Source organism: Saccoglossus kowalevskii, chromosome 5, assembly GCF_978046115.1.
Source record: "Saccoglossus kowalevskii chromosome 5, keSacKowa6.1, whole genome shotgun sequence".
NCBI classification, from domain to species: domain Eukaryota; kingdom Metazoa; phylum Hemichordata; class Enteropneusta; family Harrimaniidae; genus Saccoglossus; species Saccoglossus kowalevskii.
In genome coordinates, this window is record NC_140645.1 from 31,147,558 (window position 1) to 31,208,505 (window position 60,948).

General features: G+C 34.9%; 3 protein-coding genes across 4 annotated transcripts; all 3 read left to right on the plus strand.

Annotated features, from left to right (window-relative positions):
• The first annotated feature begins 1,842 nt into the window (after window positions 1-1,842).
• On the plus strand, window positions 1,843-12,643 carry LOC146746046 (peroxidasin homolog). Its single transcript, XM_085498919.1, has 6 exons — window positions 1,843-1,882; window positions 2,638-2,967; window positions 4,002-4,289; window positions 9,573-9,872; window positions 10,746-11,069; window positions 12,291-12,643. Exons 1-6 carry the CDS (start codon window positions 1,843-1,845, stop codon window positions 12,641-12,643), a joined length of 1,635 nt encoding a protein of 544 aa, XP_085355045.1.
• Window positions 12,644-12,762: 119 nt separating this feature from the next.
• Window positions 12,763-20,246, plus strand: LOC146746047 (uncharacterized). The gene is made up of 6 exons (XM_085499313.1): window positions 12,763-13,168; window positions 13,430-13,687; window positions 14,014-14,147; window positions 19,602-19,688; window positions 19,789-19,881; window positions 19,992-20,246. The coding sequence occupies exons 1-6, from the start codon at window positions 12,856-12,858 to the stop codon at window positions 20,010-20,012; spliced, it is 906 nt and encodes a 301-aa protein (XP_085355439.1). The 5' UTR covers window positions 12,763-12,855; the 3' UTR covers window positions 20,013-20,246.
• A 10,537-nt stretch (window positions 20,247-30,783) lies between these two features.
• On the plus strand, window positions 30,784-59,484 carry LOC102808783 (nephrin-like). Of its 2 annotated transcripts, none has more exons than XM_085499309.1 (14): window positions 30,784-30,836; window positions 35,791-35,855; window positions 37,238-37,564; window positions 43,614-43,895; window positions 45,979-46,263; window positions 46,783-47,052; window positions 48,849-49,115; window positions 49,850-50,131; window positions 51,817-52,116; window positions 53,161-53,448; window positions 57,780-57,913; window positions 58,204-58,293; window positions 58,463-58,510; window positions 59,050-59,484. In XM_085499309.1, exons 2-14 carry the CDS (start codon window positions 35,807-35,809, stop codon window positions 59,053-59,055), a joined length of 2,628 nt encoding a protein of 875 aa, XP_085355435.1. In that variant the 5' UTR covers window positions 30,784-30,836; window positions 35,791-35,806; the 3' UTR covers window positions 59,056-59,484. The 2 variants fall into 2 exon arrangements, with proteins under 2 accessions (XP_085355435.1, XP_085355436.1); XM_085499310.1 differs by lacking the exon at window positions 30,784-30,836 and adding an exon at window positions 35,458-35,576.
• Window positions 59,485-60,948: the final 1,464 nt, after the last annotated feature.

Genomic DNA, 60,948 nt, shown 5'->3' on the forward strand with positions numbered 1-60,948 from the left:
AATTGAGGTCAAGTTAGAACCATTGAAAGTAGATTCCATGCTAACAATGCGTCTGAATATAAATAAGTCTGGGGAGAGTAAGGGAATTATCCCTGTATGCAAATTCGAAACAATTGTTTACACAAATCACACAATGGGGGCGCTATTAACGATTTTGCTCACACAGTCCCATTTGTTGCAACAATTTGCATATCAAAGGTATTGAGGACGTTGACAATGGTTGCAACCAGTCTCTACTCCATGCATAAATGACCTTTGTGACCTGTATTGTATATCACATTCCGTAGTGTTTGTTCAATTGTTAACGCACTTGGTATAGTAGCACTTATTTTCAAAATAAAGACGTTCAGAAAATGTTTATAACATTAAGAAAAATACCTAAAATATTTCTGCAAAAAATATTTTGTACACATTTCAGGGCTATGGTTTAGTGTTAATGTAAACAATTATGTGAATATGTGTACAACAAACTAATAGTCTGGCATATTGCTTTAACAATCTATTTATATAGTTTTATAATGTCTAGTCGGTTCAGAATTTATTCGTGGAGTACGTAATTGACGTTGGTATGACGTCAGTTCAAGAAGCTAGATAACACACTGAGATACCCAAAAATTAGGCAGTTTGAGTCATAATCGTACAATTTTTGTTGAAGTGGAATTTTTGTTATCAGCATCGCCTTATATCTATATCATTGGATTTCTCATGTAAGTTTAAGTTGCATTCCCACTTTATATGATCTGCAGAAAACATCTCACTGACACATGTTCGCATCATAATGGATGTGTACGGTTCTTATTAAACATGTTCCTGAAAATGAGTTTGAAAATCACTCTTAAAATAACATAAAATGAAGTGACCATAACTGACTACAGTAGCAACCTTAGGTTTCGGCCAGCTCTTGTGTTCTATTTCAGGATTTGTGGCCAACTAAATTTGAAATGTTTCAAGGTAATAACAATAATTACTGAAAAGTGTATATATATATACACATTTTAATAATTATTATATATATATATAATATGCCGGGAAAGTAACTTCAAGATTCGATACGACGATATCCTAAGCTGAAAAACACGAAGCTGGGCAATGCGATTAAATAATCAAATCTGGGGAGAAATAACCGATGAGTACTGCCTAAGGATTCACATTGTCGTGTTTCTCTGTCAAACATTTGTACAAATAAAACGCATCCCATACATATGAGTAAATTGATAAACTTTTAAGTTTTTAAATTTTAAATCTTAAATAACAATAAAGTACAAATTTAATTGACGTATTAATTAAAGCGGATAATTCTACGTTTAAAAATGTACAAAAAATTTTACTTACGAGTGAAACCTACACATAATTTTGTATGTATGAAATACCGACATGTTGGATTTATCGACCTAATCGGCGAAACAAATAAAAACAATTGAAAGGGCAATACAGGGCACAGACAACTCAAGCACACTGCAGTTGCAATATTGACAATTTTGCTCAGACAGTGTAAGTTGTTTGCTTAGATGCATTATCTTGGGAAAGCCACTTGACGAAGCGCATAATTGGTAATTACAATCAGCATTTTGTGCATGTGCCTCTGGAAATAATTCGAACGATTGTTGGCAAATATCCGTTTTATCATCTGACAGATGAATCTACAATTTAATTGGGTGAGTGCCCTCATTGTTTTCGGATACCTATAAATATACTCATTGACATAAACTACATTGTAAATTGTAATGGACAATTTCGAATATCTTTGTCCGAAACTATAGAAAGTCAAGTGAGCTATACTGCCACCGTGTAAGTGTCAAAGTTCATGAACCCGGAAACTGTAATAGCAGCAGACAAACCACCATGTTTATTACAAGTGTTATTCTACTAGCTATCCTTACAAGTAAGTATACATTTATTGAACTCGTAGCCTTCATATAATTGTGTAAAATATTATATTGAAGTAACAACAAGCAAGTCCACAATAAAGGAGTAAATATATTCACATAACCATTGATTGGTTTCACATTCGGCAATGTGCCATGATCGTATTTCGGACTGGGACGTAAAATTGTCGGTATGTGCACTGTTCCTCTTTCCAGTGCACGTGAGGGATCCAGTTGTTCATGTCGCAATAAGTAGCGTATGTTTGTGTGTTTGATTTATGTAATCCCCTATTTCTTATTCTGTAAATGCGCCCTGCTCCTGATTACAAGAAATGATAGTACGAGATACATACTGGCTAAGTAAACGCTAATAACCTAATTAGAATATTTAGTATTTCACCAGGGATTTTCTGCTTTGCAGTTTGATTACCATTTGTGCAATACCAGAGCACAGCCTGTGGAGCAATTACTCCTTGAAATATTTGCGTTGAAAGGCAACGGTTTTTACTGCGCAAACACCGACGACTTCATGAGTTCAAATTCCTGTTTCTGCGGTTTTATTATTAAATATCAATATCACACCGAATTTCGCGATAACTATGAATAAGTGACTGATGAATAACTATAATACTAGTGCATACTTCCTGGATACTGTATATATGTTATTTTGTTTCTGATCTAAACAAACAAAATCACGTGTTGGAAAGCCCAATTGTGTACCAATGTTGAATTATATGAAAATGTACTGTTTTTGTCAAAAACAAACTTACAGCAACTCGAGCTGGAACTACTATTACTGTACCTGGTTCACCTATCACTACTCTCGAGACCACAACAACAATATTGGAATGTACATATACTACAACTGGTGTGTATATATCTACTACATGGTTTAAAGGAAGTACTACAAGTGATCGTGTTGCAGTTATACTAAAACAGAGTGGAATAATTTACTATCAGCCTGGATTCACAAGACATGGTATTCAAGACCAAGCTAGTCTAGTTATAAATAATACACAGTTGAGTGATGCTGACAAATATTGGTGTCTGATAACTGCAATAGGTGGCAGTGAAGAGGAATCAATCACACTTACAGTAACAGGTGAGTTTATAAATGTTAAATTGAACATTGTAGAAGCAATACGAGACACAGTCATCGTTGATACGTGTTCAAACTGACTTTGCAGTGTATTTCGTGTCATGTTCTTGTCTCATGAAAACGATAATTGGTGTTTGATTGCTGTGCACTAGGGCTAAAGCAAAGATACACTACTTCGTTATGACAACGTACTTGCTAAGCAGTAATAACGAGACAAGTCGCAATAATGAGATACTACCTCGTTTTAATGAGTTATTAGGTATGAATGTATAGTAACTATTAGTCATGAAGCTTTGTCGGCAAAAAATGTGTCTACTATGTATGTTGTTATTCTCGCTGTAAATGTTTCTATCAAAATGTAAAATATACAAATGTGAAGGTATTGTTTTTATTTACTGACCCAATGTTCACAGTGGACAATTTTAAAATTGCTTCTTAAAACACTGGTGTGGGCTGTCGAAGTCTTGTACGTTATATAGCGATATAGATGTGTGATAAAATCACGAGTAACTTGAACGGTTACCCAAATTTTCCCACATGTATATACTAATCGACATACTTTTACATGGCAGTCCATTTATGCGATTATTTGTCTCGATTATTTTAAAGATAACGACGTAAATAGAACGATGTAATACATCTAGATTTGAATATGCTGTTTGTGCGGATAAATATGTCATCACAAATATTTCAGACCCCAAATTATTACAAATGTAAGGAGCACAATCAAGTGAATAATTTCACCTTTCGATCGTCATGCTATAACCTTACCATATGTTTCAGGGAGCTAAATTTGGCAATTTTGACTTGTCAGTTTTCACGTGAATTGTATAGAAAATTAATTGAAATCTGTTGTACGCTCAAACAGCAACAGTATTCCCTGTGATATACTGGAAAACCAGTGTCAGTTGTCAGTCATCTTGAACTTGTAAATTTACGGGAATGTTCTTTCTTGATCAATGTATAGGAATTAAAATGTAGTCGGCAAAATATAATTGAACTACGTGTATGTTGTTGTTTGTATACTTTTTAAACAGCTGCAACACCACCATCTGAGCCTACAATAGCTGTCACAGGTGGTAATCCATCCAATGTGGGAAGTTTAGTCAGATTGAAATGTACATCAAATGGTACTCCCACACCGATTTACACCTGGCTGAGAGACAACCTGCCCCTACCAGCTCTGATTAGATATCAACTCAATAGTGACAACAGTAGATTAACTATTGACCCAACTGACAAAGATGACAATGGTAAAACATTTACATGTCAAGTGACTAACGGTATAGGAAGTAAAGATGAAGACATAACACTTAGTATACAATGTAAGTGATTTAGTAAACATCTAATTTCTCAATATATATTTTCTCCACAAACGAGTGCTAACTGAAAACCATATTACCTGTAAGATAAGGTGTGGATATTTACACTGTTTTATTTGGACAAAGTCATTTCTGTGCGTATATTCATACTTTTATCTCAGACATGCCTGGACAGATATTACATTCAACTTCGGCCGTCATTTTGTATTAAATAATGCTGTCCGGGGTCAGGGAGATATGCCAGGACCAATCCCGTTCAGTGTTTACTTATAGAACAATTATTAAAACAATTATTAGAACAATTATTAGAACTAATTATTATTGCCGGAATCATGCTATTACGCAGTTAGAGGGGAGCTCTCAATACCTGTGTCGCCATCCTTGACGTCAATTGTAATTTTAGCTACGTATAATCATAAAATATCCGCCAAAATATATGTTTTATATATGTATAGTGATTGCACGTTCACCGCTTCGAAATACATATCATGTGACATATAATGACAGTATACACATTACAATATAATCTTAATTTCAAGAAATATTGGCACAATGTTTCATGACTTGGTTTATATATAATTACCATGTATTGGTGACAGTGACAGTTACATCCATATTAACACAATACTGTGATTTGATTCGATGTACTTGCAAATACGATAAAGAGGGTAATAATAATAAAAAATCATGTATACGTTTTTAACATGCGTTCTTTATTGACAATTTTTGTCAGGTTTGATATAATAGTTTTTCTGGAAATGCTGGAAATGTTTGTGTCGGGGAATAGTTCTAGGACTTATTCAAGTCATAAGACCTGACCCCTATGGTCAAAATGATTAGATCGTATTGAGGAAATACAAAATGAATTCGCGGTAGTCAATTATATATCTGCTATTTGTTTTAATAATAATAAAACACTTTCTGTTCATTGGTTAGTGTCTGATTCAATTTTTCTCCATAGAATTATCAAACGTGTGTACAGCCGTTAATAAGATACTACACGTTCGGGGTCAGGGGTTAAAATTTGTTCAGGACATGACAAATTGCACTGTAATGTAAGTTGGTGGACGTTATTCTTGTTTAATGCCGCGACGCCATATAATCAAACCACACAATGACATAGCATTTTTCCATATAAATGTCTGCTATATGTATTTAGTATCATGACAATTGACAATTGACAGTGGCCCTTATTCAATTGAGCCGGAAAACCCTCCGATGTCTTAAATTTGCGCTTACAAGCAACAATTACTGCGTTAGTTTTCAGCCATCACAAACTGAGAGATGAATTTGTTCTAGTCAAAATTTTGAAACCGATAAAAATTACTGCACTCATTTAATAAATCTGTTATTGCAGTGTCACTCATGACATACCCCTCTCTTTAAATATATATGTATATATATATTTGTGGATAACTATAGTTACTTATAGTTCTTCCAGCATGGCTAGTAAGTGACATTGACATTAGTTAAATTGCATGATTGCATTAGAATTTTGATATGTTAGATACTGATATTCTTTTTATTCAAACAAGCAAATAAACTCACTGGAATGTATTTAAAGGGGAACCGATACTATAAATAAGGGTCAAGATGGCCACCGTATTAGTATGCTAATCCGAACGAAGCCGCTAACATCGTGGCGGGAGCTCCGTGAAATGTGCCATTTACTATGTTTAGAGATCAAGCTGTGGTTCCAAATACATATCCAAGGGGGCATGCATATGTACGCTAGCGATTACACTCATCTGGCTGAGCTTTTGATGTATAAATGTTGTTATTTTCGGGTGAAACCTGCCACGGCAAGTGAAAACCACGAGTTTAAAATGGTGGCTGATGTATGCAAAATCCCTGTCAATCACAGTTTGAGTAAACGAAAATGTAAATCCCCTAGATGTTTATTCAATCTACAAAGCTTGTTGGTTTACAAACAGCATTATCGTTACGTAGTTTTTCTATGTCTAACCATCGGTAACACTGGGACATGACGATGGAAGACAGTAAACAATGTCAATAACATTAGGTTACGGGCTTTCGGATATCCATTGCAATGAATTGAATGTAGAAGTAGAAATCATTCACGTGGTTTTAATTTCCCAAAAGCGCGAAAATAAAACCACGCAAAAATGTCATGTTGGAATGTAAACACAATACCCAAGTCAAAACAACACTCACTCCTGACCCACAATCTTACGAATTTTACCGTACTCATTGGCGCCTATTCAAGACTACGATTTTTATCGTGGTTAGCGTGAATGGGTAAAGCTTCGCTTCGACAATGAGCTGTTATCACCGTAACAATTTTAAATTAGTCTTCAAATGGTCAGTTTATCATCGAAAACAACTAATGTTTCGATTTAAAAAAAAAAACCTGCCGTCTTCCCATCAAAACCAGAGGTAAAAGATCATGCTGGAACATCGGCAAATCTCCTCCGTTATGGTAATTTGAACACGTTGGCATCACCGATTATTTTGATTGGGTGATTAGCGATTTGACCTATAAGATGTCGAGCAATTGCATGCGACCAGAATCATTCGCTTACGATGAAACTAAATTGAAATTTACTTGCATTTCAGAACAATTCAACGAGTTTACTTTTTGTACTTTATTAATAATCACTACCGAGTAAAAAATAATAATTTTTAAACGTAGCATGGCCGGATTGCGCTACCGTGATTATTTGCTACTAAGCAATGCGGTGTTCGTTTTTTTTAAAAGGCCAGAACGATGTTGGTTACTATTATGTGGACATTTTTCTTTTGATCGTACGGCAAAGACTTTTCTAAGGGATGAAACTTTGTGTATAACTTTCTAGACAGTCTGGAAAAAGGAAGGGGAACAGTGAATAATTGTCAGACTGCAATGAGCTGCAAATGGTAGTTGTGTAATACTGATAGGCGTGTAGGAAATAACCGTTCTGTTAGAGGTTCAAAGTTTCAATTCAACAAGACATTGGCCTGACTGCTTCGGATGATGTTACCCTTTGTTTTATTTTTCGCAAAATACTTCGACAGCTCAAAACCACAAAATCAGATGTTTCCATAGCACACACCACATAGTACAAGAAGTAAATACGCCATGCTTGAAAAGCACGAACATCCAGGTCTTGGCATAAGAAAATAAATCAGTTTTTGTTTCTGTATTTGACTGTCGGACGAAACGGCACCCAGACAACACGTCACTGGCAGTTCCAATTCATATCTTTTACAATAGATTGTTTTCATTCATGCGTCGCATATATGTCCAGAAAATTTAATCGAGTGTATGTGTGTATTTATACTCTATTTTTGGATTCTTATTTATAATAAATACAACGCTCCAGAATGGTCGTTAGAATTGAGTCTACGGTAAAATTGTTTTGAAAGAACGCTCTTCTCCCCCCTCACCGCTCATTTGATTTTGACTGTAAAGCCACCCCGATGTTCACCCACCAGATCACAAAAACTCAGATCTCACACGAGATTCAAGCCAGTACCATCCGTGTACATTTTGATTTTCCACGCGAGTGTCGTAAACAGGTTACAAGATAAGCCCGTGATGTCCCGGCGACTTTTCTTTACTAATGATTTTGATAACCTGTACTTATAATATACAGTTCTCACACTTGTTATATTAGCAGTCTGGAGGAGTAGTATGTATACAGAATGTGCATAGCAAGTTTCGTTTCGAGATCAGTACCCTCAATAGGCCGACGCAACGGAAACAGACAAATAAACTTGAGTCGGCGGATTTTGTTCGCGACCGTTTAGCAACAGTCTGTCGTGTGTATCTGGTGGACTGCCGCCTTTTCTAGTTGGCCATCATCACCATGAATTAGTTTCGCGTCATATTTTTCCGACGATGTATAAATTACCGAGCGCGCGATGTTTCAAATCATGGCACATGAATAGTGCTCTGTATTTGTTTGAAATTAAATTGCTATGTCAAACAAGCAAATTGTAATCCGTTCTTAGGATGTTTATATCAGTTGTTGTTTTGTGGGATTAGCGGTACAGGGGCAAAGATAAGCATTCATTTACTCAGTGGACAGAGACGGAGTTAATTACCCATGAGCACTTGGTGCAATCCAAAGGATTGAGCGGTTCCCCTTTAAGGTAGAGATACAGGTTGGGAGACATCATTTTTAAAATATAATGTTTACCCATCAAGTGATATATCATTTGAAAGAGTTTTATTTAATCTTTCCAGTTATATGGTTTACAATAATGTACAATAATGAATTGTTAGGTGAAAGCGCACTTAAAACTATGTAACTTTTGAATGCATACGTTGATTTTGATTTAAAATCACTTATTTAAAAATTCTGTTCATCAGGAACATAATGGCTTATTTATTAGTGTTTCCATTGAAAAGCTTTTACACAGTGCTCTTTGAAACTTTATTCGCACTCTATAAATCGTTCACTATTAACATAGCCGATAATTGGTAGCTCTATTTTTTCTGTTCCAGTTAAGGCAGTGAAAGATAACGAAGCCACTGACTTAGAATAGCTCTGAATAAACACAACTGAAATTTCCATTGAAAACAAATGAACCGTCTAGAATTATAAAAAACGAAAATTAGCTTCATATGTGTAAACGAAACTCATGAAAATAGTCTGAATCGTGGCACACATAACTACAGATTTTTGACAAATAGTTTGAAGATTTGTATTTTTACGCTTTGAATTGTTTTTACGCATTTTTCGTCATCGAATGTGTGTAGTTTGTTGAGTGAGCATAATAGACACGCTATATTCCATGGTGTCAACAAAGGGGCAGTCTTTATGTAAATCCAGGCGATAACCAGCTGTGCGTGTCAAAGTCCTTTGTCTGAGACTGAGGTTTGATATGTAAAACATGGCTCTGACCTCTGGGTCAAAACGTGTGCTAGTCAAAGTTTGTGTGTGTTAATAATAAAAATAGAAGAATTAATGTTGTGATCGAATCAACGAACGAATTTGAAATTATTTTACGTTGGATTGTGCAGGCACAGAAGGAAACGTACGGGTGAAAGTTGAAATGTCAATCAACGTTGACGTAAATAGCGCTGTATGCAAATTAATCCATAAAACAATAACAATAAGACACACATGTGCGTTTGTTTTGAATAATGTCTACCCATTTTTGATATGTTCCACTTATAGTAGTACTAGAATATGTAAATTTGTAAATAATAAAAATATGAAAAACGACAATTTAGCCCTCGCAACCTACATCTCTACCTCAAATAATCAGAATATTAGAAAGTAAATATTGCTTGGTATAATTATTGTATTAATTCGCCGTGTCATTATTAACATTTAGATGCCCCGGAGCAGCCATCCTGCACGTACCAGATTATAACATCAATATCTTACCTACTCAATGACGAAATGAAAATAAAATGTCAATCTACTGATGGAAACCCATTAGCGACATTACACTGGTTTCTTGGCAACAATCAGATTCAAGGTTTATCACTATCTACAAATGTCAACACAGTGACTAAGGATTACACATGGGATCTGGATAGGAATGATAATGAGAACATATATACATGTAAAGCTACTAATGTTGTACAAACTACACCATTAACATGTCAACTTGGACCATTCAATGTCCACTGTAAGTATATCTTATATACAGAATCTAAATAGAAATGATAAAAAAGTAATGTATACATGTAAAGCTACTAATGTTGTACAAACTACACCATTAACATGTCAACTTGAACCATTCAATGTCTACTGTAAGTATATCTTATATGGAATCTAAATAGAAATGATAATCAAGTAATGTATACATGTAAAGCTACTAATGTTGTACAAACTACACCATTAACATGTCAACTTGGTCCATTTTATGTCTACTCAAAGTATATATTATATACGGAATCTAAATAGAAATGATAAAAAAGTAATGTATACATGTAAAGCTGCTAATGTTGTACAAACTACACCATTAACATGTCAACTTGGTTCATTTAATGTCTACTGTAAGTATATCTTATATATGGAATCTAAATAGAAATGATAATCAAGTAATGTATACAGGTAAAGCTACTAATGTTGTACAAACTACATCATTGACATGTCAACTTTAACAATTCAATGTCTACTGTAAGTATATATTATATATGGAATCTAAATTGAAATGATAAAATAATAATGTATATATGTAAAGCTACTAATGTTGTACAAACTACACCATTAACATGTCAACTTGGTCCATTTAATGTCTACTGTAAGTATATCTTATATATGAAATCTAAATAGAAATGATGAAAAAGTAATGTATACAGGCAAAGCTACTAATGTTGTACAAACTACATCATTGACATGTCAACTTGAACCAATCAATGTCTACTGTAACTATAGCTTATATATGATTTAAATATACATATTATATAGTAGTTGTGTATTAATTCCTGTAATGTTGATGGCTTCATCATGTATTGTTAGATGTGCCAAATTGCTGAGTCCACATGTTCTTTTATAGTTCCAGCAGAGAGTGTGACATTATCTGGTATAACCAATCCTATGACGGAAGGTGAAACTAAAACACTGACTTGTACCACATCAACCAGTAATCCAGCATCTCAGATATCATGGTTAAAAGATAACAATGTATGGACTGCTAATACATATGAATCTATTATATCTGATGTTACAAGAGATGGAGATTATAATGGTAAAATAAGTGAACAACAGATGACAGTATCCATACAAGCAGAACATAACAGTAAATCATATCAATGTCAATCAAGTCATACAGACTTTACTGATCACGTGATTTCCAATGTCATTCACCTTACTGTGTATTGTAAGTAATTTTGAAATTTATTACATTTATTGTGAGAAAAAATCATACTTGTTGAAAATGCAGTCATGGTTACGTTAATTGAAAGCACAAATGTGGCCGCATGGTTCCATGGTAAGGTAATGTGTACCGTATTTTGTGAAAGTTAACCAAATCTTATTCAACAATTGTTATTTTAGGACAATTTATAGAACATAATTTCAAAATATAATTGTCTTTCTTGAAAGGATAACAAGTATAACATACGGATTAACATTCGCACTCTCCCGTTATTTTGCAATAAAAAAATTGATCATGTGGGCCATTGTGTGACAGGAAATGTTTATTTTATTTATCACTGGGAAACCTTTAACTTTATGTATAATAATTACTGCGTGTGTTAAAATTGTACATACAACAGTACGACATTTACATATATGCTGTGGCCCGCAATGTACGATGCGATCCTGAATTGACTTGAAACTAGTAGTGAAACAGAAAACGCGGCTTGCTATAAATGTAGAACATTTAGCATATAAAACGTCGTAGTTACATTCACCCAGTCATTCCGTTAATTGTTCTTGTTAACCAAGGTGTTTTATTGGAACTAAATTCGTTGTTTATTTACTGTACTAAATATTATATTCAATTATGCAAACACTTGTTTAAAAAAAGAATGTATATATTATCATGGCGCCGCGGTACAGAGCACTTACGTGTGTCTTTCACTGTGCAATTTCAATGAATACACTGTCATCTGTTGTAAAATCATCCTACATATATCTTTGTATGACCATGAAGATATTACACGACATTTCATGTGAAATTACGCCATATCAATTTTGATCTTGGTATGTTACTCTTCGTGTTGCGACACCTTATTGACTATAATTCATTCAAAAATTTCTTAAAAAATGAAACAATATAGCTGATATATAGGCTATATATTAAGTTTATACATTACCAGGGATTAAATTTAATTATTTCAATACACACTTTTACTAGCAGTTTAGAATTCATTAAATGGTCGAGTCTGCTTTAAAGAAAAAAACAACATAACATTTTTGGGACATTTCCCGAAAAAAACAACTTTGGCCTAAATAATTGTCATTGTGTGCTGGAATATGTTAATAATATCATAACTAGATGATACGTTTACTTGATTCCTGATATTCTTTAATTGTGTACAAGATTCTCAGCCTACTTGATTAGAAATGTACAGCAATAAATAATACTGTTTTCCAGATAAACCATTTGTTGTGAATGTATCAAACAATCAGTGGTCGGTTGCCAGTCAAGGAACTGTAGCCGAACTACGATGTGAGATCGAAAGCAACCCACTTTCCTCGGTAATATGGTATGGTACAAATAATCAACCAGTTAATATTGGCAGTAGAGTCAGTATTAAAACAGTGTTACATGGAACCTTACATGAAAGCATATTGACAATACAGGATACAATGCTAAGTGACTATGGTAGTTATTCCTGTTTTGCAGAAAACGATATTGGTAACACAACATTTATTATCACGTTCGACGATAAAATTAAGTATTATCATTTTTTTTATTTTTACACTTGCCATTCTATGCAAATTTAAAAGAACAGTCATTATAACTCAATGATTAATACATTGATCGCAAATATATTAAAGTAAATATTAAATCTGTTATTGTTACACCATGAATCCATGATGCAAGACACATTAGCTACAGTCTGAGTCTGTTTACATTACTGAATTAAATTTGGATAACAATCTAGAGAGCGTGTTTTGTAACTACTGCGTAACATGTTTCTATTATTACCTAATAAATGTACAATTCACACATAGGTATTCCAGATGCACCGACGTCCATTATTCCAATCACAAGGTACTATGATAGTCTGTTTGTTGTTATATATCCCGGATACAATGGTGGAGATACGAACACAACTTATTTTATACAATATCGTTCATGGATAAACGAATCTTTCTTAGAATTGAACACTGGTATCTCAGATACAATGAATACCACAACAGAAATACTTAAATTAAAACCATCAACACCATATGAATGCAGAGCTTATGCTGCCAACACAATTGGTATAGGACCATACAGTAAAAGTATTATAATCAGAACATTGGGTAAGTTGAAACCATAAGAGAAAATATTGTTAATCAAAAACGTGCTCCAATTAATAATAATAATAATACAGTAAAACTATATAAACATTATTTTAAATAGTATTTATGAAATATAAAAACAATATATGAATATGAGTAACTTGCATATTGTTATGATTGTTACTTGGTTTAATTACGAAAAATTCAAAGTAATGCAGTTTTGAATAAAGTAATGAATACAGTTGTTATAATTCAATCTTAACTAACTGTATTTATTTTTAGATGAACCAATCGTAAAACTGGATCATGTTACTGGTAAATTGAGCTGGACACGTCATGAGAACAAGAAATATACATGTGTGAAAATAGAAACACGTGACATAGATGTCACGTGGGACGTTGTAACAAACTGTGTCAAACTAGATGTACTGGAATACAAAGTAAATGATACAACTAGTGATTATAGAATTACATATTGCACTAAAGATGGGAATTGTGAAAGTTATGCATTCATTGCATTAACAATGAGTACAAGCAATGGTAATATACTATAGCATATTCCAATTTATTTGACTTGCATACAGCGCACGTTAGTAAATGTTGTCATTCATGTTAAGTGCCGTGAGTGTATACACACTAATGCAAATAGGTCGTTATTATCACTGGATCTGTTATCTGTCTTGAAATTGTTTTAATATTATATGGCTAAGTGGGTCATTAATGACAGGCGTAACTCGAAAAAGAGATACATCTGAACACAAATATTGAGTACGCATGTTCCGGCTACCGATTCTATAATAAAAACAAAACACTGAACGTAATTACAGTTAACACTGGATGTAATTATAATAATTATGACATTTCAGATTGTATCTGTGGCTCATCTAGTCTAGGTATTATAGTTGGTATACTCACAACGTTTCTGGTAACTACTTCAACTACTGTCTTGATTAGTTATGTATTACATAGACGTCGATGGAGTCAAGAAAAAACCCAATCAGTGAGTAACATGTTTAATATGAAATAATATTAAATAGTTGTTAATACTAAGAGATATGATGTCAAAATACTTAAGCAATAACCCCCCCCCCCCCGCCTAAGGCGGGTATACCACGAGATATTGCACAATTCATGACATATATGCGGCGAGTGCATATATGGAGTGAATTGTGCAATATCAAGTGGTATACCCAAATTCGGCGGGGGATTATTGCTATTATATAATACCAGTATATTGACTATTCGATAAAACTAGTAAAAAGTTTATTTTCATCTACTAAATGATCATGATTATGGCCCTTGAACATGAATATTTATAAGAATATTATGTAGTTGTACGCTGAATGCATACAAAAATGAAATGCGCAACACAGTTCAAATTGAATATAAACTATAATTTTTATTTCGCATGAAAAAGAAACGTATCCACAGTGAATAGAGCAGCGTAAACACAAAAAATTAGCATAACAAAAGATGGCCTGTCTGATCTTGTACTGACTGCGCCAACGCCTTATGAAATACAGGGTCGTGTACAGTTTGGATCATCAAAACAACGGATTTTCCACGTTTTCATTCCGGTTTTTGCACAATTTGGACTGTAATTTGCCCATCGAAAGTACAGTAGTGAATTAAACCGGTTTTGTGACTCATCATACTACTTGTAACTGTGGATATTTTACGTTCAGCGGTACTCGGCTAGACCGATGTTTGACACGCAGCGGTACGCGGTCCAGTGGTGTATCATGTACGACCGGGACGGCGACCTCAGTCCCAACATCTGACCTACATACATCTTTGGTATAACCAAAGTTTTGTGACAGTATGCCTGACAACTTTTGTCGTTGTTCTAGAGTGAGTTTGATGGTGTAAGATCGGATTCTCGCATTGTTTTTGTGATACGTCGCCTCAACTCCAGCCGAAAGAAAGACTGTGCATGTCGTCGCTCTAATACAGTGGTTGGTGTACACTCGGCACAAATCTGCAGCTTTCGAAATTACCTTCATCATCTCCTGTAATTTATTTACCCATAGTGGAGAATTACAATACCATATATCGTCGTCGAATCATGCGTTGTCCCGTGTTCTTTGAAACAGATAGCAATAACCCGGGTGCAATTTCACTGCAATTTTGTCAGCTAGAATTCGAACGCCACCACGGGACGCCGGTTGTTATTGGTGGCATACATTTTTGCCTGTAACTCGTAGTTTTTTGCATTTTGTTTGTCCTTCAGTCCCTCAATCTCATCTAGTTGGTCACCAGTTGAACTTAAAGATCATGTTTTCTTTGTTAGAGGTTCGCAATCCATTTCAAAATCACGACATGGAGAACACAGCCTTTTGGCGTTCGTGTAGGCACCTCACGGTGTTAGGGACGGTGGTTTAGGTTTGTGTGGCGAACGACAATCACCCAACGACCGACGCTAATAACTTGGATCCCGCCATTAACAAAAGCAATATTACGGTATTTTGTTTTTAATTCGGTGTTTTTTTCAATATTCTTTTTCCAAAATTCAACCACAATATTTTCCTGAAAACCAAATACTACCGGTTTTGAGGTATGTACGGGTGCATAAATACGCCAGTTGCGAGTGGTGAGATGCGAGTAGCAAGTAGAAAAATGTGTCAGTTGCGAGCGCTCGAAAGTGGCAGTTGCTAGCGCTCGAAAATGGCAGTTGCTAGCCCTAAAAATAGCAGTTGCTAGTGGCGATTTGTATGTAGTTGCGAGTGCTAGCTACCTCGGCATTGTGTGAAATAAAATTAAGTCCGATGTCCTACCCACTTGTTTTCGAGTTACATGTGTTGAAATGTAGCGAAATGTTGAATGTCTACGAGGCTACACTAAGCCAGTGCCAGCGAGTCTGGCCGCTAGATCAATCGGAACTATGTGTGGTACGTACACTAAACCACCGTCCCTCATGTGTTGAGGGACGGTGACTAAACGTAGCGAGCGAGTCGGGCCGCTAGAACTGTGTGAATAATAAAAATAACCCCTCGCCTCCGATGTCTTAGCGGCATATTTTCTTGTTGCCGACGATTTTAAGCGGACTTGTCTGAGATTGTTTGTGGAAAAAACAAAGCTTCACTCAAGAACTTTGTACTCTCGTTCCCGTAATCGCCGTTTTTTTAACCGAGAAAAATACAAAATCACTGTAAACAGTGTCATATCGTCGGTTCATTCGAAATATCACTTTGATCTTTGTTTGAGTTTTATGTACAGCGGACGGTACAATGCTCTGATTTTAAGTAACAGTGATATTTGTTAGTACATCCATGTTCTCACTAACAGTCTTATTTTGCGTTAAAGTGACTGTGGTTGAATGTCATTTTTATGTCAGAAACGAATCATTGGAATGCAATTTTATGGCGGCCCTGTTACACATTCAGAACGTACTGGTAGGTGTCATGTTCGGGAAAATATAACAGATAAAACTGATCCCATGCTAGTCCCTTGGTGTGGTATTAAACGCATCTTGGTCTGAGGTCGCGAAACAACGAGACCGACGGCATTTTATCTTAAACCAGCATGCACATTATTGATGAAGCCGCTATATTGGTCTTTATTGTTTGTCACCAGTTGACGCCTTCACAACAGAATAAAGTGGCAAGCGGTTAAATGCTGAATAAAGCTAACTCTAAACAGCACAACAATAACAAACGCGATGTGCTGTCAATCTCCGCCCACGCTTCGCCTGCAAAATTTTGCAAGAAGTGACAGACGACTCATCAAACTTTAGGAATAAACATTAAACTTCAATTGTTGCAGTAAAAATAACGCGAGGTGTCTTTGAATACAATTTATATACATACATGCATATTTATTACACATAATTTTGCTTTTGGGAGTGAACCTACCACAACGGGAAACAATCGTTCCACATTGCGTTTTTTTAATGTATGCCCTTTTTGTAATGAAATGCTTTGTCATATTAGTACAGTGTATGTAAACAAAGAATATTATTTTGACACACTTGAAGTAAAACGTCAAGGAGCGACATACTCTAAACAACGACAGTGGGTGACTTGATTACGCTTCATTGCGTTCAATATATATTTTTCGCCGGTCATTGTATTCAATCATGGTCCTACATATTTTTGTGACAACATTATTTTCTGTTAACGAGTTGAACTTGCCATATTCCATTGTATCCAGTCGATAATTATTCTCTTTCAACAACTGAAGCCGCCCACGCCCCATTGTATTTATTCGACAAGTGCTTTCTGTCAACAAGTGTGTATTCTCACACACTTGTTATATGCTTTAAAGTTTCCATTAAACCACGGAAAAAACGTGCATTATTTCATTGATATTACTGTCATCCTACCGACGACCCACTTGGACTTGGCAACATCGACGCAAATCGCACGAACTAAACGCATTTATTTATTATTCATCGTCTGTTTCTGTCCTATAGGCCACCGTCCCAGTGGTGTTGAGAGACGGTGTATAGACACAGGCGCCACGACTTGGCGATCAGGTCATGGGACTGTTATCTCTATTCTGTGAAGACATTCACATTGACCGCACGTGGACACACATTCAAGATGTGTTTTATACACCTTCGTGAGACTCCATCCGTTCGCTGATTTCGCTGTAGTTAGTTTTTTTTTCTTGTCGTCTCAAGATTATTGCAAGTTTACAATTATCAAAACGCTTACATTGTTGGTTTAACCATTTAGCTCCATGATTTAACCCCGCGTTTAACCGGATGCGTGTCACACAATTCTCGATGAATGGAGACACCGGGATTTCACACCTAGAGTCGGCTTCACCTCCATCCCAACCGACCTCGTGATTTAGACAAAACATATTGACTCAGTTCTAGTAGGAATTACATATAATTCCCTCACTTTAATACTTGAAGATGCAATTCAGAATTTCCATGTAACAGCCGAAAACCTGAACACAGTCGCCCGACCGTGAATAAAGGCAATCGATTTATAGCATGTCGGAACTATCAGCGATTTCGGGTACTGGACATCTCGACCCCCAAAAATATCGACCCATTTTTCGTTGGACATCTCGACCCACCTACACCTATAGCCAAAACAAAGTCAGCTTGAACATTCAGTTGTGATACATGTCAAAACAATCGCTGCCAGTGATATATTTCGGGAATAAAACAAAAAACAAAATAAATGCAATCAAAGGCGCCGACCACGCGCCTTGGAAATAAATAGAACACGTTGTGACAGGTACAGTCTCACCAGCCTCTTTCGTTCATGCAAACGCACAGACACGCGTGCTATTTTCGTATATTGAATATGATGGCAAGGGAAAAGAAACACCGGAAAAGACAAGTTTAAATCATGACACCACAAGAAAGCAACAATCTACCAGTGAATGTGTATTTATCAATCATCAAACTAAACATTCAATGTTATATAGTATAGTATAGTATATTTTATTTGACTCAAATTAATGAATTGGAAATACATTAACCATGGTCAATAATCATACACAACAAACACACAATAACAAGAAATACAGATATAAAGAATAAAATAAAATGTTAAAACAGATAACACTAACAACTATTAGGTATTACATTGTAAAAATTATGTTAATATACATGAAGCGGACTGTGGCGGTTATGTACTTTCGTTGTTCATTTCACAGCACGCAACCCTTGAACATTTTTTGAATTGATCCATTGCACTAGATTGCTCTCTGTAGCCGGTGTTTCAAATCAATAGATGTCGATCAACTTTGAACTAGATAGAGGTTTGCGTCGCCACATTGAGATAAGGGTCGTCTCGATGCGAAGGGTCGAGATGTCAAGGGTGTCTGTGTCGAGATGACCAATTTGGGACGAAGTGTCTTGGGTCGAGATGTCTAGAAATCGGCGATTTCAATGAATAGAGATTTAGAATATCAATACATGTCAACACTCGCCACAAGAAAATATGCCGCTAAGACATCGGAGGCGAGGACTTATTTTTATTATTTCACATAGTTCCGACTGATCTAGCGGCCAGACTCGCTCGCACTGGCTTAGTGTAGTCTCGTAGACATTCAACATTTCAACACATGTAACTTGAAAACAAGTGGGTAAGACATCGGACTTAATTTTATTTCACACAATGCCGATGTAGCTAGCACTCGCAACTACATACAAATCGCCACTAGCAACTGTTATTTTTAGCGCTAGCAACTGCCATTTTCGAGCGCTAGCAACTGCCACTTTCGAGCGCTCGCAACTGACACATTTTGCTACTTGCTACTCGCAACTCACCACTCGCAACTGGCGTATTTATGCACCCTTACATACCTCCGGTTTTATGTATTTCCGTATTAAACCTGTAGTCAATTCATGTTCAAGGGCCACTTGGTTTAGCCGTGCATTATCAGCCAATATACCATTAATTGCATATGCAAATTTTGTGTTTGGACCAATTAAATCGATGGATTAACACCATCAATATACTGGTATAATATAATAATATATATTAAACAGGCTGCCAAAGAAGATCGTGACTATACGGGACTCTCATCCATTGGAATGGAAGAAAAATACCACACCTACGAAATACCAGAAAAAAAGGTGAAGTAACAATCATGTTGAACAATTTATTATTACATTATTTTTTACATTCAATTATTTTTATCCTTATATCGTCGTTTATGTACTTGTATATTGGCAGGATGTTGACAAAGATGACGGTTATACGTCACTCAGTCATGCTACTAGAGAAAAAGAATCCGAATACGAGATGCCACTACCAAGACTAAATAAGGTATTAGTACATGTATCAGAATGCAGTTTGTAGTGAAATGAATTATTCATAATGTGCCATACTGATGCTGTAGCGATCCATGATTGAACTAGCAATTTGTTAATTTACAGAATACTCCTGGAAATGCCTGATGGAAACACATAAACCAATGAAACACCTGAAGCAGATTTTATATGAATTCATTGTTTCACTAGAGAGACCTGGTCATAATATTTATTGATCAGCCAACAAGGTAACTACAGTGATAATAAAATGGTCGTGTTCTGAAATATACTTATAACACTTACAATATATATATATATATATATAATCAATCACAAAAGTATAAAGATATATACTCACAATCATTATGTAAGTCTTCCAATTTATAGGATACATGAAGTAAATAAATGAATGTAAAACTAAATGTTATACAGCATTTTATAACACAGATTAATATAAATACAGTTGTGTTTTTATTGTTCGCTTTCGTTTTGAATTGAATTGTTATTTTTTCAGGTTGATATTCAGATTTTTTTTTAATTTGTTTGTTTTATTCTAGATATTTTTGTTTTCAAAATCTAAATTTTGTTAAGCTGGGCATATCACTAGTCAAATAAATGTACGTCATAATTCCGTGTTTTAATTTTTGAAAAATTACATTGATTTAAATGAAACAGTGTTTTCTATTACAGGCGAAGCTTATACAAAATGATGTATTCAAGTTAAGTACCGTAAAATTCTGTATTTTAGCTGGGAATAATTTTCGCTGAAAAAACTTTTTGGATATTTTGCATGGAATTTATTTTCACTAATTCTTGAAAATTGAAATGTAAAATATAGGAAAAAAAATGTATATACGCTTGATTTTATTTTCACTAAATTATCCCTTCAGCGAAAATAGCGAAAATAAATTCCAAGCAAAAATAAAGTATTTTAGAGTATAAGATGGTGCCATGTTGAATCCATAGAATTTTAGTTGTACGAATTGCGAAAAAAAAATTAAAATAGTCATAGATATAAACTACTGAACACATGATTAGGACTTAGTAAGCACACTGTGGCGGCAGTATTGACGATTTTGCTCATACAGTGTCTGAATTGTCAGTCTAATTTGCATATCAAAGGTTTGAAGGACATGAACCTAAGTAGCCAGTCTTTACTTCAAACACAATTGACCCCTGTGTTGACCTGTATTGTGTACCGCATTCCACGGTATTTAATGCTGCTGAGCGGTTGGTGTAAGGCTTACACGTGCGTTTTCATTGAAATGAATGACACACAGACACAGACTTTCTTTATTATGTAATGGTAACAAATAAAATACATTTTTACACTCATTTATATTTTTCGCAATTATGTGTAAATTGTCGTTATTTACCACACTCAACGATAGAATAGTGCTTAAATGAAAAGGTTTAGCCATAAATACAATTTTTACATTTTTGTCATGTGACCCATAGTTCTAGCCGTTGGTTTATTTTTGTAAATCCACAAATGTTTCTTTGTTTTCATGCTAATTGTAAACCAGTAAAAATATAAATCAAATCAATGTTGCATGTCTTAATTTCAGTTTTTAATTTTCCGACAATTACATTGGTTTAAATGGAGCAGTGTTTTATAATTACAAGTGAGAGCTACACGAAGGTAAACATGAGATGATGTTATGTTGGATTCATATACTTCCAGGGATACGAAAATAGCAAAACAAGTCGAAAATTTGAAACTGTCATAAATACCAGCAGCTGAAGATACTCAATCACTCTGTGGTGGCAGTATTGTGCTAACACAGTGTCTCAATTCATTCAGCGCTGTACACTGACAATTTAATCGGTTCCAGAAACTCTCAATTTTATCAATTTGTTGTGGTATAAGTCCAAAACACGCATCTGAAAGCGTTGATTTACACATATGAATTAACAGTTGTTGTTTAGAGTCATGTAACCAACTCTCACCAAACATCGCGTTACATCTGCAACCCCACACTTGTTTTCATTATGTTTCTAACACATAATTCAGTGTATAAATGAAGAAAAGCAACAATATATATTGTACCATCGTAATTTTACAACAACATCAACTCTTGCCATTGCGCATAATTTTACATTGAATTTTTAATTGAACTGATCTACTGGTTCACTACTACCGTGAATACGTGTTTCAACACATGTTCATTCGTCGATTACCAAGTGCTAACTATTTCAGTGCTGAGGCCTAATTCTAAGGGCGATAATGTGTGAACACAACAAAACACGCTTTGATTAAGTTGTGATGGCTTCCAGTGTAATATTGTAGAGTTTAAGGTTTTGATATCAGTAATGCAGGCACAATTTCAAAACGTTTCATTCCCAACATTACACTCATGATAAATTACCGACAAGTAATGATTCAGAAGAAATACAATTTTAGACAAGAGAACTGGTGATGGATGTAGAACCATAACTGCCTCAGCTCAAAGATTGTTATGTAATACAGGGGAATGTGAAGGAAAATGTATTGCAGTGTTACCTCTGTGTAATTTACAATATATCTGCATTAACCTTCGCCGTGAAGGAAAATATGGGAGTTGACTTAAATGACTGGTAAAAGCAAGGCTGGTCAAATTCTGCAAAATAGTAGTTAGAATTTCCAGATACGCAATCGACACATTGTGAGATATCAAAATATGGATGATAAACAGCAAGTGATATTCCAGAGATGTAGTTGGAATTGAAGCAAAGGAGTGACCTATTAATCCATGAAACATACTCACACATATCCATACATATCATCCTGTCTTATTGTGTGTGGGCAAAGCTGTCATGCACACAATCGGAAAAATATGTTATTACTGTAAATAATTATGAACAATAAAACTGAAAATAAAAACTATGAACAATTAATAAGGAAAATATGTGATTTGCTATTCAGTTTCCAGAAAATTATTACAAGTCCCAGAAGTGCATACGAGCCGTCAAAACGTACAGTTTGGTGACAGAACCCAAATACTCTCTAGCGAGTCACCCCCTCTAAAACGTCATTACTGTGCCAATGACATTGAACTTTGCTCTTCCATAAAGCAGCAGTTTCCATCTTCAAATAATCAAAATAAACTTGATACCCTGGCGAAGCATGTCTATTGTTTCACAACGAATGTCCCAAGGGATTTTTGTCTTCCCAATTTCTCAAGATAAATGTCCGAGGGTTGTTTTATGTACTAGAAGGACATGTTTATTGGCAGCATTTATTGTATTAATTTCCATTGCACAAAAAAAAAGAAGCAAATACTGTTACTGAAGCACAGAATTTGCATGAATTTTTCTCCCCGGCCATTCACGCAAACTGCAAACGAAGTCTTTTACCTCATCCATAGTTGTTGACACTTTGCAACCGCCTTGATGGATGTATTGTGACGTATTTTTACCCCGGATTCTGACCTTGCGTTCCGGCTATATGTGCCGCCCTTTCATACCAGTTTAATTTTCTTTCATTATTACATCCAAATGTCATGATGTTTATATTTAAAACCAACCTTTATTTCACAGTCACTTTAGTTTTCACTTCCAAAATTAATTTAATGATAAAAAGACTTTTCACTCCCATCATGCAATCTCCCAACATATCTACAAATAACCTCGCTCTCAGGAGCTGAGAAATCAGAGTCACGCGCCAAGTAGCGCTTGTTTTTTATTATCGGTTATATGTTCATTTCAGAAATGTACACGCTCTCTTTACACGCTCTCGTCTTATATTACTCATCTGATTACTCAGAACAATAACAAATGACGTAAACAATATAAGACAATTTATGATTGACGCGATCAGTATATCAACTAAATATATATATTACCAATTGTAAAATTAAGATACCAAAAAATACCCTCAGAGCAAAGATTTTGCACACTGTGTTCTGATCAGTCTGTTGTGATGAAATGCATGCTCTTTTTGACTGCAAACTGGATGAAATTGTAAAGGCACGTAGCAACTTTTGGAATACTCTATCATTGTACAATGATAATATTTTAAAATTACCAAAAAAAAGATATGTTTGAGCATATTATGGGAATAAAAGATTCATTGCCAACAGTCTAGGAAAGTTTATCAACATAATTTTACCTTATAGTTGTTAGTGTTATCTGTTTTATTTTTTTATATCTGTATTTCGTGTTACTGTATTTTTTGTGTATGATTATTGACCATAGTTAATGTATTTCCAAGTCTTTTACCTCATCCATAGTTGTTGACACTTTGAAACCGCCTTGATGGATGTATTGTGACGTGTTTTGACCCCGGAGTCTGACCTTGCGTTCTGGCTACATGTACTGCCCTTTCATACTAGTTCAATTCCCTTTCATTATTACATCCAAATGTCATGATATTTAATATTTAAAACTCACCTTTATTTCACAGTCACTTTAGTTTTCACTTTTTTTCTAAAATTATTTTACTGATCAAAAGACTTTCCACTCGTATCATGCAATCCCCCATAGTACTTCCGGAAACACAGAGGCGATCGCCAACATATCTACAACTAACCTTGCTTTCAGGAGCTGAGGAATGAAGAGCTCCACGTCGTCGACTTTGTTGACAGCGGAGCTAATAAAATGACTGAGGGCTTGACCATTAAAAACTCTGGAGGGTAGACTTGTGCAAATTATTTTATCCTGCACCTAGTTATGGGCCACATTATATATATTTTTTGGCTTTGACATTTTCAAGTATGTTTCAAGGGATATGTTTTTTATTATTATATTTTTTCCTTAACTTCTTCTTTAGATTTGTTTTACAAAGTTGTGTTTATATATATGCTATTCAATTTCCACCTTCCTTTCTTTCGATTGTCAACCTTTAATTGTATGGTGTCAATCTGAGCGTGACCTAATTATTGGTTATATGGGCACTTTACAATGATGTCATTACCGCGTTGCATTGTGGGATATGTATATATGAGTAACGACGGGCGTTGGAATACAGTGTATGTAAACCTGTTGTAGGCAATTAGTCCGTATCAGCACCGCATATAAAGTATTTTGAAGTCTGCGTAACTGGTAAATGTCGTCGTAGATGGCGATCTCAGACACGGTGTGTGTCTAAGTACGAAACCCGAAACCCGAACCCGACACTTTGCAACCGCCTTGATGGATGTATTGTGACGTATTTTGCCCCCGGATTCTGACCTTACATTCTGGCTACATTTACTGCCCTTTCATACCACTTCAGTTTCCTTTCACTATTTCATCAAGATTCCACGATATTTAATATTTAAAACCAACCTTCATTTCACTCAGTCATCAGTCACTCTAGTTTTTACTTTTCTAAAATTATTTTACGATCAAAAGACTTTCCACTCCCATCATGCAATCCCCCATAGTACTTCCTTGAAACACAGAGGCGATCGCCAGCATATCTACAAATAACCTCGCTCTCAGGAGCTGAGGAATGACGACACGTACCCAGAATGCATTGCTATTAAGTACATCTTCCATAATGTCCTCTTTAATATGCAAAGATTCACAATAGGTGATTAAGATAAACATGTGAGGTATCAAGCGAAATACATTTATGCAATGTGATTTTAATGTCTTACCATTAACTATACATACTTCCCATATACAAGAGGTGCCCCGATTCAGATTCTATCAATATGACTTGCTATATTGAGCGTAGGTCTACCAGGGTCCTATCAGTTGACAGTAATGAATTGGTGAATTGACGTGTACATACTACACTGCAGTGCTATCAGTCGAAGGGAAGTGAATGTATGTTGAGTTGTATCGGAAATTGTGTCCAACACCGTGCGGGTATTTGTATTCTTCACAATGTATGTATGCATATATTACAAAATTGATTTAACTGGAAATCTGACAAACTTAACAAACTATGATGTTATCTTACAACACGTGTTTTGTTTTTGACAGTAACCTGTATTCAACTACACATTGTTTCACAAAATACACAACAGCTTACCAAGCGATCGTTAAATGTGTGTGCGATAATTGCTACTTCTCGCTAATTAAATGTTTAGAAATTACACTCATCATTCATATGTATTGTTCAATTTACAACTTGGAATTGTTAATTGTTTTTAATTGTTAATGATTGATTGAATTTTGGTTCGATGATTGTATGCATTGGGTAGCTTCACAAAGTCAAACAATGGACAAGTTATAACTATATGATAGTAATAGTTTTGAAGCAATAATTACGGGTACAGTAAACATTCATTCATATTCAAATCTTGTCCACATTATGACTGTAACAATTATATTGTTGCTAATGTATGCAAGTTGTGTCTAGGGAGTTAATGATGTTAAGAAGTACATTCACTGTTATCCTAAAATATAGGATTGTTGTACAATTATTAATTTGTTTTGTGAAAGGCGTTATAAAGTCTACAAAACATTTTTTCATCGTATATTTAGAATAATTGTTGAGATATTCATTGTAGTCGTGACAATAATTCACCAATCTTCACAAATTAAGTAACATTATAACTCGGGTGATAACAATAACATTATAGAGTATTACCGACGACACGACATATGTCATTATCAAATACGCTGGGGTATGCGTGTTACCTGTGAACCATATGATTTGAACCGATGAATTACTCTTCAATATATTTGCAGTTAATTCGTCTAAGAAGTGTTCACAAATTGTAAATAAAACAACAAATAATTCATAATGTATAAATTATACATTATATTAACGTTCGTTTTTGACATAGTGTAGGCACGACTGAAGTGATTCGTGGAGCATCGGAAAGGAAAAACTTTGGGGTTTCCATGTCTTGGTTCAGGGATCAGTCTGTAACGAGCTGGTTCAGAAACTTAGGTTCAAATGTCCTGAAATATAGTAAACTATTCCTAGAAAACGCGCCCTCTAGTGACAGAGTGCTTCCGTATGATGAAAGCGGCATAGTGCGAGTTAAAGCAATTTCGATCGGAATTTTGTGGTTGTGTCGTCATCTGAAATATTGTAAAATCTCTTAAATATATAATCTTTATTTATGTACAGTCACAGATGAAAACAATTTCAATTCTTCGTGTAAATCCAAGATTACGTCATTGAAGTGCTAAAAGGTATGCTCTCTTATTGCTTGTAGATGTTTTGAGAGGAAGTCCGCTTATTGATACTGTTGTGTGTTGATGATATTTCCTTTAAACAGCAGCTCGTAAATATCTATCACTATAATCTTTTATGGACACCTCAATGGAAACAACACTTTATAGTGACATAACTGTCACTTGAAGGTATGGAGAATTAAAGGATATCTATAAAATGGGTCATGAAAACTTTTATATACTAACAATATTCAGGTTTATTATTCCCGTTACAAACAGTAATCCTGATTCCAGGACTCCGGGGCGTCGGCACAGTCTTTACCTGAATTTGTTGAAATATGTGTCATATTTTTATGTATTGCATTATATTTTACACAGTGTAATACCATTAAATGTTCCTAACGATAGCGTACTTTCCTGCCATAGTAACACTGTTCATTGAACACCAAAAATATCTCTGGCGGCGATATTAGAGCTAAAAAAACGTAAAAAAAAATTATTTATTTCTGCTTCTTCCGGGACTATACCGCAATCATGTATGAATGGATTTTGTTCAAACTTTGAACACAATGGGACCTTGATGTTCGTATTGTTGTTATTGTCTTTACGATGGCATTCAAAGTGACCGATTCAAAAAATAAATAAGTAAATTTACTGTAATTAAAATAAACAGTATAATCTAAAGATTTGCAACACAAATATCAGACATTACGCCTAGAATCACGAGCAAAAATCAACATTGTACTGTATGGATATATTTTAAATACTTTGACTATCATTCATACATTTAATATTACTCTAAGGATGACGTATCACATACTCAAATGAAAGATGAATTATATGAGAATCATGTAATGTGTAATTGTATTTTGATTCGTCACTGCTACATTTACTGATACGTAGGTGAACAGATGAATGCATATTTATCTAAGAGATACACCCCCCCCCCCGGTACTTACCTGGGAGACATTAAGCATAAGGACATATTTTATTTGGACAAATAACGTAAAATTATATCACAGAAACGATAAATTTATACTTTTGGACCCCACAAGTAAACTAGTCGCAGTGGTTATCGCCGCAAAGGGTTTCGATTCACCAATTAGTGCAAAAATGGAAATAAAACGCACAGTAAAGTTACAAAAGTACGAACACACATTACCGCAAGTAGGTTCAGCCTCGGTCAGAATACGAATAGCCTGCATTGACACTGAACCGGTTTAGTCAGATAGTCACCCGTGACACGACGCGGCACTAAATCGACGCCAGGAGCATATACCGACTAAATGTGTGCAAAGAGATAGAACACGTTTACCATTGGGATAGTGAAAACAAAACAATAGATTTCAGCTAATGGTATCCCAGGTTTTAAACAGTTAAATTGAGTAATTAAATGTATTTCAGGAGGGGACGTGGTTGGAAAATGTCAATATAAAAATTCGACAATTTCATTTTCTTTTTCATTTTTTATTTTCGTATTGTATAAATTATGTTCATTGACATATTGTTTATTTAAAACATGTGTACGTTTATGTTGGTATCAGATTCGAATAATTACGTTGCATGTTTCGTTGATGACGATTATGGTATGGTTTGAAGCCTTCCACGTCCACATCTTGTACCGCACTTGACATAAATGTATCTTTATTTCCTGTGCACCAATTTTGATTTTAAGCACACGTAACTATCTATAGCAAACTAAAAGCTAATTTGTTGGAGAACGTAAGTGAGTGCGCCCTCACACACATCTTTCCCATTTGCTTATTTTCAGGTGACGCTATAAATAAACTGGTTCAGCCTTATAAATCATCCATACTGAACACATTGTGGCTATGGTAATGAGTGTCAGATATCAAACAACAAATACACAATTCATGTGTGTATCAATAGTACTAGAGCGTGGGTGTGTGGATGACAGAGTACAATTAACGACCTGTTTGGAGCGTGTCTAACTGTACATAGAATGCTATTTACCAAGGTATTTAATATGATATGTCTACATAATTTAAATATGAATACATTGAATGGGAAAGTTGACCTCAGTGATGACCTCAGATAAGCAGGTACAATACCTGAACCTCGCCCTGCCCGTATAAGAAAGCAAACAGTGACATGATATTTCGTATTTCGTTGTATTTGTATGAACGCAGTCAAGTGGTTTCATGCACAGTCCGGTGTGGAGAGACTGTGTTTCATGTCTGCGTTTGTAACAATCATGGCTACCATGTCATATTTTACTAAGACACATCTAAATTCAGAATAATTTGTATTATCCACATCGTATGTTTTAAAGATTATTTTGATGAGATAAATGTTCTTGTAATATTTTGTACAAAATTTAAATGAAATAAAATTATTAAATCATGGTTATAATAAGTATTAATTTTATTATGACTGGAATTAAGGCTAATAATTTTCTTATTTGTATAGGTCTCAGAAAAACTATTGCTTATCATAAAATAGATATCATTTCACCTTTTCATTTGTGTATGTATTTTCATTGACACTTTAATAATTAGATGCGTAATGTAGATATATTCAGGCTATTTGTGTATTATTACTGCATTATTATTTACTAATTTATATTATAATCACCAGATTTTTGGTTTTATTTTGAAATTATCAACATAATTTTTGTTCATGATAATTTAATGTTTCTATCCTTGTGTCCAACATATGTCTACATCATAACTTCGTTATTAGGATATTGGGATTGTTTCCGTATTCCACAACGCATGTATTTACACAGTGAGGTCAATTGCAATTTTTGTTTTATGTGAGGTAACGTTCAGACCTCATTGATGGTGCTGAATGTTGTGTTATTATTCGAAGCCCAAACATAAGCGACGCTACCAACCCGGCGACTACTCAGATAGCAAGGGATTTGTACACACTCCCACCGTGTCATACGCTACTTGTAGGTTTTTGACGTTGAAATATTCTAAAACTCTGGTCTAGAAAGTTGGGCTGGCAACTGACTTCAGTTTTAGTGTTTTTTTTTATTAAAAACGACAATGCTTTCTTAGACAACCTGAATTAGGTATTACGTTCTAGTCATCGACATCCGCAAACATAACCAATTTTTTCGACGAACAACATTCCGGTTCAATTAACAAACATATAAAAATGTATTCTAAAAGTTTAGAATCTCATGTATTTACAGCAAAGTATCATAGAAGTAATAAACAGCTTCTGTTTTTATTGTTTTACTCCAGCACCAGAGACGGCGGCACGAAATTTTGCATGAGGGGGCGAGATCTGCTCACTAACCTCGCGCCGAAGGTTCGACCTTGAAATGTTGAAATCTATACCCTCTGAAACGGTATTTCCAGTATTTTGAGGGGCTTGGACACAAAGGGTTTCAGCTTGATTTTGGAGGGGCGACCGCCCTCTATGTGCCCCCTGTGCCACCGCCACTGAGCGCGTCGCTGTGTAATGGTTGTACAAGATATGTTTCATAGCCAAAACTAATATTTTACGAGAATATGTGTTTATATGAGTCCATATTTGTTTATTTGCTTACTGTTGTGTACACTGTAAGTAGTCTATAGAAATACTATGCGTTGTGCTTACTATGTGACCCCATCGTATTTCATGACTATGCAAGTTGTTGACTGTTTACGGAGCACAATATCCTAGATTCTTGAAGCGCCCAGGTGTACAAAACACGTCCGTTCGATACTAAATATGTATATTAACGATGGCACAACACTCAAAATATAAGGTATATTTCTGAGTACTATTTCAATACGTTGAAACTAGGCATTCTATATGTCGACTGACAGAAATAAGGTCAGAGTCCGTACGCAGTGCTGACATTTTGTACCGGAAGTAAAAGCCAAGGTGACATTTGCATATCCAGCATAATTATGAATCACGCTGTGCATGATTATAAATCGCGTTGCATCACAGTTGTCAACAGTTACGTCAACAGTTAAGTGTGTTTAAAAACAGTTTAATTATCTTCTTGTTTTTCATTGTACTTGGCTTTGCATCGTATGAATGTATGTATATATTCCTACTACCTGCTGCAGTTTATGCAGCTCGCTTGGTCGTGGTACACATTGCGGGGCGGCCGCAAACAGACAATGAGGTTTTCCAAAACAATGCAATGTATGAAATGTTAAATGCTTTTAGCAGCACGTTGATCAACTAACTGTCTTGGATGGGTACTTCGTTGAAACATGATATTGAATCTCGAGCGTCAACGACGACGTCATACAATCTATTCTGTCGATCGCTATTTGGTTTACAACACCTGTTCATTCCTCACTCAGATTCTCTTTCAATGGCCGGGATGGCCATTAGTGGCGACGTCTGGGACACGTAGCACAATTTACTATCCGACATATATATGTGTAGTGTTAAATTTGTCTAAATTTGGGCTATAAATCCTAACTCCAGCCTTGGATATAAACATTAATTAACACATAACATGTTATAATGAATAAATATATATCCAGACACTTCGTGATAGGCTCGCTCTTAAGAAATTGCTGTATTCTGATCTGCAAAAACATTTGTAACTTGAACTATTTAAATCACCCAATGTAATACTACTAATATCAAATATTGATTAATAATTTGATTAGCATTACAAAATATTTAGATAGTGATTAATTTGCTAATAATGGAGTTGTATGCTCTATTCAAGACAAATGTTGAATATCAATGTTCCCCTAGAATATGTTTGCTAAATATGCTTGGTGAAATCGGATAGTCTGAGAAACATCCTTCTTGTGTTCTTTAAATTAAATTCAGTATTTCAAGGTAATTTTCTATTCATACATATACCGGTAGGAATTCAGCCTGTGTCATTTTTGTAGCAAAAGATATGAAAATTAGCAAAGTCTGTAATAAAGACATGAAATAAGACTAGAAATAAGTTTATATTTTTATATTTCATAACATTTTCCCCCAAGCCTTGTCTATCTGTTTAAGCAACTTGAGTAAATTGTTAAGAACAAAGACGCATGTTGCTGTCATACCAAAAACCTACCAGGATTTATGACTTTCAGGGGTCATGAAAGTGGCATATAATTTTGGGTGTGGTTCAATAAACATAATTTTGAAACATTACAAACGAGTGTAACCTGGGTTTTTTCAAATTAGCTTATTGAGAAGGTTTCTGATTGCTGATTAATAAAGTTAGTGCAATATATTTACTGTATATTGTCTGTTTTCAGACCCTTTTTTCTGATCAATATTTACTGGACTAAATGATGAACGAGATTTCGAAGACAAATTTTGTTGATAGAAGTTGAAATTAAAACAGGTTAATTAATTGGACAGGGTTGCAAATAAAGGTACCAGTCTCCAGCAGGATAAATAAAGAAGTTCCATTCTTGGTTTATCATTTCATAAGTCTTAACACTCTAAGCAATTATTTGGGTTTGCTACTTTGGGCTCTACTCAATTTGGTAAGGGACAATTTGTACATTAACCTGGTCCAGCTAAAATCTACCTGTCTGATAGGTGGACATGGCTTAATTTTGACCCCTGAATAATGTTGGTTCATTTTATTGCGACTTCTTCTTTTTAAAATCCTATACTTCATAATTATTTATTAAATTTATTAACCTGTCATTCTAGTTCATAACAATTTATTAACTTTATTAACCTGTCGTTCTACTTCATAATTGATTAACTTTATTAACCCGTCATTCTACTACATAATAATTGATTAACTTTATTAACATGTCATTCTAGAATGTATTGTTATACAGCAGTATTATAACACAACATATAATATTTTGAAAATGATTTACAAACTTTATGGCAAATTTTAAATTCGTAAGTCTAATTTTGTGACTGAGACCTTATTCTCTGAAAATGAAACCAAATCAAATTTTGTTATTGTTCAAATTGCAGTACTTGACACGCCCGACAAAAACCCAATTGCGGAGAACACTGGGTCAATAGTTAATTTAAGGTGAAAGCCCTCACTACCCCAATACATTGCAACCCTATTTTTGTTTACGGATACATACGCAGGTAGTATTGCTTTAATTATTCAACCTTGATTGTATTTTTAATATCATTACATTGACTGTCATTATCTTTATCTCTGAGAACAGCAAAATTATTCTTTTCTTTGAGGATTTGTCGAATGATTGAAATGTCAGGATGTGCACGTAGTCGAGTGTAAATTAGCTTGGTCATCTGAATCGTTATGTAGTAGTTTCACGTACAGTGTCCTGTAAAAATATTGCCTGGTGTCTTATCTTTTTAATAGTTTTTTTTTTAGACTAATTATGTATTAACCTGTTTGGGCGGGATGTGTTGGAGTTGGTAGTGGTTTGTAATAACAGAATGTTACATGTTTATTTTGCACTTTGTAAATATGTCAGACATAGTATACATGGCAAATGGCCAATTATGGTATGCAAATTAGGTTGTCAATACAAAGAGGCTTTCAGGAGAGTGCAGTGGTCTAGTTTCGCTACTCCAATCGGTAAAAAAGCTGCCAGTGTTTACAAAAAAAGTTGTGACAGTGCAACTGTTTGCGGTTTTATGAGTACTCCCGTTTGCTTGAATATGCTCTATAATGATTACCACACTTTTTTTCTGAAAAAAAACAAGAAGGAGCACTGCAATTCAGCGGCGTCACCAAGTGGGGTAGATAAGGTTCTCCCTACCAGGGTGTGGATTTTTTGATAATTCTAAGTTAAAATGGAACATTCTATGACTTCCTTGGGGCCAAAAATACTATCAGACGGATCACAGTTGAAGACTGTGGTCACATGTGATCCCTGGTCAATCAGAATTTTATGTTTTCTCCCTGCTTTGCAGGTTAAGTGGGCGCATGCCCATAGCATAAGGGCGCTGCCCCACTGTTTCCTTGTTTAAAAAAATCCTAGAATAACCCATGGGTTACTTAACCTTTTCCCACCTTACCCTATCCCCTATATTATTGTTCACAGGTTCTTAATCCCCACCCCCTGAGTGAGAAAAAAAATCATGAGAAAATGCCAGACAATTTCAAGTATCTCTGAACACCGCTATCCAGAAATTAGCCCCACAGTTTTATTGTACATGTTCACATAGATTTAATTTATTGGATTTTCCTCATCAGTGAAAATGGCGAAATTAAAACCCAGTGAATTTAATGCATTTGCAGTACTCAGTGGGAGTGTCAGATTTCCATTGACTCTTACATAACTGATGTCCAGTAAACATCTGAAAACTAGGTTCAGGTGTGCTATTGTACAAAAGGCACCATGAACTAAACTATAAAAATCACATCCCAGATATCTCGTTATTGCACCAACATTTTTGTGAGAATTGTGCTGTTGAGGAAGATAATCAAATCATTGATAAATTTGAACATGCCATAAAAGTGAATTGTTTTTATACAATATGTATATATACAAATGTCCGGTGTTTCAAAAGTTTATAAAAATAGAACATGTTCACCAATCCTGAATTTGCATTTTCCAAGTCAGTTTACTGCCTCTTTCTATTCTAATTAGTTAACAGATTTTTAGGTTATAATGTTGAAAATATTATGCAAGACTAAGAAATTCTAGTATCTGTATCAGAAAAAACATAAATACCAAGACAGACAAAAGCTATAGACTTACAGTTAGTGATAATGCTGTTTAAACTATTGACCCAAGAATGAAATGTCTTAATTAGAGAATGTGAGCCAATCTTTCAAGGCTTGGAATTCTTTGAAGGCAGTAGTCGCGTCACCTGAATTCATTGACGCCTAAAAATATTCAAATATTTTCTTTACAATTGAGGCTGGGCTTAACACGAAGTAGTCTCATTGACCAGGCAGGACAAGTAATATTGCCATTCAGACAACTCAATAGCAATTTGCTTTCCTGCCTGCCTGCCTCAACAGACTATGGTAATTATATAGGCGCAGTTGATGTGTGAAGTTGAAGCAAATATAAAGTGTCATTGATGCACATGAAGAAGCAACTAGTTAAATCTCAATCGTGCATAGAAAAAATGTCCTGAAACATCTTGATATGTTGTGTGATGTAATCAAATCAGGTTTCTCTTTTCGTACAATTTTGACCCGACTATATTGACATTTACACTACAATTCAACTGAGAAAACGTGCATTGTCTGTTTGACAATCATATTACTCAGATGGATGGACAGCAGTTTTTTTCAAAAGAACAATTTGAGGAACTTTCTGCTACTTGATCTTTAGGCTTCATGACTAAATGTCCCTGCATATTAAACTTGGCTAATACTTATTAAAAATGTTTCATGAATTTAAATTGGTTTAGTTATAAAATCAAAGCACTGGCTAGAAATGAGATGTACTGTTGCTCTTTATTGAGTTATGTTCATCTGAAAATCTATAATAAACGCAAAATTTGGGTTACAGAAAGATTTATACAGATACCCTACCCATTTTTTTTTATTGAAAATTCCTATTATATATAAAAACCACTCTCTACCTTATTTACGATAAAATGCATTTCTTGTTGATGTCGAAATGGCAGCTACAACTCTACATCCTAATAAAATCAGAGTTTGAATTGTAAGCATCGACTGCGCATGCTTCGGACTACGCCTACAAAAAGACACTTTGGCTATCGATGCTTATTTATAGCTGTTGACCAGACGTCTTCCTCACCTCTTGGCTGTGCTTCAGAGAATTGACAAAATCAATTGAATAAGGAATTGTTTTGGATCTAGTCTATACATTTGTAGGTTCTTATTTAAGAACATTAATTTACTGACAGTTATTGTGTTTCCTACGCAAATTACATTTGCACGATAAAAAAAATGCTTTTTATTGCAGTTCTCATTCATTCGTCAGATTTATATTTCCCATGACCCTAGGTATTGTTATGCAAAGTAAGAAGCCCATGCCTTTTGCAAGTTGCGTTATGTTTACATTCATGTTTGTCTTCATTTCAGAGCCAGACTACCTGTAATGATGGGAATCTCTTGCTACGTATTCTGCTGTCTATTACCAGTAATGGGTGAGTACATCGTTACACATCTTATTATATAGGAGTATGACATACTGGCATTTTTGGGGGTATGGGTATGCTTTAATACAATACTCTGATACCAAAATTAAAGTCTGTTGCTTTGCATTGCAGCTACCTTAGATTGTCAATGATGAGGTCTCCTCAGGGATATCTTTTAATTAGGGGTGATGTATAAGACCGTAGATGAGGTTAAATTTTGTTTATATAGAAAATGCATGCTAATGTACAATATATTTCACCAACCCTTTGGTGGCACTTCTTGTATTTGCTGATTAATTTGGACATACCTTAAGTGAAAAATCTAGGAGGAAATGACAGTTTGATGCAATATTATATATATATTCATAGATGATGTATTTTCCAACCGCCAAACAAATTGATGGCATGATACTAAGTAAATCTGAAACGCACACAAGGTTATTGCGTCTACATTGGCATGTCAAGTAGACAATACATAATGGACTTATTGTTAGTGTACCTGTGTGGTGCTTTCTGTTTTGACATACAATGTACATGCATGTAGAAGACCTGAAGATAATGGTTGTCTAAAAACATGCGGTACTTGTCTGTGTGATACCGCATTCTACAATGCAATGTCTTGAATTATTACATTGTACTGCAGTATATTTTGATCCGTTCCTGAAATCAAAATCGGTATTTCCATACCCCATATGCAAATGAGGTCTGAGAGAAAACAAAGTACCGTAGTCCCTTTAGGAGTACTGTTTTTTGAAACATAGCAGAAATAAACAATATTTGGAAGTACGATATTTTTCTCTTGGAGTACATGAATATACTTGCCGAGTGAAATGAAATTTGAACAGTAATTGTACTTTTAGGCAGTCACTTATTTCGACTTCAACTAATTTGCATATCACCGATATAATTTTCATGGTCAATATGCAAATGACAATGGTGGATTCATTGACAACCGAACTATTTTTATTTTGTGAATATATTTTCAACTATATTTTTATCCTGTTCAAATCATTCAGCAACATTTTTGGGATATTTAGGCGTACATCACATGGAATACTACGATTGGGAGAACTTAATGTTTGTTGACCATCTAGTAACAGTTTTATTAAAATTCACCCGTGAAAGTACGGCCGCAGGATACACCAAATCACTCGTGAAAATAACTGCCATATGCAACGAAAGCCATGGGAAGGGTGTGGGGTCTGTCATAGTATGTAGTGGTTGTACTTCGTTTCTTCTGATAACTGACAAACTTTCGTAGAAATGGAGACTAGTGCATTCGTCTCATACATAGCTATGAATTAGGTTATTTCATGCATTCATAATATGATTTCTTGTACATTGTATGAACATTACATTTTTTAACTGAATGTATTCTGTGTTTTTTACAGTATTGTCGCAGTCATTTCGTGGTGTTCCCATAGATACTGTGGTTTTGGAAGGAAACGAGGTATTGTTGAATTGTAGTTTCAATGATTTTGAAGGCTCCGCCAGTCTCGGATGGAACAGAGGGCAATTATCGCTGTACCTGGGTAACAAAGCAGGCCAGCTTTTCGCTGATCATGATTTTGATGAATGTTGCGAGATTGTCGGTAATACGCAAAACGGTGACTTTACGTTAAAAATAAGGAATGCTAACTTTGATGATATGGCGATGTGGAAATGTTCCTACTCTGGAACAATCATTCTGGAAGAAGAAGCTGACATAACAGTTTTGGGTAAGTGCTATTATAATATCTGTACTTCTTATGAAAGTATAATAGACGACTGATACTTAGCGATGATCACATGACAATCCGTGTGATATTTCTTATCTTGTATCTTAACAGGTAAAAGACCATGAATAAAACGAGTTATGTAAAAACTTTTTATCATGCGAAATATCTTGATCGGTATGTGCTGCCAGACAAATCATAAATGATTTTTGTTGGTGCTACAGTGTAATGCAAATTGCTTTATTTCTGTTGGAATGTTTTGATTTAAAAATGTGACTTAAAAAAATATTTTTTTGGAAAGATGCTCATGGTCTGCTTGTAGAACTGTGAAATTTTCACTGAGATAAAATTGTGAATAACCCTCGCATTTCCCCTACCCCACCCCACCCCAACTTTCCAAATCATACAAAAGTGATTGCGATTGTAATTTTAAAAATACTGGTGAAAAATATGCACAAGAACTAGAACTAGTGATTTTTAATAATTTTGGATGAATAATTTCCCTTCTCAATTTTAGAAAATATATAATGGTTGTTACTTACGAAAACGTCAACGTGATTGTGCATCAAAAGACTGAGGGAAAATTGTTTCTTCTGCAGTTGTATTATTGCGACTGCAGTCAAACTACACCTAATCTATTTTTTCGCTTGTCTTGAAAATTGAATAGTGTTCTGCAAAGGTGTTGAAGGCCATTCAGGGTCAGCGTCTGACAAAAACTCTTTATAATGCAACTGTGTGTTGAGTGCGTGTGTGGGAGGATTGAATACAAAATGCCTATACAATATCATTGTGTTACCTTTGACCCAGTTTCTTTTACCCATTTTAAGCTGTTGGCTCTTATAATGTCGGTTTCAGTTTACGTAAAAGATAAAATGTAATAGCAGGGTGTGAAAATTGAATTAACATGCATATCATGTAATGCCAGTTTTGTCCGTAAAACGGACATTTGCTGTCAGATGCAGCTTAATTGTAGTTGTCACTTGTAGCTTGTAATTCATTATCTTTCTTGATTATAAAAATTACGTTGGCGTGGCGGTGGGGTGGGGGTGGGGGGACATGTGAGTGGGTTTGGGACGTGCAATGTAGTCAGCTTCCTTGCTTACATTTCGTCCCCCACATTTTTTTAAATCGTGTCCCTGTTTACATATTGAGTGCAGCAATTGTGATTCAGATGTAGTAACGTTGTCAGTGTTGTTAGCATCTCAATGTATTGATTGCCAGGCATGCCGATAAAATACTGATGTGGGGTTTTCATTATGTGCATGTTACGTTAGTGTGTTCGTGTTTCTATTCTACACTGAAATCCTTTTTTAGTGTGTTGAATAAGGGAATTAAGACCTCAAAATGGTCGGGCAGCTGGCAGGTCCACTTTAACGTACTCGGTTGCCATGGTATCGCTTTGAAAATAAATGGACATATTGAAGAGAAGTTGAAAATGTTTCCTGCCTCAGAGACATCTCCAAATCCTTATGGTTTCTCAGTAATGTTTGATTGCCGACTAATAGAAAAGTAAAAATTTCAGTCATTCGTGTCTAATCACTAACTGATAACTAAGAAGTATTGTTCAATAGACACATTACAAGTCATCCAAAATGACATGCCTGCAATGCATTGTGGGTAGTATTTGACCCAAAGGTCATAGCATTATAGTGTCATCAAAACATAACATAGAATTTGACGAACACGAAAGAAGTGGATATAAATGTGTAACAATCCTCAGGGGCGGACATCCGGGCAATTTCTACCGCCTGGCAACCCTCGCGGTGAAAACGGTAGAAAACGGTACTTTGCGATGGTTGTTGAGACTCCCCTGAACAGTGTAACAAGATTAGCCCTGCGTGTGTAACATGTATGAATTTGGTTGTTCAGGATTACTTCAAAGTTGAGTTTGTGTTTTCTCGAGTTTTCACCGGCTCCACCGGCGTTCCACAGTAGCGCGCACAAAGCCCTTAGAAATACGTGGTACAGTGGTGCGCGTCTTAGCAACGTAGAACGTCTGTGACGTAGCTCCGCCCCCCAGGATATACTACACACCTTTGATGGTGAATTTTGATGAAGCAAATGAACCATGTTTCAGGCAATATGCAAGATCTTGCAGAGGCTAGAAAAATCACCTATTCTACAATCCTATCCACAAAGTAGACATGAATTTCAATAGATCTTGATGTATCTTTAGGGTTGCAAGTTCTCCCCATAGCATTGAAAAATAGTGACGTGTTAACAATCTTATTTGTCTTGCACTCCCTTGTGTTTTATTCCAGACAAATGCAGAGCAGTCCCTTAACAATTAGTTGCATTTTGGGATAACAATAGGCTGTTGTAGAATAACAATAGGCTGTTGTAGAATAACAATAGGCTGTTGTAGAATAACAATAGGCTGTTGTAGAATAACAATAGGCTGTTGTAGAATAACAATAGGCTGTTGTAGAATAACAATAGGCTGTTGTAGAATAACAATAGGCTGTTGTAGAATAACAATAGGCTGTTGTAGAATAACAATAGGCTGTTGTAGAATAACAATAGGCTATTTTATATCAATAGGCTATTTTATAGTCAGATATTAAGTTTGATTGACACCTAGCAATGATCATATTATAAGCGTTTGTGCACTGTGTATGAAATATAAATAAGATATTTTTAATACACGTCTGATATTTTACACGCAAGGCATTATGTTAATGGCTTCCTTGTGATGCCTTGCCCTACATCCCGACTTATCATAGTTTGTTCAACTTCTGTTTTAAGTCTTCCTTGAAACACCTGGCATATTCCATTAACCCCCTGAGGGGAGGTAGGTTAGTCGACTTCATTGCCCTTAATGCACATCTAATTGATTGCCAAGACAATTGTTTCAATTTTAGCCAATCTTAATTAGTTTGTGTAACATTGTTGCAAGGTGTGAATTTATACAGTTTCAGGATGAAGCATGCGAGAAATATCCTCTGATAACAACGAATCAAGTATACGGCAAATACAACTTGCAGGAAGTAATCGTCACGTTCATTTATTACGTACGGCTGTCCACGTTGCAATTATTGGTTGCAAGACGGCTAACCTTGACGCACACTAATGTCTTCATGTAATTTCTGATGTTTTTTAAAACGAGTTTGATAGTTTGTTGAACTGAACTTTTGGGACCAACCATTTCGATCAGGTGTGGTAGAGCTGCTGTTGGGATGAGACATTTATATAAGCATGGTGCTCAAGGTTGAACAGTTGTGCTTTTCATAGAATCATGATTGAATATTTACAAAACTGATATTAATGTAGATGGCCTTCACATGACACAATAAATGTTTTCTTCTCTGAAAAAGAATTTTCTAAAGAATACTATACTGACCGCTTTAACTAAGTAGCAACTTGCCCCCTTTTTGTGGCATTTTTATTTATTCATATCAAGTTCGACTTGCAGTTCTCTATAAAATTTCTCAAACCTGGCCTTATTTTTTCATATAATCAAATCACAATGTCCACTGGGAATATGAACAATGTGAATAAGGTTCCTAGAACGAAATTATATTTTTAGATTCAAAGAAATAACGACTAGAATGGATTTGTTGGGCAAATTGAAACCTTAATAATGCAATACACAAGATAAAGCGAGTCCAATACTTAATTAATGTATTTATTGACCTTGGCATTATAGGCCATTGAATAATTCACACAGGTGGCAATGAGTAAAGGCCTTGTCGAGTTTTAATTTCTCAGAACCATCGGATGGAGGAATTATGCCATATTCGGCAACTTGTTAATTTCTTGTGAAGATTGAGGGGTTGAAGTTGTCAGTTTTCTAGTATCACAGATCAGCAAGTAGCCTAGTTTTCCCATAATTCAAATGTTGTATATTAATGCCGATTCGCCCTATTCCATATGTTAAAAGTTGGTATTTTATTAACTCTGGTATTAATGCATCACTGACTGTGCTTTATTGTAGTGCTTCCATTGGTGAGTTTTACACTAAAATGTGTTGACATACAAAATAAATGACATTCAAATAAATGTTTTCTGATTCACTCATTTCAATGTGATACTTTGACATGCAAGATAACAAGAGCCTGGTGACTTAATAAAGACATTTTATTGATCACTTTACAATGTTGGTTAATGCCACTGTTAGCCAATCAGGTACAATGTTGTGAATGGTTTTGCATTGACTGAAGTTTTAGATCAAAATAAAATAGAACCTGGTATTTCAGATAATCAATCTACCCATGGTTTTTGAGAAATCTAAGTTGATTAAATGCACAAATATTTTTTATAATTCAAATTTTGTAATTTGTTGTAACCATTCACCTGTATATTTACTTATTTTTTACGCATTTACCATAAATGCCAAATTTGACTTGTATTTTCTTCTATTAGGCATACATGTTATAATGTAAATAACAGGAGTCTATGGTCAAAATTAATCATATTTTTATGACGCATCTCTATCTGGACAAGTTTCTAAATGAGTAAATTACGTAGCAGGAAATTTAAATTTACCTTATTAATCAATTGATTTACATGTCAAAATTTTGAGTTTTATTAATTGTTGAATACCTACCAGTGTGGTTCATTCTTCACTTTCATGTTTATTTCCTTTTTCTTTTTATTTTTATCTTACACCTACAAAGAACCACCGGGTGAACATGATAATTCGATTGCAATAACTGAGTCGAGATGAGAGAAAAAACCAATTAGAGTTTTTACGATTGACGTGGAATTGCAGACATTTATTGCGTGATGTTTACGAGCTTTAACGTTTCTTGAATTCAGGTCATATGCTAATGAGGCGAACAATAAAACGTCTAGTGCTGTCTGATTTCAACAATGCAATTTTGGATAAAATCGTGTTTTCAAATGTGTTGCTTGGAGTCTATTTTGAGGAAATTTTTATTTTTTCCATTAAATTCTTTTACTACCTTTTCAAAATTTTAGAATTTAATCAAAAGTGATTCTTTGTAGCAAAGTTAGTCTTCGTTCTTAACTTCATGTATATATTTATTTTCTAGACTAACAATCATAGAAAAAAACCATAAAATAATAAGAAAATATTGAAACTTAAATTTCATTTTTACAATTGGTATTTTATTCTTAATGAAATCTACAAAAGAAGTGTCCTTCGATGGGCTAATAAAATGCATTGATAAATGATTCTGACAAGGTGTCCTGGATAACAAGGATTGAAATCGTGCTAGAATATAAAGAAAAACAAGTAAATTTATGTGACCTTAAAATAGGTCAAATTCTCTTAATGGTTATGACCATGAATGCTAATGTAGTTGATGTGATTAATGACCATCCATTAATATGCCCATATTACATGTATTTCGCTGTTAATGATAGGTCAACATATGGTTTGTTTTATCTCGTTTCAAATAAAGGATTCTTTTCATAATCTTGTATTTGTTTACCATTAATACTGTATACTGCGTCACTATTCGAGAAATTTGTGATTTTTTTTAAAAGTATTTATGCTGCACAATTAATCGATTTTCACCGACTTCAGATATTTACAAATATTTATCTATTTCGAATTTAAAGCGTTTGGCAGTACGTTGCTTAATGGGAACAAAGAATTGTCGTGCACCTTGAATATAGTGATGCTGCCCTCAACTGTTATATATGATCCGATAGAATTGCATGCAAATCAGCAGTTGCATTTATGATAGTTTCATTTGTGAATATAAAAAATACATAAAGGAAAAACAAAGAAGCTGGAACAAATGGAAACATTAGAAAATACAAGACAATAAAAAAATGACAGAAAAACAAAAGTGACAGTGGATTTTTGAAAGATTTTCAAAATATTTTGATCAGTGGTGTGCCTTTGCTTCAGGTCTTGATAAAAAAATTGAAACATTTTGGAAAATCATTTTATAAAATTTGAAGAGAACTTTATACTGTAAATCAACAAATTTAATTTTTGATCATCAAAACTACATGTATCTCAAAGATGCGATCCATCAGTCTTTGTATTTTGTTCATGCGTCTCCCAGTTTGTAGGTGCAAAACTAGTTACTTTCTTTACACTTTAATCAACAAATGTGAAATTGTTTTACTCATACAGAAGGTCCACCTACCTGTGAAGTGACCGGTGCTGGTCCAGAAAATGAAGTGGTTGAAGGTCGTAGTGATGCAACTATGTCTTGCATCGCTGATGCTACACCACCAGCAACTCTTGTGTGGATGAAAGATGGAGTTGATACACCAAGCAAAGGAACCTCTCCTGTTATATATTCCCCAGTGTTTAGCAGAGATGACGCCGAGGTACCATTCAATTGTAAAATAAGCCATGGTACATTAGCAGACGCTGTCGCTTGTGAAGATGTTATCACCTTTGATGTTCAGTGTAAGTACATGTATAGTAAAAAAAAGTATATATACATACATAACAGATAAATCTTGTAATTTCTTTGCTGGGCTTGAACATGAACAGAAACATTAAATTTTATTAATTTTCCCCCTGCCTAACAAGTTTGTCGTGGTGTTCTCAGATTTTCAGTATATTGGTATTTTTGAAAATGGGAACCCTCTGAACCCAAAAGTTTAATTCCTGTATTTGTTAAAAATCTATTCTAAAGCTTTAAAAAATTAAGATTAAATATGACTTACTCTATAGTAGCGTCTGGTATGGATATTCATTTTGGCCGATTAGCTGTACAATGTATTCAAATGACAAGCTGAATGACAGATTAATAGACAAGCCGGTAGACTGGTTGGCGACCCGCTCCGCTCAAAAACAAGCACCATGTTTTTGGCTGTTTCCATGGTGTGACATAAACGTGAAGCTAACGTCGGTTTATAACTAATACGAAGTTCGCAAACACCATTCAGTCTTTAGAAGTCACTTAGTTTATTACTAGGACCACAATCACTCTCCTAGTCGAGTGACTGTGCTAGGAGGTATTCTGCTGTTACATTTATTATTTCCAACCGTTTTGCGATAGCATTTTCTAGAATGAAGCGTTTCCTGTAAATTCTGGAAAGCGAAATAATGAAATAACGAGATGGTAAATATTTACCTAAAGTACAGTGTGTTGACCTTCATTATAATATACTTCATAATGCAAAACATTAGTCACGGTGAGTTATTTAAATATACGACTCCTAATCGAAAAATATGACCACAGTCCAGAATTTCAGACGGATATTAAGAAACCTAAGAGCATATCAAAAGCATTTACTCTAAAATATAAAAAAGAACTGCAGTCAAAAGTCAAGAATGCCAGCAAATAAAGGACTCTGCCCCACAATCCTTTGTGCGCGTTATTACGGACACGCGCAAAAAACTGTACCACACTTGTCAAATCTGGGTCAAATATACAGTACGCTACTATCTTGCCACAGATTTTTAGTAGTGGAGTGTTCGGTGACCATTGAATTAGCCCGTGATTCATATTTTATGTGTATTAATTTATTCATCAATTTTCGTGACTGACAGTACTGCGATGGACGCAGGGCTCTTTGGCAACGACCGCATAGAGGTCAAAATACGCGTTCTATTTTTACACGTTAAATTTGGCTCTTCCGTTTCGCCCCTCCGGAATGTTCTACTTTCGCAGCCTAATCGCAGGTTTTTCGAAAAACGTGGAAAAACCACAAGAATTAATAGAAATGTTCCTGTTTTGGGCGGACTATTGATAGAGAATAATGTCTTTATTACAAAAATGCTGAAAAACCGTGAGTTGTTGCCTTAGTTATTTTTTTAATGGCGAAAAACTGCAAACTCGGCAAATTTGGTTGCACAACTTCCCTTTATCATATACACCCAGCGACACCGATGCCAGCTGACTGTGTACAAAACTGGTAGGAGGTAATACATTTGGGCGAAAATATTCAAAAATCAGTTTTTGGATGTTGCAATGGCAGTGGTGGGCCAGGATTTTTTTCCAATTAGTGACGGCACGACCTACCTGTGAAGTATGAACAAAACGAGTCGAGCCGTTGCTGGTGAAAAGTTACCCCAACTTTGGGGTCAAATAAACAGATATCAAAAATTCAAATGGTAACTTTGTGCCCACACTCAAGCTGAGTAGAATGAGCTATGTCTGAAGTGTTTTATCCAAAATTTGTAGGAGGAGATACATTTGGCGCGAAGCTATCCAAAAATCAGTTTTTTGGCTTTTGCTATGGCAACAGTGGGCCAAAATTTTTTTCCAGATTTTTCCTTATAACTAGGGTGGAGGTGTGACCTACCTGCCAAGTTTGAAAGAAATCGGCCAAGCCAAAAAAAATCACAGAAGAAATCATACGTGAAAACACTGGAAATGTACACACACACACACACACACACACACACACACACACACACACAAAACGACAAAAGTGATTATAAGGGCAATCCTAGCGAAGCGGATCGCCAATTATCAGGACACTTTGTGGTGATAAGCATAAAATCTGAGACCTCTGATGGAATAAATTTTTTTTTGTAGACCCTCCTGATCTCAAAATAGATGTGGAACCCAGATACAAAGATGGAAAGATTAAAGAAGGCGAGGACTTCTTTGCTTCTTGTAATGTAATATCGTCAAATCCACGAACTGACAACGTGGCATGGACTTCATTATTGGACAATTTTCAAGTGGATCCTAATAACCCACTGGAAATCTTAAGCATTACACGTGACAAGGCTGGAGAATACATGTGTTCAGCAGAGAATATATACTATGATGGAAGTACAGGAAATACTGAAGAGATCATTATAATAGATGTGCAATGTAAGTAGAGAGCGCTATTATTGTATGTGAGAATGGCACTAGAGAGCGCTATCATTGATATTCCTTTTACAAACTCTGGGTATGCCGAGCATACTGTAGAATACTTTATTTTTGCTTGTAATTTATTTTCGCTGAAAAATCCAGTGAACATATTTTTTTTCCTATATTTCACATTAATCAAAAATCAGTGAAAATAAATTTCATACAAAAAGCCTTTTCAGCTAAAATTAATTCCATCAAAAATAAAGTATTCTCCAGTATTACCTTTATTCTATTCACTTAATCTTAATAATTTAAGTCTTGTTAGCACAGAACTCATTTCCCTATTCAGCTATAACAACTTTAATGTAGAGTCAGTGTTTTTGTAAATGATCTCCAAACGTTTTACTGCAGTGCTTTAAGATTTCTTTATTGAAATTAATTGCAAATTCATACAATGTCTTGTTTATATCTGTATGTGCAGATATAAACATGTCCCATGCAATTCATTATTAAAATAATCTTTGTTATAATCACTAGACATTCCAGTTGTTGTGTTGGATGAGAGCAAGACTGTGAAAGAGGGAGACGCAGTGAGTATGATCTGCAGTACATTCATCACGGAAGCCAATCCCGCTGCCAGTGAGTTCCAGTGGATCCGTAATAGTGCTGTGGAGCAGACCACCGAAGAATTAACCTTAGATAGCGTAGCACGAAGCGATGCTGGGTTGTACAGTTGCTGTGCCTTCAATTATTTCTATGATGGCAGTCTAGGGAAGGGAGAGAGTACTACTGAGCTTGTTGTCCAATGTAAGTGTAACACTAATTGTGGATTGAGGTCATTGGTCAAAAATGTTAATTGTAGTATAGCGCAAATGTAACATGCTGATTGCCATGAAACTGAACAGATGTGAATAGTATGTTTTCAATAGTATGTTTTCTTTCATATTGCATTTTACAGATTCCTCGTTTCAAATTTTTATATTATTTGTCATATCTTCATCTTCTATGCAAGAGTACGTCACTAATTTCGTGAATTCCATGCAATGGCTTTGATTGGCCTTGTATATATATTATAAGCACTGTTGCTGAGTTAGATTCCATTCCATTTTTAATTTTCATTGAGGCCAAATAAAACAAATATTGCATTTGTGACAACTCTATCTTTCCCAGATTTTCAGGCTGATCCTGTATCTTTTTACGGCTAAGACAACTTTTAACTCTATTTGAAATTTCTCATTAGTCTCCGTTCAGGCGTAGCCTGAAAGGCGACTACTAATTCCTATTTCTGGTTCCTTCCGTCCACCCCCTTTATGTCTCCAACATTTTCTCAGAAATTCTGCAGCAGATTTTATGAAATTTGGCAGGTTGATGAGCAAGTCTCTGTTGAATATGCACGTAATTTTTATTTCCAGATCAGAAAATCCTATGTGGGTCAAGATTTTCATCAACAATTACTTCTTCCTACTGCACTGACAGAACAACTGAGCATGCTCAGAATACATTGATTCGGTTAGATTCAGATTTATGAATTATTGATTTCAGATTCACAAGCTTTACCAAATGTATTCGATCGGTAATGTATACTTTTCAGAACTCAGAACCTCAAAACCTCAGAACTATGCAACTTTGCAGAATCTCGGAACCAACTTCTAGAACCCAATTTCAAAATAGCTTACTTATCATTGTAAGTCATATTTTAGGTTATTATTAATATGACCACACCCTACCCAAAAATATGCAAATTAGCTAACTTGATTTAAGCAACCATTGAGCCAATTTCGTTCATATTTGGTAGGATTACACCTTGATACGAGTAGATGTGCTTCTGACAGCAATGACCAAGCTTTTCCAAAAATATGCAAATTAGATCAATGCAGTTATTTGATGCTATCTCTACCAGCACCGTGTCGATTTTATTTGCATTTGGTATGATTACACCTTGGCAAGAGTAGATGTGCTTTTGGCAATAATGACCACACCCTCCCAAGAATATGCAAATTAAAACAATGCAGTTATTTGATCTTTGATTCGACCCAGGTCCTAGTTATATACTAAGACCTTAATTAACAAAGAATTCATGTACATCAAGGTTCATTCAGATTTATGAATGTATGACAAGTAGTTTTGTTTTACTTGTGTACTCTGAGATTCTGAACATGGGTCAGTGGAAGTTTTTGGTGGTCAGTACAGATTAGATTATGGGAAATCACTTTATGGTGACTGTGCCCACATAGATTACATATTCATTCACATGTTTGCAGATATTGTTTGTACTACTTTATAATCAAAGAACGGAGACTGTGATATTCATGTCTTGTTTTTTTAACTAAAATGTTAACCATTATGCAAAATGTGACGTATTATCAAAAATATCCTCGTATAGTATGGGCCAAGCAGCTTAAAAAAATAATAAATTATTCATTTTCATAAAATAGTTGTAATAAATCAATATTTTTTTCTATATTTTTTTTGAAACCTGATAAGACAACAACATAGACCAACATTGGTTTAGAATGATAAAAAATGATCAGAAGTTTGTACCAATTTAAAATTTCAGCTGAGAAATGCATGGTATCGAATAATTTACAATTTCATTTTTCCAGATGCCCCTGTTGTGACTGTGCCATCAGTGGTAGCTCGTAGAGTAGGAGAGACACTGACAATTGAGTGTGAGGTTGATTCTCTGCCTGCACCAGAGTCAGTTCAGTGGGTTGCACCAGGTGCGGATCAGCCACTCAGTCAGACATCTACTGTGGAATTAGTCGACATTGGTAAAGGTGAAGGCGGAATCTACACATGTAATTCACAGAATACTTTCTATGACGGTGTACAAGGCACTGGTAGCGCCACAACGATAGTACAAATTGAATGTAAGTATTGCTCATTTCACTAGCGTTTGGAAGCCCTTGTTGCCTTTAATATAAGATCGCAGGGCCCATAGCATTGGGAAAATAATTTGAAAGTCTTTGGATTTTTTTGAGGTCTGGAAAGTCTTTGAGTTGTCTTCAAATTGCAGGAACAAATCTTTGAAAAGTCTTTAAATTTCTTCATAGTTATTAATTCATTTCAGAAAGGGCTGTTGGTCACAGGTTGAACCCTGAAAGTAAGTCTTCATGGCTATGAACTTGTAAATAAATTATTTTTGTACACGTATGAACTGCTATTTTGAATTTTGATGAGCTTTGGTGATGATGTTAACTGAATTAAGGGTCAAAATGTCAAGGGATGCAAGAAAGTTTAGGAAAAGGTCTGGAAAAGTCTTGGAAATCAGTTGGCTCTCGGATCACCTGTGTGGTTAAGATTTATGGCATGAACATTTTGTATCACGTGTCTAACTTGAACAGTTATTGCCTTGAATATGCAAGAAATGGATCTCTTTGAATATACTTTGATTCATTGACGAGTTACAATTGCACGATGAATGTGCATTTTGACATTGAACTATGAAAAGAAAAAAAAAAGAATTCAAGTTAAAAATGTAATATTTTGATTTCAGCGAAATGTTTTTTTACATTGCAGAGATTCGCAGTCAGCGAAAATCCATTATTCAAGATTCCTAGTGTATTCTATATTGGTCGAAATTTTGATGCAATTGTTTTCTCAGATGGTCCTGAGGTGAGTCTGGAAAGTCCATTATTGTCAGTAACTGAGGGAACCAAGGTGACTATTAACTGTACTGTTGATAGCCAGCCACCACCTTTTAAATACGAGTGGACACAGATCATGAAAGATGGAACTGTCAATGAACTTGGCGAGAATATGGAATATCTAAGCTTTGCATCGGTCGATAGATCTAAAGGCGGTAACTACACTTGTAAAGCAACAACAAAGTTCTACGATAACATGGATGAAGAAGCTTCAGCCTCGGCAAAACTTGTTATCCACTGTAAGTAAGAATGCATTACATAATCACTGAGTTATCAAATAAGAACAGTCGTGGTTCCGAATCTTCGATAATTTGATTGCTTTTGTAACAATTTTTTCACTGCTACAAAATTGTAATTTTCAGACTCGTGAAAATGTGTACACTCTAAAATAGAACACTGTCTACTTTTGACTCGCTCATTTTCACTTTTTGCATAATATGTGTGCTCATCTTAATCTTGAACTTGTTCAGGGAGTGTGCAAACCAATATACAGATTTCATTAGTTTAAATTGCTGCAAACCAAAATAGTCGCATCTGTCATCAAATCTCACATTTCACTGTTACAATGGCATAAATGTATATCTAATAACATAAGCAGTCAACAATCAATTTACTGAATTTTCTTCTAACCTTGATCACTTCCCATCTTCCTACGTTCCGCACTTTGTTGTAAATAAGCTTTACATAGACGAAGTCCGAAAACTGGGACTATTAATTTGGGTTCCGTCCGTTCCTGTGTTCAATCTGTACGTCCGTGTGAACGTCTGGAGCAATTTATCAGGCACCCCTTGACCGATCTCGTTCAAACTTGGTATACAGACAAGATATGATGATCTCCATATGCGCGCTGATTTTCGTTACGATTTGATTAAATATGGCTGACTGGCAGCCATTTTCCCCTCACTTTTGCTAAATTCTGATATTTAAACGTCTCTGGAACGGTTGAGCTGAACATGGCGATTTCAATCACACTTTGTACATAACCTGTTTTTCCGAGATTCGGTCCAGATGGCCAACTGGCGGCCATTTTTTCCGTTTTCATGCTGATTCCTCCATAAGATATGGCCTTATTCAGTTCAAAGTTTGTACATAGGTACTATACTTCAACACAACACCGTGTTTTGTTTTGAGATTTGATCATTTTTTTCGAAATGGCGGCCATTTTGTTTAATATCTTAAAATCAGTCTGTAACGTGTCTGGAACTATTTCTTAGGGCTGAATAGGGTGATTCCAATCAAACTATGTATGATGATCATGTATATTGGGTTACACGTGCACGTCATATTTTTTTCAAAATTTGGGCTAAAATGGCTGACTGGCGGCCATGTTTTTTTTTCTTTTCCTTTTTTGTGTCGATTCCTCTAAAAGATATGGCCTGATTCACTTGAAAGTTTGTACGTATGTCGTATATCGCAAGGTAACAAAACACATGTTTTGCCTTGAGATTTTATCAAATTTGTCAAAAAAAAAACACATAAAATATCATTCTGTAACATGTCCGAACTGTTTCTTAGAGCTAAACAGGGCGATATGGCCTGATTCAGTTAAAATTAGAATAAGGCATTTTCATATTGCATATTAGGTTAGGGTGCAAGCCATATTTCTTTTGGAGATACGTAAACAACAATACCCGACTTGATACATTTATCTTTCATGCTATTTCCTCTGTAAGATATAGTCAGATTCAGCTCAAAGTTTCGACGTAGGTACTATATTGACAGTAACACAATATATTATCTGTGTTAGTGTTGATCTTTCATTCCTACATGTCACTTGTACTGAACATTTACATCGACTACAGCTAATACTTAACTATGCATTATCAATGCTTGTTGTATCTATTGTAAAGTTTGTGTTTGACTAATAAAAGTAAAGTTAATTATTTTTTGCTACCTCTCACCAACGGTACATTTTTATTTTTAGATTCTCCTGATATAGTTGATGCTGTTGACAAAGTTGCAGTTGATAAAGATGAAATGGCAGTTCTCGTATGCAAATCCGATGCTTTCCCTGATCCCCAGTTCAAATGGTTGAACTCAGCTGGTGGTGAGCTAACCAATGACGTTGAAGGATTACAGATAGCTGAGAAATACGAAGATAACCTTTTTATTAGTACCTTAACAATTGAGAAAGTGAATTCTGCAAAAGACTACGGCAGATATGATTGTATGGCCTATAACGAAATTGGCACAAAGTCGCTGCAGATTGAACTTGTTCCAATCAGTAAGTAGTGGGGTATATTACTTTGGGGGCCTGTTGTTTCATGGTATCTATTTAGTCTGATTTAATAAAGAAATTGTAGTTAAATTTGTAGAATGTTGCACCACAATTTCAGCATCCAGCAGTGCACATGGTCAACAGGATAGAAAATTATCTTTTTGTCCAAAAATAACAAAATAATAGTACATTTATAAGAATGTGTCAAATCGTGCTCTACATTTTTCCAGAAAACAAAGCCTAAGTAAAAAAATTCATTCTGAAGTGGCTCAAAATGTAATACATTGAATGTCACTCCTCTGATTTGTTGGCTTCAATGTTGACTTTGTAAAGCAGAGCTTATCATATGAGTGATTGTCCATCGTCCGTGTCAACTTCTTGTTAAAAACCGCAAGTCGAATTGCTTTTATATATTATACATGTAGGTACTACCGTTAGGCAACTCTCAGATTCATTCATTTCACGATGATTTTTTCGATTATTCAATTTCGGAGAATATTATTGGTAAAAAGTGACATTTCGAATTATTGTTCAAAACAGCAGTCTGATTGCATTGATACCATACATGTATATAGGCACCCTGGGTAGACTTCGCTCATATTTGTTCATTTTCTAATGATATCTTCAGTTCTTTAATTGAAATGTGCATTGCTAACAGCGGAGGCTGCTTGTTTTTGTATGTGTAAATTGCCAATACTCGTGTTGACACATAGAGAAGTTTTGCTACTGAAGTCTATTCATGTTTAGGACTACATGACAGGGCTGTGTGGACATCTCTATATCAAATGGCAATTTAATGTATTATCCTGGCATCAACCAGGCTTGATCGAACACAAGGACCTGTAGACATTAATCATGGTTTCCCCCAAAGTCGCAATACTTAGTGAATTTCGGCCAGCGAAACTGTCTGCGGCACACTCGCCTATGGTTGTGGGTTGTTGGTGTTGAGTATATGACAAGATTTGAACTTGGTTCTACTGATCATGAGCCTTATGCTATAACCACTATGTTATGCCAAAATGTTTTACAATCTAAATTCTCACTTTGCAGCCATACCTGAGAAACCCACAATAACTGAGACAAGCGTCACTGACACAACCATAACAATCACCTGGACTGCCGGATTTAATGGAGGGCGCCCTCAAACATTCACGGTGAAATACCAGAACTTGGAAACTCTGGATGAAGCTAAATCAACCGCGATGAAAGATGATGGTTCAGAATCATATACATATACAATAGAGTGTTTGAAAGCAGATACTGAGTATACAGTATGGGTGGTAGCAACTAACACCAAGGGTGAACAAGAAGTGAAGTCAAGTGTTTTGAAAACTGGCAGTAAGTAATATTCAGTACTAATCTTGGATTACTCCTTTCACAAATATGGTTCATAATTTAAGACAAGGGATGTATTGGGGATGGTGTAGCAATTCAGTAACTCCTTTTATTGCCTTGCTCGAATCATAAATGAGGAAGGGTATAAAAGGGGAACGTTTCTCTTAGCGGCATCTGTTGTCGGACTTATTAACTATGGCTTGCTAGTACAATAAGTCAAACAATATTTATTCAACTGCTTTCTACTATGTGTTCACAATATAGTGACATTAGAGACAATATGCACAGCTACAAATACTGTGGGATCTTGTACACCATATACCCAAATAGTCTACAAACTATGTAAGTATACAATGTGTTAATAATAGATAATTACAATTGTCTCCCTCCCAAATATGCTAATCATTAAATAATATAATTTTTAATATTTTTGAGATTGTGCTGGCACCAAAACCCTGCGACATACTTTTTGTAATTTTTTTCATTCACTAAAAATATCAAATAGAACTACTGGAACCAGATCAATATTATTGTCATGTCAAATGCAAATGATTCTAATGTGATACGTAATTTTTTTTTTCCTAATCTTTTTCATTTGTTTCGACAAACTGCTTTTGTTCTTGTGGCAATCTTTGTCAATACTCCGTATGAACACGCCCGGGTGCTGCAAGTTTTCGACAATGAGCTGTTGAACTGTTAAATTCTTTTTCAATGCTCAGTTTATCTTTTGAAAACAACTAATTTCTTGACGGAAATCAAAGATAAAATATCACACTGAATTATCGGTAAAACCCTTCCGTTTTGCGTTCACCATCAAGTCGGTGAACTCTCATTTGCATATTTAAATGAACTAAGGTAATTTAAAAAAGTGGGCAGCATGCAGCATTTTGATTGGTTAATTAGCGACTTGACCTATCCGATCAAGAAACGTCTCGTGTGCATTCGTACAACATGGCGGATATCGTATCGCATCAATCGTTTACATGTGACCGAAATCATTCGCTTACGGTGAAACTAAGTAGGATTTTACTTGCATTTGATAACAATAGAACGAATTTATTTTTCGTGCGTTATTGTGATCACTATTAAGTAATAATCAATAATTTCAACACTTCAAAATCAAGTTAATTCACTTGTGAGCCGAAGCATGGATGGATTGCGTTACCGTACCCACTGTACCATACTTTTCTAGTAACCGTATCAATAAGCAATGCATTCGTGTTTATTTTTATTTGAAACTTCTGTCAGAATATACTTTCCGTTACGAAGAAAAAAAATAAATGCATATTGCATGTTTTGTTTTTATCACGTGAACAGTTTTTTTGAATGACTGTAATGTGACGCTTATCACTCTTCCCTGACATCTAAATTGGAGTTACGTCTATATTCAAAAGATTGTACAGCCTCATGTTTGTGTTGTGCATGTGTGATAAAACATGTTGTTTGAAGTATTCTTGACGAATTGAATATGAATGTAAGGGTGGTAGTTGTCAATGCATGGCACACTTATGAGGTCTATAGTCATTTACATCAAATTTTATAGCGTCTGTCAAGTTGAGTGGACATTTTGTAGCCCACATTTAATGTGCAAGTTCTTGCATTTTCAATCCAAATATACCTTTTATTTTTATTAGTTTATCGTGATATAATGTACAAATAAATTTGTTTGCTAATAAACCATTTGTCTTTCTGGCTCTTTTTTTCTAGCATTAAAGCACAATGTGAGCTTTTAAGTTTAAGGTGGGTGTGTGGGTCTATTCCACAGAAATCTACACAACTGTTGATATTTCGATGTAATTTGGTACACACATGCTTTGGGGCATACTACAGACCCGATTACATTTTGGGCTAAATCTGTTGAAGTTAAATACGTAAATTACCTCATGAACAACGCAACAGATTTTGACCAAATGTGATAAGGATGTACATTAATGTAATCTCTATGTCATGTTACTATTGTGGATAATTTGCATATGTAAATTAGCATATCGTTTTTGACTCCCCTGTGCAAAGCACACAGTGGGAGTCTTTGCAGTTACCCTGTCTGTATGTGTGTGTGTGTGTGTCTGTCCGTTCTACCGATATCTCAAGAGCCGTGTGTTGGTTTTTAATGAAATTTAATGCATATGTGCTCTAGGCTAATGTACAGATATGATTAGGTTTTAGTTGAAATCCATGCATATTAATTACCTGATTATCATGACAATTAGCTAATTTTTAGCTGTTCCGTGACTCTTCCACTGATATTTAAAGAGCCATTCATAAGATTTTGATGAAACGTGGTGCATAGATGCTCTGGACTAATGCACAGATATGTTTAGTTTTGACATTCCATGCATATAATTAACCTAATTTGCATATTGATTAGTCAATTTTCAGCTTTTCCACTGATATCTCTGGTACTAATCATCACATTTCAATGAAACTTGCATAGCTACATAGTATGATGCACAGATAAGTGAAATATTAATTATCTAATTTGCATAATTCGGCAATTTTAGGTATTGATGTTTCAAGTACTATTACTTCATTGTTTTTTCAATGAAACATGGTACATAGATGTTCTACAACAATCCAAAGACCTGATTAATTTTAAGTAAAAATGTGTGCATATTATTCAACTAATTTTCATAATTATTTTTAGCTTTTACACTGATATCGCAAGTAATAATCATCAGTGAATCTTGGTACATGGATCTTCTAAGATCTTCTAATACAAAGACCTGATTAGTTTTGGATTAAAATCAGTGCATATTAATTACCTAATTTGCATAATTAGCCATTTCAGCTTTTATCACTTGTACTAATTATTCCATTTCAATTGATACATTGATGGTCTAGAACAATGCACAGACCTGCTCAGTTTCGAATTAAAATCAGATCATATTAATTAATTATTTTGTATAATAAATCATATTTTCGGTTCCAATCACATTTCAATGAAACTTCGTACGTAAATGGTTTGGGACAATAATTTTGGTACATATTTACTCTAACACAATGTGATGATCGAATTAGTTATTGGTTTTTATTCGTCATTAATAATTACCTAACTTAATAATTTACTTTTCAGCTTTCCACTAATTTAATAACGATTAATTATCACATTATAATGAAACTTTATACATGTGCACCCGAAACAATATGTAGACCTAAATCTATGCATAATAATTGCTTAATTTGTATAATAATTCATTTGGTTCATTGAGGTAATGCTCAGACATTATTAGTTTATTGTTGATTATCTATTATTAGCCCATTTCTGATATCTAAAAAATCAGATTTAAATTGAATTCATTGCAGAGGTGCTCTGAAACTAATTAGATTAAAAACCATGGATGAGAAATCAAATATTTTTTTGTATGTATTATAAATTTTGATAATGTGAGTCATTTTTTTATGTTAGGCAGCACAAATAACAGACAAAAATTAGTTCCCAAGCTTCTCGTTCAAAAAGGAAATCCTAAATTTTGAAATAATGCTTAATATGTCTCAAATACTCTCAGCACACGGGAGTTCTTTCTAAGCTTTCTTTGATTACTAATTCGGGATTATCTCATGAACAACTCTACAGTTTAGGATCAAATTTAGTAGTCGTGTGCATTGATGTAATGTGTATGCCATGTTAGTATTGAGAATAATTTGCAGATTAGTTAATTTGTATAATGTGGCTCTTATAGTGTAATTTCATGAACATGTTACTAAATGTTGCCCATATTTGTATTCTGTAACGTATTCTGGATAAATGACAGACCAGTTTATTTCCAACATTTAATTCTTAACCCTTCTAAGCTATCTTTGATTTTATAATTGTGTAGCAGTAAATCCTGAGAATGGTGATAAATCAATATTATTCTAAAAACCAGCAACACATTACACCGTATTTATCATGGTAAAAGCCAGGGGTCCTGAACGTTCAAATTGTCATTAAAATGTGGGACGGACCCTTCTTGACCTTGTACACACAAGAGCATGCGTCTGATATTAGTAATGCAAAATTTTCAAAATAGACTCGTGGGCCTTTAATAGGACAGTAAATGTAAAATAAAGTCATTGACAGTCCCATATAAGTTGTTTATTTATGTAGCACTATGCATATTCCATTTATATACACAATACAAATGTAGATACATGTAATTCAAGATTTTTTAACATGGCCTTCAATGTTTTATGGATTTACTAAGTGGTTCACCAATCAAAATAACTACTTGAGTCTGAGTGATGATACATGTCAAGTTAGAACTGAAATTGTATTTCACATAATTTTAGTGTGAAAATAGTGTTTACCTCAATGATACAATGTATTTGAATTATTTTATTGCATATTATTCCAGAAACTGACCAAAATTCGTGTATCATATGTGTCGGTGTGGCGGCATTACTTACAGTTCTTCTGTGTTGCTCAGTGACTGGGAATATCGTCGCATTTGTTTTACATAAGCGTCTTAAGCGAAGTTTTTCAAAACAGGTATGCTCTATGTTAAATAATGACGAGGAAATTACCATGTTTTCTATGTTTTTCTGTGTGGTGCATAGCGTGGATATTGGCAATTTATTTGAATACATTAACTCATCCACATTACAATTAGATCACAGTATTAGTAAATAGTAACAAAATCCTGTAAAATAAACTTGTTTTGAAAGTGTTATCGGCAACATCATTTACGTATAAACGGTAGAAACATGTATCGTGTATTTATTTAAAGTAGTTGTATTGTTTAAGTGTTATATGTAGGTATTCTGTATTTTGTTTTAAAGTCGGACTTGCGTGATTATTATGCAGCACTTTCTACAATGACTAAAGATGCAGTGCATGAATATGAAAAACCTAAAATAGAGGCAGCCGAGGTAAGAGACCATATTAACACTTAACAATCGCATGCAGTCACAAAGTGAAAACATTATTGATAAATTGAATGCAAATTAGTTTTTTACATTTTTTTTTGAATTGACAATTAGCCTGAATGAATCATGATGGTAATTAGATATTGTAGTTGTACATTATATTTTATTGTAGAACATTGAAGACATTAATTATGCTTATGAGGTGATAAACACAACAAAGGTAAATACAGAGCAATCTAATTACTTTTTTTACAAATTACATCGATTTATATGATATTTGTTTTCTATTTTATTTACTAAGAAAGTATATTCTGTGGCAGTTCATGTTCTAGTATGTATATGCAATGAAACAATATACCGGATTATGCCGTAAATTCGCCCTGGGCCGTTAAATGGCAGTTTGGGCTTTTAAAAAAATAGATTGGGACCAAGAAAATCAGTTTTTTGAAATTGTTTTTTTCTAATATTTTGGCGTCATTTATTGGACATTCCAAGCTTTCCTGAAGCCTAAAATTTATTCAAGATTATGTTTATTGCGACTAGCGTGAATGGGTAAGCTTCGTTTCGACAACGAGCTGTTATCATTGTAAACAATGTTAAAATATTCTTCAATGCTCAGTTTATCTTTTGAAAACAACTATTTAGTCCCCGTTGAGGCGACTATCTCGCATATTTTCTCAGGGACTGAGCAGCAGATGTAAATGAAACTTGGCAGGCTGAGAACAAGTATGTGTTACATATGCACGTAATTTTTTTCAGATCTGATTGACCAGCTTTGTTATTAGTCCAAGAAAAGTTTTCAGCTTGGAATGTGTTTTAACCCCTCATTTAATATGCACGAATGTAGGAATGTATCAAGAAAATAGTTTTTTTTTTTTCTGGAGTAAATTGTAGTGCATTTTACTTATAAATGATTTTATGAAAATGTGGTGATGTTAACAAAATGATGTCGTTTGGTCACAGTTGCGCAATAAATAATGGACTAATTTGCGCGTAGCTATAAAATGTGTCACCGAAGTACTAACACATGTGCTTGATTCCAAGCGTTTGTGATGTGAAGAAACGCCATTGTAAAATAAGTATTGTGTAATTTGTAGTAAGAATGTATTCAAATAGATTTATGTTTATGAATCATGTTTCTTTTCAAAGTGTATTTTATACAATAAAAATTGTTTATGAAAATGTTTTTTTTTATACTTGAATGATGAGTCATTTTGTTATACCATCACTCGAATTATGTTTTACGACTTTCTGATAGTTTCGGCTTTGTGTTCCATGAGCTATTCTTTCAAGTGTCCATGTCCACTGTACACCGCATTTCCCGTTCGCAAGCGATTTGTGTTAATTTCGCGGAGGGGGGAGGGGCTGTTTTCAGTTGCAAATGCTGAAATCAAGGTCGCGTTTTTCTTAGCAAACGTATTACGAAAGTTTTGAAATCATTGTACTGTTTTGGCATTATACGACTAGCAGTTTCCTTTTGATGGATTGCGTGTGCATGGCCGTGGTGTTTGTAAACTTATCGAACTGTAGTACATGTAAATATGCCCCGGGAAATCTGCATGCAGAGTTTTAAATTGCCATTTTCACCCTGCGTCATAACGTGGAATCGTTATATATGTATGCACAATTGTTCATATTATGTTCCCCAACGCATTTAAAAATCTCATTTGAATTTGGGTGACTTTGTGTAACTGACCGTGGTGTTTGTAAACTTTAGTCGAACTGTAGTAGTGTCGAAATCTGCATCGTCACTGGTTTACCAACTCATTTAAATACGTTTGTGCCTCAACGAGAACTGAAAAGTGATTTCCATTTACTTCGACGGTTATAAATCAAGTTTATCAGCTTTCTTCGAACTTACTATTGCCATCTGGAGTATGTCTACTACACTCGGTGGTGTAGTGCGTATCTATCTTCTTGTATATATATATATATATATATATTATATGAAACCCACTCGAACCCGGAAATCGACGACAAATCGGTTTTGTTTCGTCACGTAATTTATTCCTTTGTTCTTGACCGCAGTACGCTTGGCTATGAACTTCCACTTACCCATGCTTATGGGAATAGTGCATTGGCGATTTGGCTGTGGCCATGCATTTAGTCATTGTCTACTGTTCTTGTTGATTGTCATAGTAACATACGCTAAGTACAATTAAATGTCCCAAGTTGAACACTCATTTCTAATATTCAAAATAAAGAAACATGAATATTTAATTTAGTTTAATTCCTTCAGTTAAAATTTAATTTTTAATAGAAAACTTCAGTTGAAAAAGTCTTTTTTTTCTACCTGTAGTTGCATCAGGTTTAATACATCTAATATAAAATCTATAATTATTTTCTGATAACAATCTTCATAATTCACTCATCTTTTATTTCAGCCTCTCGCACAGACACAGGAGTTCTTCCTCAGTTTTCTTTGCTTTTCTGCCTGTTCGCCAACCAATTGCTCGAAAACACACCTTTAACTACCCTTAATTTCTCAGCATCGAGATGGCTCTGTCAACTCTTGTTCAACATTTTCATCCAAAATTACCTCTTTGTAGTACACTGACAGAGCAACTGAGCATGCTCAGAATAATTGATTCTGTTAAATTCAGATTCTTGAATTCCTGATTTCTGATTCACAAGTTTCACCAATTGTATTCGATCGGT

What these genes read in the sequence shown, in the direction of transcription:
- LOC146746046 (XM_085498919.1), top strand. Translation starts at nt 1,843, where the DNA reads ATGTTTATTACAAGTGTTATTCTACTAGCTATCCTTACAA. An exon ending in TCTACTAGCTATCCTTACAA is followed by an intron (nt 1,883 to 2,637) that starts GTAAGTATACAT and finishes ACAAACTTACAG; the next exon opens with CAACTCGAGCTGGAACTACT. An exon ending in CATTCACCTTACTGTGTATT is followed by an intron (nt 11,070 to 12,290) that starts GTAAGTAATTTT and finishes ACTGTTTTCCAG; the next exon opens with ATAAACCATTTGTTGTGAAT.
- LOC146746047 (XM_085499313.1), top strand. Translation starts at nt 12,856, where the DNA reads ATGTACAATTCACACATAGGTATTCCAGATGCACCGACGTCCATTATT. An exon ending in AACAATGAGTACAAGCAATG is followed by an intron (nt 13,688 to 14,013) that starts GTAATATACTAT and finishes ATGACATTTCAG; the next exon opens with ATTGTATCTGTGGCTCATCT. An exon ending in CACTACCAAGACTAAATAAG is followed by an intron (nt 19,882 to 19,991) that starts GTATTAGTACAT and finishes GTTAATTTACAG; the next exon opens with AATACTCCTGGAAATGCCTG.
- LOC102808783 (XM_085499309.1), top strand. Translation starts at nt 35,807, where the DNA reads ATGATGGGAATCTCTTGCTACGTATTCTGCTGTCTATTACCAGTAATG. An exon ending in AAGTGTTTTGAAAACTGGCA is followed by an intron (nt 53,449 to 57,779) that starts GTAAGTAATATT and finishes ATATTATTCCAG; the next exon opens with AAACTGACCAAAATTCGTGT. An exon ending in CTAAAATAGAGGCAGCCGAG is followed by an intron (nt 58,294 to 58,462) that starts GTAAGAGACCAT and finishes ATTTTATTGTAG; the next exon opens with AACATTGAAGACATTAATTA.